Genomic DNA, 72089 nt, shown 5'->3' with positions numbered 1-72089 from the left:
TAATTGATATCCCTCCATGACCACCTCACACCCCCCTGCTGACAGACATCTCTCCCCAGTCTGTCCCCACACACCCTCTCACCTGCTGACCTGTGGATGGGGGAATCGCTCCTGCAGTGTTTATTGCGTTCCGCCAGTGAGAAGCCTTCCCTATCCACAGAATACAATGGTCAGTGTTGCTAACTATAGCTGGCAGCACTGATTATTTTGGGGGGGGAAAACCTGACAGGCTGGTTGTACTCAAGTCGATTAAGAGTGACTTGTGTTCAACCAGCTAGCCCATACGTGGCTGGTCTCTGCTTAATCTGCCTAATTATAATCCATGTATGGCCCGCTTAACCACTACGCAGTCCCTAAACATCCTTCCGCAACCCAAATTCCTTCATCCTCCTCACCTGTACATAGTGCCCGCTGTCATACCCTCCACACTCCTCTCCTGTACATACTGCTTGCTGTTTTACCCTCCACACTCCTCTCCTGTACACACTGTCACCTGACACGCTACTCTCCTATACATAGTGCCCCTTATCATACCCCCACAATCCTCTCCTGTACATAGTGCCCACTGTCATACTCTCCACACTCCTCTCCTGTACGTATTGCTCACTGTCATACCCTACACACTCCCCTCCTGTACGTACTTCCCACGTGTATACCATCCATACTCCTCCCCTATGCCTCTTGCGCACAAAAACAGTTCTTTAAAATGATATTGAATATCCTCCTTTACCAGCTCTAGAATGGGCACACTTTTGTTAGTTCAACTAAAGGAAATCTTCTCAGTCCTCCATATTTGTTCTGCCCATTATTAGTACTCATTTAATTTTGTAATTACTACTGTGATGTATGAAGGAACATAGGGGATATCAGCTACTCTAAATATACCACTGGTGTAAAAAAAAAAAAAAAAAAAAAAAAAAGTGTCCCTGAAAATATTTTTGAAATGTTGGCAACTATGCACCTGGTCACTGCCCAAGGGCCACTGGGTCCGTAGGGGGCTCCATGAGAGTATCCTGTGATATTAAAGCAGTAGTAACATTACTACTTTTTAGAGGCCCTGAGGTAGGTTATGCCATAACATACTAGTATGCACAGGATATTGGCAAATTACGGTACACTTGTCTGTCAGACTGAGCCCTCCAACAATGATGTGCTATGATCAATCCGGCGGGTCCCAGGCACTTCCATCTTCATCCGGTCTTCCTTCCAGGTTCTGTGCCTATGATCACTTGCCTCGGCCACTCATGCGCATCCTCTCTCTCACACCCCCCCCCCCCCCCCTTTACCCATCATCGCTCTCTCATCCCCTCATCCTCCCCCTCTCTCTTTTTAATTTGTTATAACAAAATATTGTTTGCATATTTTGTTTTTTTTATAAAAAAAAAGCCCTACCAAAATCCTCAGCACCAGGCCCATGATGTTCTTAATCTGGCCCTGCGTGTTTGGATGCCCTTCCATGGAAATGGCCATTCACTGGCTGGTACATTTCTCAATGAACTATGTAAGGTGGACTATGCTCCTGTGTTTCCTATCCCATGGGCCAGGGCTGCCTATCTTCCATTAGGAAAAGGGCGAGGTCATAATGTTGCCTGGTTGCTACTTGGTTTAGTTTGTTCTACTTTGATTGTTGTAAATGTTTCTGTAAACTGTTTTCCTGTATATCTTATTAAGTCTCACTTGCACTGTGTTGCCAAAGTGTGTGCAGTACATTTTAACTGTAGGAGACCTTGATGCTTTCAATTGGCACAAGGGTGTGCCATGTTTAAAGTGTGGAGACAAGTTGCACCAGCCCTGTTAGTGTGCCCCACCCTTTTGGTTTCAGCAGATAGCCCTTGGGCCCACAGTGTGAGAAAGGGGTGCACATGCAGTTGGAACAAACATGTCTATACATCATAAACACAATAGCATCCCTCCTATGATATCCAACAATTGGGACTGGTTTTGTGAAGATAACGTGTATTTTTAATAAATTCTGCCATATTTTTGGACTTTGTCTATGATACTGGAATGCAATCTGTAAGGCCTACCCTCTACCTAGATTGACAGTGCTGCTGTCCAAGGATGTCTAAAATACTCTTCCAACCAGAGTAGAGACACAATAAGACAAGGAGTGTGTTACTGGCCGAATCATGGGTTGGAGGGGGAAAAAAAAAAGCCTAGAACGTGAAGGCAAATGCAACCACCACATTTAGAGTGATTGTAAACCCTTACAAACCCCTTTGACATACTCTATACGGTTTAGGAGATATTTACCTGAAGGCAGCCACCGCTGTCTATGGCACATGCGCTGAGCTGGAGCAGTGAGACCCACCAAGAAGATGGGCGCTCTGAACTACAGGGGACACCGATGACTTCCCTGGCTCCTGTGTCAGGTAAGTGACACATAATGGACTACTATGTGATGCATAGTAGTCCATTATGCTTTACCTTTGCAGGGAATGAAAGAGGAAGTAAACCCTGATGGGTTTACTTCCTCTTTAAGGATTGGTGTGTGTGTAATAAAAAAAAAAAAAAAAAAAAAAATATATATATATATATAATATTAGCGCTGGCTCCTGACGAGCAGGTGCCATTGTTTTTGTTAAGTTGCCTGAAGCCACAGTTGGGCTTCGGGATAATTTCTGGGTTCTCCTTGACAGCAAGTGTCACTGTCACCGCCGGCAAGAGTAGAAACGCAGTCTAGCTGTCTTATCTCTCGGAACCAGCCCAGTGGGAATGTTTTCCTGCTGTGCATTCTGGGGGGTGGTATTTAAGGTAACGACGCCATGTTGGTGGGGGTTTATCTTCTGTCTGGTTCTGGTGGTCCTCCTGACTCAGCCCCATGGCCCTCCTGGCCTGGGGTGAGGAAATATGCATCCTGTGTCTTGGGGCTGGCTGGCCCGAGGCGATGTAACTGAAGGGATAGGCCTGAGCGAATTTCGGGGGGCCCACTGATCCAGGGATGGTCCGATGCCATCTTCTTAGAAGGGAGAGGCCCAGCAACTGATGAACCCCAGGGGAGGACTCTTTCAGGAGAAGACCGTGCACAAGGCTGGTTTCTCTGAAGGAGCCTGGAGACTTAGTTGAAGGATGCAACCTGGATCAACACTCATACGGTATTGGCTGAGAGAAACTGGTACCGTATGTCAGTTCTTTCAATTTATCCACATCCCTCAGTAACACTCAAGTGTATCTCACATGTCTGTGGCAGAGACTTTACCGAGCATCCCACCAGCTGTTAGGCCTATTGAGAGAGGTCTATCCGGGGGTTGTTGAATCCTGTTGTGGAACAGTTTTTTTATTCTTAATTCTTTCACCTTGCAATTTAAGTGCCTGAACTCGCCCCTAACCCTCTACCCTCCATTAAGAGACTTTGAATCCTCTTTTGGGTTATTTATTTAGAAAAACAGTGTACGTTTCAACATTCTTTGGGCCATTTACCACTGGAACCCCAAGACGGAGAAGCAAGTGAGGGAACGGTAAGCCCAAATCAAACCAGCAGCTCCTTCGGGGGTCAGTGCTACAATATATTTAATTTTATTTTTTTTCTTTGGTTTAATACTGCTTAACTGCAGTGTGCTTTGCAATGACGTCTTCAGCATTCCACTCCAACAGCTCAGTAAACCGAAGGGTACAGGATGATGTTACCAGAGTTTTAATCTTTCAAGCTCTGCACCTCCAAGTCCTTTTTAACTGTCCTTGGTACTGTGCTGCTCTCTTACCACCACTGTTTCCTAGCAAACAAAGAAGAGCACAGGTTTTTGAGCGCCATCTGATGGTCGTATTTGGACAATGTCATTGCCAAAATATGGTGGCCATATTGGATTAATGATGCCATAAGTATTCCTTCCCTTGGTTACATGCAGCAGTGGGGCAGGGAATGTTCAGGCTGCAATTGATAGGGCACTGATTTGGCAGCTTGACATCTTCCTTACAGGTTCAGTGCCCTACCAGCACCAGCCAGGACTTTCACTGCACCATAGCTAACATGGCAAAGGGATAGTTATACTCATGACATCATTGTCTACGTATGGCCATGTGGCCATGTTAGGTCAATGTAAATGAGAGCAGTTCCCCAGCACTCAACCCCCCCTCCCCCCACCCCCATTCATCCTTCATATTCTGTGCCCCTGATGACCTCCATGTAAACCCATACACGAAATGCCCTCTACTCCCATTCCCCTGGAACTGGCACTTATCATGAGAAGTGATGGCATCTACATAACTGGCAGGGTTAGAGGATCCAGGTAATCCTCACTGTACACAGCAGGGGCAGCACTGAGAGCGGTTACCATTCCACACACTGTACACTGATGGATCCAAAGAGCAGGAAATCCTCTGCTCAATCTTTCTCTGATGCCAACTGCTGCTCCCTAAATGATTATTGGCCTCTATAAGAAAAAAAGGGGGAACTGCGCTTAACCTCAAACTCCCAGAATGAACAGGATGTGTGTATATGTGAAAACAAAATCTAAATATTGTACTTATAGAGTCACCTCCACATATGACACGTATATGTGCATCCATGTACAACACTACTCCCCTCAAGTGAAATACAGTAACATAGTATTAATGTAAAAAAAGAAAAAAACGCCAATAAAACAAAAAACATAAGATATTTTTTTTTTTAATTAAAAAAATAATCCAAAAATGAAATATGTGCCTAATATTATAAATACATAATAATAAAGCAATAATTTGTTCACCAAGAATTTAAAGAGTATTGACACTGGATAACGTCCATTTGATCATTTATCCTATTATTAAAGTGAAATGTCCAAATAATTCATCCAACACCAGTGAGAAATCTTCATAAAGATAACTTGATTTAAGACACACTATTCTTTTCTCTCCAGAAACAATGTGCGCTTTCCCGTCACCAAATATATAGATTGGCTCCTTACCGACTTGAGGCGACCCCCCCCCCCCCCCCCATTACAGAGGGTCACAACAGGCAAAATAAGTTTAGATGGACATCCAGATTGCTGCACCCTTCAATCGGTCCCAGATCCTCCACAAGACAGAGTTATGGCGATCACTATCATCACTCCATGTTATACTCCCCACTCAGCGTAGTATCATATAGAGGAAACCTAGGCTCCATATAGTGTAAAACTGATGACTTTAATTTAAAATCAAAAACGTGCACTTACATGTAAAAAGTAACAGGCTCGATAAGAAGCGTGCGTCGGCCGGACACACGCCAAAAAAACCAACCCGTCCTTCCTGCTATATATCAAGCGAACACGACTGGGGTGACGTTCGTACCTCAGAAGGCCGGCGTCGTGAGCCTGGAGGCCGCTGGTTAGTGCAGGGAGGGCTCTGTAGCTGGCGGGGGTCGCTGCAGGTCAGCAGCATTTCCCCGTTTTTGGATCCAGGTCCCGGCCGGCGAGCGTGTCGTTTCCGGCAAAGCTGCGCATTCTGAGGGGGCGTGGCACCATGGTTCCAAGCGCCTGGAATGCAGGGACTAGGGGGCGGGTCAGGTGACCGGTGCTTTTGCTTCCGGCCAGCGCTGATGACGCGGTCGGGAAATTCAAAAAGAATGGCGGAAATCCAAAAAATGGAGCTGTCCTACTCTGCTTAATGGACGAGGGCAAGACGGCTATGGCGGAGGCAGGCGCCCCCAGCACCGGTCCAGCCCACGTAGGTGAGGTGCAGTGGCACTTTCTTGCTACCCTATGGGTTGTTCTTTGGGTCTTTGTGTATTCCTCCCTATCGGGGGCCTGTCTCTGCAGGGTCAGAGGTGACGTCACTTAGACGCTGCAGCATGGTTCAGGGGTCTCGCTTGTGGCCTGTTGTTGGTGGGTCTCTGCACTGGCTTGGTGGTGGTCTGTTAGCAGTTAATCACTTAGTGAGTTAAACTGTATGTCATTTCAGGAAAAATCACTAGGAAAGCCTAAACCAAGCCAGAGGAAATGCCCTTCTTGCAAGAACCCCCTTAGAGACTTGTGGCAGAAGGCGATGTGCAGAGTTTGTATCAAGGAGTTGGTGGAGGAGGAAATGTCCCAGCAGTATAAGGATTTATTTTCCTCGGTCAAAGAGCTGACAAACTCGCTGAGTTTGGTCAGGTCAATCCTGATACAAAACCAATCGGGGCAGGCTGAACCTCAGAACCTACCGTCTAGTCCCAAGGCATCTTCTTCTTGACCAGTAGAGACCGAGGACTCGGGCGATGTAGGGGGGAGTACTCTTGTCTCCCTCAGGGATTCTGAAGAGGAGGCAGAGGATAGCAGGGCCTCTCGGTACAAGCTATCACTAGAGGAGGTAGATGACATTTTAAGGGCAATCTACACTACTCTGGAAATTCAGGAGGAAAAGGTACAGCTGTCGGTCCACGACAAGATGTACCAGGGGATGGACGAAACAAAACAAAACTTAGAGTTTTTCCAGTCCACAGGGTCCTTTCAGATTCAGTTAAAAAAGAATGGAAGGACCCAGAAAGAGCCCCCCCCCCCCCCCCTCTTTTTTTTTTTTTTTTTTCTTTCTTCCTTCCTTCATCCAAATCCCTCAGGAGGACAAGGAGGTATGGAACAAGAGGCCTCGAGTTGATGCAGCTTTTTCACAGGTCTCTAGGCAAACGGACTTGGCCTTCGAGGATATAGGAATCTTAAAGGATGGACAAAAAAAGCTGACTCCATCCTCAAAAAAATAAAATAAAAATTAAAAAAAGCCTCTGATGCAGCATCAGTTAGTCTTAAACTGGCCATGGCCGCCACGGTGGTGGCCAGGAACCTGCAATGCTGGGTAGTGATGGCCGAACGGTTCGCCCGGCGGTCGTTTCGCGGCGAATTTCCGACATTCGCGGTCCGCACGTTCGAACGCCTTTTTCCGTCGTTCGCCGCGGCGGACTTACGTGTTTAATGTATACAAGAACTTTAACCTTTGGTGACACGTTTATCATGTGATACAGGACAGCCAATTGAGACATGACAGCACATGGACACTTGTACATTCCCCCTAACCTATAAATACACCCGATCCGGTGGCCATTTTACATTCTTTCTTCTGTTAAGATAGGGACAGGTTCCTGTGTGGAGTAGGGAGAGATAAACCACTAGCTATTTGGTACACAAAAGTTCTTTTCAGGACTGGTATAGGTGTTAGGTGTTGATAGGTTTGCTGTGCTGCTGATTCTTGCAGCAGCCTGAGTGTCTTTTGTTAGTTTAGAGAAAGGGAAAGGACGGTGTATGCTACAGGGACAGCCAGATTAGTCTTTCATCATCATCATCATCATCATCATCATTAGCTGTTACTATCAAGGTCCACAAAAGAGCTGTTCCAGTAACCACTAATCGTTCTCTTTTTTTGCCAATTTGTATAGGGACAGGAAGGAAGCAGTGTTGTCAGGCAGTGAGGGTAATTTTAAAGACTTGCTGTTATTATTAGTTCCACAAAGGTTCTTTTCAGGACTGGTATCAGTGGTACAGTAATAGGCTTGTACATGTATAATATTCTTTCTTCCAAATATAGAAAGGATATTATACTTGACTGCTGCCCTTCTGCTGCAGTCTGCTAAACATTCACAACTCACTTGTTCCACAAAAGTTCTTATAAGGACTGGTAACTTGGTATAGGGTGCTACGGTACATAGGCTTGAGTGCGGTACAGTCTGCTGTTCTGTAAGGACCGCTATCGGTCCACAATAGATAGGGTTGACGTGCACCACTGCTGACCGCTGCCCTATACTGCAGCAGTCCTTCAGCGGTATAGGGACTGACGTACAGTCTGCTAATCACTAACACACAACCTGCTTGTTCCACAAAAGTTCTTATAAGGACTGGTAACTTGGTATAGGGTGCTACGGTACATAGGCTTGAGTGCGGTACAGTCTGCTGTTCTGTAAGGACCGCTATCGGTCCACAATAGATAGGGTTGACGTGCACCACTGCTGACCGCTGCCCTATACTGCAGCAGTCCTTCAGCGGTATAGGGACTGACGTACAGTCTGCTAAACACTAATACACAACCTGCTTGGTCCACAAAAGTTCTTATAAGGACTGGTAACTTGGTATAGGGTGCTACGGTACATAGGCTTGAGTGCGGTACAGTCTGCTGTTCTGTAAGGACCGCTATCGGTCCACAATAGATAGGGTTGACGTGCACCACTGCTGACCGCTGCCCTATACTGCAGCAGTCCTTCAGCGGTATAGGGACTGACGTACAGTCTGCTAAACACTAATACACAACCTGCTTGGTCCACAAAAGTTCTTATAAGGACTGGTAACTTGGTATAGGGTGCTACGGTACATAGGCTTGAGTGCGGTACAGTCTGCTGTTCTGTAAGGACCGCTATCGGTCCACAATAGATAGGGTTGACGTGCACCACTGCTGACCGCTCACCTATACTGCAGCAGTCCTTCAGCGGTATAGGGACTGACGTACAGTCTGCTAATCACTAACACACAACCTGCTTGTTCCACAAAAGTTCTTATAAGGACTGGTAACTTGGTATAGGGTGCTACGGTACATAGGCTTGAGTGCGGTACAGTCTGCTGTTCTGTAAGGACCGCTATCGGTCCACAATAGATAGGGTTGACGTGCACCACTGCTGACCGCTGCCCTATACTGCAGCAGTCCTTCAGCGGTATAGGGACTGACGTACAGTCTGCTAAACACTAATACACAACCTGCTTGGTCCACAAAAGTTCTTATAAGGACTGGTAACTTGGTATAGGGTGCTACGGTACATAGGCTTGAGTGCGGTACAGTCTGCTGTTCTGTAAGGACCGCTATCGGTCCACAATAGATAGGGTTGACGTGCACCACTGCTGACCGCTCACCTATACTGCAGCAGTCCTTCAGCGGTATAGGGACTGACGTACAGTCTGCTAATCACTAACACACAACCTGCTTGTTCCACAAAAGTTCTTATAAGGACTGGTAACTTGGTATAGGGTGCTACGGTACATAGGCTTGAGTGCGGTACAGTCTGCTGTTCTGTAAGGACCGCTATCGGTCCACAATAGATAGGGTTGACGTGCACCACTGCTGACCGCTGCCCTATACTGCAGCAGTCCTTCAGCGGTATAGGGACTGACGTACAGTCTGCTAAACACTAATACACAACCTGCTTGGTCCACAAAAGTTCTTATAAGGACTGGTAACTTGGTATAGGGTGCTACGGTACATAGGCTTGAGTGCGGTACAGTCTGCTGTTCTGTAAGGACCGCTATCGGTCCACAATAGATAGGGTTGACGTGCACCACTGCTGACCGCTGCCCTATACTGCAGCAGTCCTTCAGCGGTATAGGGACTGACGTACAGTCTGCTAAACACTAATACACAACCTGCTTGGTCCACAAAAGTTCTTATAAGGACTGGTAACTTGGTATAGGGTGCTACGGTACATAGGCTTGAGTGCGGTACAGTCTGCTGTTCTGTAAGGACCGCTATCGGTCCACAATAGATAGGGTTGACGTGCACCACTGCTGACCGCTCACCTATACTGCAGCAGTCCTTCAGCGGTATAGGGACTGACGTACAGTCTGCTAATCACTAACACACAACCTGCTTGTTCCACAAAAGTTCTTATAAGGACTGGTAACTTGGTATAGGGTGCTACGGTACATAGGCTTGAGTGCGGTACAGTCTGCTGTTCTGTAAGGACCGCTATCGGTCCACAATAGATAGGGTTGACGTGCACCACTGCTGACCGCTGCCCTATACTGCAGCAGTCCTTCAGCGGTATAGGGACTGACGTACAGTCTGCTAAACACTAATACACAACCTGCTTGGTCCACAAAAGTTCTTATAAGGACTGGTAACTTGGTATAGGGTGCTACGGTACATAGGCTTGAGTGCGGTACAGTCTGCTGTTCTGTAAGGACCGCTATCGGTCCACAATAGATAGGGTTGACGTGCACCACTGCTGACCGCTCACCTATACTGCAGCAGTCCTTCAGCGGTATAGGGACTAAGAGTTTTGTCACAGGGTCATTTAAAAAATGACATGCAGAGGAAGAGGCAGGCCCTTCCGCAGGGGTGGTAGGGGTAGGGCAGGAGCAACAGGCTTGAGCCAAAGTGGGAAGTTGCAGAAGGTGCGTTCAATTACTTTAAAGGATGCACCAGACTTGGTTGAGTGGCTCGCTCAGCCTTACTCTTCTGCACCCTCCTCATCCTCTCGATCTGCACCCTCTTCTTCACTCTCTGCTATGTGCACCCCCAAAGACACTACCACCAACAACACGACCACCACCACCACCACCACATACCTTCCGCTTGAGTCACTGGAATTATTTTCCGATCCATATCAAGAGGACATTTCTGATGCGCAGCCACTCTTGGTATTGGATCAGGAAGAGGAGGTAGCAACAAGCGCTACTCAGCAGTCTGACGCCAGTACCCAGATCAGCCCAAGGAGGAGGTTGGTCCCCGGTGTTGCTGCCTACTCTACTTATAGCGGTGGGGAAGGTGACGTTGATGATGACGTGTCTAGTGATGTCACGTGGGTGCCCACAAGAGAGGAAGAGGAGGGGAGTTCAGAGGGAGATATGGACCAGCAGATAGGGAGGAGAAGCAGCAATGACTTACATTGCACAGCAGGGACAAAGCAGACTGCAAATGTATCAGGAGCGAGTCATCGACCATGTACGGTCACATCTGGCGCTCCCAGGACACCGGCACATGGCTCCGCAGTGTGGGCTTTTTTTAACGTGTCCGCTGCTGACAATAGCGTTGCCATCTGCAATCTTTGCAGTCAACGCGTTAGTCGCGGTAAGCCCAATACTCACCTAGGGACGACCGCCTTAAGAAGGCACATGAGCAGCCATCACCGAGCCCAGTGGGAGCAACGGAACACACAAAGCCACACTGCAGGCTCTCACCGTCCAGCCTCGTCTTCTACTTCTCCTTCTCCTCTCTCCTCACAATTGTCCTCCACTCCACCTTCCATCACGCCAAGCTCACATTTTTCTGCAAAAAGGCAGGCTTCCGTGGGCCTAATGTTTGAGCGTAAAAAAATGATGACGCCGGATAACCCTCTTGCCCAACGGTTGGCGGCTGGCTTGTCAGAACTCATAGCCCGCCAACTACTGCCATATAAACTGGTGGACTCGGAGGCCTTTCGCAAATTTGTGGCCATTGGAACACCACAATGGAAGGTCCCAGGAAGGAAGTATTTCTCAGAGAAGGGCATCCCAGAGCTATATGGCCATGTTCAGCGGCAAGTGAATGTATCTCTGGCACACAGTGTCGGTGCCAAGATACATCTGACCACAGACACGTGGTCTAGCAAACACGGGCAGGGAAGGTATATCAGTTTTACTGCCCACTGGGTGAACCTTCTGACGGCCGTCAAGCATGTAACCCGTGGCACCCGTGTAGATTTGGTTTTACCGCCACGGATTGCATGCAGGCCTGACTCTTCTTCTCCTCCTCCTACTCCATCCTCCTCCCTCTCCTCCTCAGCTGCCTCCTCCTTTTCCGCTGCTAGCGTCTCTTCCACTGCACCGCCCAAGCTCCCCAGAACCTATTCCACATGCCAGGTGAGACGTTGCCATGCCGTGCTGCGTCTGTTGTGCCTGGAAGCAAAGAGCCACACTGGCCCGGCACTCCTTTCAGCTTTGCGTTCACAGGCAGATGAGTGGCTAACACCGCTCAATTTGACAGTTGGTAAAGTGGTGTGTGACAACGGTGCCAATCTGCTTAGCGCATTGAAACAGGGCAAAATCACGCACGTGCCGTGCATGGCACACGTCTTAAACTTGGTCGTGCAGCGATTCCTTGTCAAATACCCTGGGGTCCAGGACATCTTGCGGCAGGCAAGGAAAATCTCGGCCCATTTCAGAAGATCTTACACGGCCATGGCTCGCCTTGCTGACATTCAGCGGCGACACCATCTGCCGGTCAGACGTCTTATTTGCGATTGCCCGACGCGATGGAACTCAACCTTCTATATGCTTGATAGGCTGCTCCAGCAGAAACGTGCAGTTAACGTCTACCTGTATGAACTCTGCGAAAGAAACGGTTCTGGGGAGCTGGGTTTTTTTTCACCGCGCCAGTGGCTGCTCATGCGCGACACATGCAGACTTCTGCGGCCATTTGAGGAGATCACCAAACTGGTCAGTCGCAGCCATGGCGCCATCAGTGACATGGTACCTTATGCCTTCTTTCTGGAGCGTGCATTGCGTCGTGTCATTGATCAGGCTGTGGAGGAGCAGGAGCGGGAAGATGAGGAAGTCGCAATGCTGGATGAATTCCCAGGGGGGGCTACTCTATCTGAGACAAGTCAACAACAGGAGTCTGATGAGGAGTCAGAGGAGGATGGTGCCGGGGCGGATGAGCAGGAGCAAGAAGAGCATGCTTTAAACCTTTCTGGGATCCCTGTTGTGCGAGGATGGGGAGAGGAGAATGAAGAGGACGACATTATCCTGGATGATGAGCAGGAGCCAGGCCACCACACCGCTTCCACTTTAGTGCAAATGGGGGCCTTCATGCTCCAGTGTTTTAATAGGGACCCCCGTATAAAAAGCATGAGGGTCAAGGACCAGTACTGGGTGGCAACGTACTTAGACCCCCGGTACAAACACAAAATGGCGGAAATGTTACCGCCGTCGCAGAGGGCTGTCAGAATGCAGCACTTCCAGGCCTTGCTTCGAGAAATGCTGCATTCTGCTTTTGCGTGCGCTGGCAGAGGAGCAATTCCCACTCCCAGAGAAGGATTTGCGGGTACCAATCCAACAGCGCCTGCAAGAAGAGGCCGGTTTGAAGATGTGTTGGTGACTTCGGATATGAGGTCATTCTTTCAGCCGACCCATCGACAGGTGTCATCCGGATCCAGCATCAGGGAACGCCTAGACCGTCAGGTGTCCGACTACATTGGGTTAACGGCCGATGTGGACGCTCTGAGGAGTGATGAACCCCTAGACTACTGGGTGGGCAGGCTTGACCTCTGGCCAGAGCTTGCCCAATTTGCAATCGAACTGTTGGCTTGCCCCTCATCCAGTGTCCTGTCCGAAAGGACGTTCAGCGCAGCAGGGGGGATTGTGACCGATAAGCGTACTCGCCTAGCTCACCACAGTGTTAACTACCTCACATTTCTAAAAATGAATGAGGCATGGATCTCGGAGGAATTCAACACATGTGATCAGTAGACCATGTATATGTCTATAAACAATTTTTGGAATCAAGCACACAGACCTTCTTAATTCATTTGGCTCACTTCCCTGACCCAAAAAAGCACACCGTACTATATGCCCCTACCCTCCTCTTTGAAGAGGTTGAGCGGTGTCATATTTCTACTGGGGCTGCTTATTATGAGGGGTTCCCACCATCCCTGTGCTGTGCTGACTTCCTCCTGGGTGTTCTTATTATGAGGGGCTCCCACCATCCCTGTGCTGTGCTGACTTCCTCCTGGGGGTTCTTATTATGAGGGGATCACACCATCCCTGTGCTGTGCTGACTTCCTCCTGGGGCTGCTTACGGTGCTGCTGTCAGCGCTGTATGTCACGGAGCTGCTGTCAGCGCTGTATGTCACGGAGCTGCTGTCAGCGCTGTATGTCACGGAGCTGCTGTCAGCGCTGTATGTCACGGAGCTGCTGTCAGCGCTGTATGTCACGGAGCTGCTGTCAGCGCTGTATGTCACGGAGCTGCTGTCAGCGCTGTATGTCACGGAGCTGCTGTCAGCGCTGTATGTCACGGAGCTGCTGTCAGCGCTGTATGTCACGGAGCTGCTGTCAGCGCTGTATGTCACGGAGCTGCTGTCAGCGCTGTATGTCACGGTGCTGCTGTCAGCGCTGTATGTCACGGAGCTGCTGTCAGCGCTGTATGTCACGGAGCTGCTGTCAGTGCTGTATGTCACGGAGCTGCTGTCAGCGCTGTATGTCACGGAGCTGCTGTCAGCGCTGTATGTCACGGTGCTGCTGTCAGCGCTGTATGTCACGGTGCTGCTGTCAGCGCTGTATGTCACGGAGCTGCTGTCAGCGCTGTATGTCACGGAGCTGCTGTCAGCGCTGTATGTCACGGAGCTGCTGTCAGCGCTGTATGTCACGGAGCTGCTGTCAGCGCTGTATGTCACGGTGCTGATGTCAGTGCTCTGTATTACGGTGCTGCTGTCAGTGCTCTGTATCTCCTGCACCCTCTTGTTTGCCTACCCTGGTCCCTGACCTTCCCTCTCCTCCATTGCCTTCATTAGCTCCATAGTCCTGAATTGTCAGAACAATTTCCCAAATAAAAAAAAAATGCTTGTAGTTATCGATCCCAAATTCACCTCATACATGTATTATGCTATTGTCCAGGTGGTGGGACTACGTGCTACCCCCTAATAATTACCCCGTGGCCGCAAATTCGACCTAAAGGTTTGCGAAATTCGCCTCCCATTGAAGTCAATGGAGCCCGCGGCGAACGGTCGTTTTCGCGAACGTTTGTGTCCGTTCGCGTTTCGCGTTCGCGAAACGTCCCGTCGGAAGTTCGTCCATCACTAATGCTGGGTGGAGAAATGTAAAAAATGTAAAAAGTCATGTAGAAGCGGGTATGTCTCGCAAAGATCTTTTGGAATATTTTTTCCCCTAATTTTGAATGCAGTCAAGTTTATGGCGGACGCATCAGCAGCGTCTGTTAAGTTAGCTGCAAGGTCTTCGGCTCTAGTAAATTCAGCCAGGAGGGCAATCTAGCTGAAAACATGGTCAGTGGACACAGCCTCTAAGGTCAAACTATGTAGCTTGCCCTTTTCAGGAGATCTTCTCTTTGGGCCTGACCTGGAGTCAGTTCTTGACAGGACAGCTGACAAGAAAAAGGTTTTCTCGTCTAAGAAAAAGCAAACCGTCAAATTTTCATGCTCTTCAACAGTTCCATAAGAGTAAAGACCAGGACCGTAGGAGCCAGAGGGGTAGAGATGGAGGCGGAGTTCTCTTTAGATCTCCCCCAGATCAGGCCTCTAAAAGTAAGTGACAATCTCTCCCCAGTGCGGGGGAGATTGTCAGCTTTTCACGAGCAGTGGGACTCAATATCTCCAAGTTTGTTCGTGAAAAGCGTTATCGCTCAGGGGTACAGGCTGGAGTTCTTAGAACCACCCCCGAGCAGGTTCTATGTAAGGGCCCTACCAAGGGACCAGGAAAAGGCCTCTGCGATCATGTGCCTATTATGGGAACTGATACAGCAAGAGGTCATGATCCAAGTTCCAGAAAGTCAGGAGGGCAGGGGTTTCTCCTCCCATATTTTTCTGGTGAGGAAACCTTCAGGGAAGTACCGTTTTGATCTTGAACCTAAAAATTCTGAACAGGTCAATACGGTACAAACATTTCAGGATGGATACAATTTCTTTTTTTTTTATCAGTTATTGACCCCGGGCTGTTTCATGGCATCCCTGGATCTAAGGGATGCCCATCTTCATGTACCCATTCACCAGGCGTCTCAGCAGTTTTTGCGCCTGGCAGTGGATCTAGGGAGTTCGGTATGGCACCTCCAATTCAGGGCTCTGCCGTTCGGACTCTCGTCCTCCCCCAGAGTCTTTACAAAAATTATTGCAGAGGCTTTGGAGCCCCTGAAGCTAAAGGGGATTTCAGTCGTCCCTTATCTGGGTGACCTTTTTATTTTTTTGCTGACTCAAGGGAGCAGGTCTTGGTGAATCTTTGGGCATCAGTCTCACCTCCAAGAGTCTGTGGTGGCTTCTGAACCTGGAGAAGTCAAATCTGGTTTCCTCACAGGAGTTGAAGTTTCTGGGGTATTCCATAGACTCGGTTCTCCAGAAAGTGTTCTTGCCGCTAGAAAAGCAGGAAAAGATAGTCGGCAGTAAAGCAAGTACAGGGCAACCAGCCAGTTTCGGTCAGGTCAGCCATGGCAGTTCTGGGCCTGCTTACAGCAGCAATCCTGGCCATCCAGTGGGCCAGGTTACACTCCAGACCCCTTCAGATGATCATTCTGTTCAACTGGTCCTATCAAGATCCCCTAGAGAAACAGATAAGGATCTCTACAAAGACAAAAAGGGCTCTCTGGTGGTGGAGAGACCAAGCAAACCTGTCAAAGGGCCTTTCTTGGGGTTTTTCCATGGACAAGCATCTGACCACAGACGCAAGCACCTGGGGCTGGGGGGCTCACTTGGACGGTCAAATGTCTCAGGGGGGTCTGGTCCAAGGGGGAAGCTTAAAGGTCTTCCAACTGGAGAGAGCTGAAGGCGATCTTTCTGGGTTTGTTGGCCTTTCAGCAGGTATTGAGGGGTCATCACGTTCAGGTGTTGTCAGACAACACAACCACAGTAACCTATATAATGAATCCGGGGGGAACCAGGAGCAGAGGTCTGGAGTTGGCCAGTCTCTTGTTGACCCAGGCAGAGCAGAATACGGCTTCACTGTCGGCAGTGCATCTGAAAGGTTCTCAGAACTTGTTGGCAGGTGGAAGTTGATAGAAGCAGAGTGGAGTCTGAATTGGGAGGTTTTTCTGATGATTTCCGAGGCTTGGGGTTATCCCCAAATAGACTTTTTTTGCCAGTCAGCAAAATTAAAAAGTAAGCCGATTCTTTTTCTCTTCACCGAGGGGAAGGAGCGGTAGGTATAGATGCGTTTGCCCACCCTTGGCATTACCAGCTTTGCTATGCTTCCCCCCCCCCCCTCTGATTCCACTGGTTCTGAGAAAATTCAGAGAGGAAAAGACGGATCTAATTCTAGTCACTCTGTTTTGGCCAAAAAGACCTTGGTTCGCGGTGCTTCTAAATCTAGCCACGAAACCCCCATGGAAGCTACCGGTCAGAAAAGACTTGTTATCTTAAGGGGCAGTAAACCATCCGGAAGCGGAGTTTCTGCAGCTAACCGCCTGGTTTCTGAGGAGGACCTATTGAAAGCAAAGGGACTCTCAGACAAGGTGGTAAAAACCCTGCTATCTAGCAGGAAAGGAGTCACACACAGGCGATTTACATGAAGGTCTGTAAAAAAATGTCATTCCTGATGTGCGTCCAGAGACCTCAAAGTCAAGAGCACTGTGTCTGTTCTGGAGTTTCTCCATGAAGGAATGGAGAAGGGTCTAGCAGCCAGCACCCTGAAGACTCAGGTGGAAGGCCTTATCAGTTTTCTTTGAAAAAACATCTAAAGAAACTTTAATTTCTAGATTTTTTTTTTTTTTTTTTTTTTTTTTTTTTTTGTGCTCTCGCTCGAAGTAGGCCAGTAGCCCTTAAAGACTTTCCCAGTTGAGATTTGTCTAATGTTTTGCAGGGTCTCTTGGGAGCTCCGTTTTGAACCCTTACAAGAAGCTTCGCTACAGAGGGTGGTTCTCAAAACGATTTTTGTAGTGGCCATCACCTCCGGCCAGGAGGATCAGCGAGCTACAAGCCTTGGCGGTTACGGAACCTTTCTTAAAGGTATTTGCGGACAGAGTGGTTCTTCAGACAGACCCAGCGTTTCTACCCAAAATATCTTCAGCCTTTCATTGGACACAGGAAATAGTGTTGCCTACCTTTTCTGCAACCCCAGCTATTGCAGGGGAAGAGGCTTTCCACACATTAGACATGAGAAGATGTTTGTTGCAATTTCTAAAGATTACCAAGGAGTTTAGAAGATCAAGTGCCCTTTTCGTGGCCTTCTCTGGACCACGCAAGGGAGAGAGAGCTTCAAAAAGTACGCTGGGTAGGTGGCTTAAGCTGGCTATAGCAGAAGCCTCTAAAGCAAAAGGAGAAATGCCTCCCTCAGGTATTGCTGCTCACTCTACCAGATCTACGGCAGTTTCCTGGGCTGAAAGGGCCGGTGCGACGCCTGAACAGATCTGCAAGGCTGCCACTTGGTCTAGTTATTTTCGACGTTTCTCTGGCACTACCGACTAGGTCTACTGTCTGCGGCAGATCAGGCCTTCGGCAGGAAGGTACTGCAGGCAGTAGTCCCACCCTAGGGTAAGTTTCTCGGTTATCCTCTCCAGGGTTGTCCTGAAAGGCGATTCGAGAAAGACTTAGTTAGACTTACCGGTGACGGTATTTCTAAGAGCCTTTCAGGACAACCGTTGCTTCCCTCCCTAGGTTAATCTTAGTAGTAGTATTAAGTTTCTGTCATGGTTGTGTGATTTTTTTTCTGTGCTTTGTTTTCCAGTGTCGGAAGGCCACAATAACTGAATCCATGGTGGAAGAGGGGGAGTTTTTTTTAAAGTGGGCATGTGTTTCATGAGAAGAAGGTGGAGCTAAGTCTTTTTATTTTATTTATTTTTTTTTTTTTTTTTCCTTCAAGCCCATTGATGGGGGAAGAACAACTTTTTATGGGACATTCATTGTCAAAAACACAATACCAATAAAATCCAAGCTCTTTATTACAAAGACCAATAACAAAATATATGTAATGAACATCATTGTAGGCCACATCAGCAGCTTTCATATAGACTGTAATAAAGGTGTTCTGGAGCAACACGTTTCGCTCATTGCACTTCCTCGGGATCCAGGTCCGTATACAAAACCATATGGCTCTAACAAAATATAGTGCTGAACCAGGCAAGATAGGAGAGAGGCGACAAACGTTCCACCACAATTTGTTTTTGTTGGTGTTGTGCGTGTGTATTTTTTTATTTTTATTTTTTTCACTTGACCCTCCCTTCTATATTTTAAGCTCAAACGAGCAGGGCCCTCTGGTTGCTCATGTATTGAATTATATTGTAACTGTACTCTCTGCCCTCATGTAAAGTGCTGCGTGAACTGTTGGCGCTATATAAATCCTGTATAATATTAATAATAGGTCTTAAATATTTGGAATAAATAGCTTGGATTTTATTGGTATTGTTTTTCACTCCTATTTTGGCACAGTTAGGGTCCATTCACACTTGTGTGACTTGTCATGCAATTTTGGGCAGCAAATTTGCATGACAAGTCATTTTCCAATGATAACCATTCCTATATGTGTGACTTAAAAAGTTGTAGCGACTTATAAGTAGTTCATGAACTCCTTTGGTTTGACTTTCATGCAACTTGAGGGCCATAGATTTCAATGTTAAACCTCAAATGTTGCATGAAAGTTGTACCTGAATGTTATACAATACAACAATTATGCAACTGTTGTCCATTATCACTGGTCAAAGCCAAAGTTGTATCGAAGTTGCACCCATCCAAGGAGCATGAAGGATAAAGATTTAAGACTGTGTCTGGGGTTTGCTATTGCATCTAGATCGGGGGTCTCAAACTGACGGCCCTCCAGCTATTTTGAAACTAAGTCCCATCTTGCCTCTGCCTGTGGGAGTCATGCTTGTAACTGTCAGCCTTGCAATTCCTCATGGGACTTGTAGTTTTGCAACAGCTGGGGGGGCGGGGGGCCAGTTTGAGACCCCTGGTGTAGATGGACCGATAGCGCCTGAAAAGCAGAGATAAATCATTTTACTGGTAATGTGGGTTTTGCACGCATAGCGAATGCAATCCCTGAGCATTTCTACCAAATTGTACATGGTGGGGTCCTTCTTTACTGGACATACTGAACATGCAAATAATGCTACTTCATCAATGCCAGAGAAGCTAAGATGCCCCAATCAGTGCTCTGTGTGTTAGGTCTCAGACTCTGTATTATCAGAAACCTGTCCTCCTGCTTATGTTACTACTCCTGAGTAGAGTAATGATGGTCAGGACTCTGATCAGCTGTTCTTTGTGTATAGTAATGGGGGCACTTACCACTGTGATATTAGGTTTATGACGTGTGCATGGTCCTCCCCTCCTTCCTTTTAATATGTTAATGCTTGGATTGTAGGAGTGCTGCCATGATCAGCTGTACTCTGTGTACAGTAATCAAACAGCCTTGTCATTGCAGTGTTTACTATGGGTCAGCGATGCACCCTGCTGATCAGGGATACTCAAAGCAGGGTGGGGATCTACCTGCAGCTCTGTGTGTTTATAAACATACAATGGCCAGTTGGGGGCATCTGGGGCTCTTCACAATTATTAGGATTAGTAACCTGCAGAGTCCTATTTTCTCCCTACACCATGTAGCAAATGCAAGTGAGAACCCTACACCAAATACAACAGAAACGTGTGCCAACCATCAATTAATACAACACAAGTATATACAGTGAGAACCCTGCACTAAATAACACAACACAAACCTGTAAAGAGTACAGTGTGAACCCTGCACCAAATACAACACAAACGTATTACAAGTACAGTGAGAACCCTTCACCAAATTAATACAACACACACACTAGTAAAATTAGAACCAGCACTATACAGCACAAACATGTAATAACAACTATACTGAGAACCCTGCACCTAATAATAAAACATCCCAAAATGTAACCGGTCAATAATACAACACAAACCTGTATATTCAGAACCCTGAACCAGATAATGCAAAACAAACACAACATAAGTGTCCTTTACTAAAAATTTCACTGACACCCTGTGGAGTTTAATGTATGTAATAGAAGAGTGTTTGTTTGTTTTTGTTTTTTTATATATTTTGTAATGAATATATTTGTTATTACATTCGCTTTTTTGTTCGATCATGGAACCTGTGGATGTTATATAGAACATTCATATCGTCTCATATATTTCAGATCTAGAAATATATCAGGTTCACTGGCTTATCGAAATTCGTTAAATTTTTGGCAATTTCTAATGCGCTTTTTATCTAATGATAAAAAGTGTGTGTGTACTGTTAAAAAGGTCAAGAACATCATTTTAAAAGCCACAGCCTACCAGCTGCCTAATAACTATTTGCCTATTTTAAACGACTGTAAAGAGTTTGTTGTATTCTCTATAATTTAGAATTGTACAATTTTGGGAACATATATAATTGAGTGTACTTTCAGATCGGATCCGCCTTGAATGTTCTCTACCATATTTCAAAGTGTTCTAATACTATGTTTTCTTTATTTGATTGGCAACATGTGCACAAATATAGGGATAAAATAGGAGCACAAGGAACTTCTAAAGTTTATGGCAGGGGAACGAAAAAAAAAAAAAAATCGGAATTTAATATTCAATGGCTCTATAGATTTCTGCAGCTGTGTATCAAATGTTGGGTGTAAATATTATCGGATCTTGTCCCTAATTTTAACTAATCAGTACGGCGATCAATAGATTTTAATTGCGGATCTTTCCGCAGCAATAGGCTTATTGTCAGATAAGGCGCCGTATACATGTGATCACTATTCAGCACCCCCAACAGCAAGGACGTTAGTGTGTGTGTGTGTGTGTGTGTGTGTGTGTGTGTGTGTATATGTATGTATGTGTATGTGTGTGTGTGTGTGTATATATATATATATATATATATATATATATATATATATATATATATATATATATATATATATATATATATATAATAAATTAAACATGCATACATACATTTCTCTATCCCCATTTTTTTTTTTTTTTTTTTTTTTTTGTATGATGATTGATATGTCTTGGAGGCAGATAATTTATTGTAGGACTGGCAGTGGACTCTCCAGGGGCCACACTTAGAATGAAGCCTGATTGGCCAGTAGCTAGGTGGGTGGGAGGGGACAGATGCTGCTAGGATTGAGGATGGACTTCTGGTCCACTGTAGCCCCCTCTCATCTCCTCCCATCTTCTACTTTGACTTCCCTTTTAACCCATCTGCCTTGTTTTGCCTTCAAACACAAGCCAGAACCCACACAGCCAGCATTCTACTCACCACTATCCTCACCCCCCCTTATCCCAGACCTGGAGATGGCACAATTTCAGTGATAAGATGTGATTTAAACTCACTCAATACTAGGACTGAATTGGGATTTGAGGACTCCATTCCCTGTAAAGCTTCTTTGCAAATCTGGAGGATTTATAACACAGTAAGTACCACATACCTATAGATCTAAACTTTAGAAGAAGTTGTTCCAGCTCATCCTAAGTGTCCAGTGACCAGCAGAGCCCCCCAGCTCAGGGGTGTCAATGCTTTCTTTTTAATGTGGAGAGATGTGTTCATTATTTGTGACCTTTCCTCTGACCTCATGTTCTGCCATGTGTGTGTCACGACCCCGTTTTGTTTCTTGTATTAGCTGCCATTGATCAGGGCCATTAGATGAAATTCATGAAGGTTTCCTCCTCTGCTGTGCTTCACATTCTCTATTGATCATTAGAAAAAGGTTATTTTAAGCGGAAACACACAGACTGGTTAAGCCGGCTGTTTACAAATATTTGTCTGTATGGATTGGCTGTTTTTCCCTTCTCCTGATATTGTAAAAAAACAAAAAACAAATCAGATGTGAATTAGATCAAAAAATGTCTAAAATCTGTTTTTATAATGTAAAAACCAAAAAAACAAACTGCATCCTAATTCATAATGTGGTTTATATACTGTTGTTTTTATATTTTCTATATCATCAAGTAAATAGATGATTCGAGTTCCTAATTGGTAAGACATTAGTATTTTCTTTTTAGTGTTCATCTATGGTGTGTTTGAAATCTATTACACGGTAAAACTAACTTATGGCAATTCATCAGTAAACGTTCTGGCTTTCACAGTTCTGATTGTTTATAGATGAATGTGTAAGAAAAAAAAACTAACAAAAAAGGAAATGCACTAATGTAATTCGTTTTACAGTAGGTAACAGAAAAAAAATTGTATCTGATCTAAACTGCCAAAAATATAACTAGAATATAAACAGTATACACACATGAAATAGTATTTACTGTTTTGTGTCAATTTTGTATTGGTTTAAAAAATTGGAAGTCATTATGCATGTTAAATTCCATAAATAAATGTCAATTGTCCTCCCACTTCGATAATAGTCTGGGGTGTGTGTGTGTGGTTTTCTTATATTTTAATATTGTATATATATATAATATCTCCACGGACTTTACTTATATGTAGCTCAAAAATGGGAAATATATATATATATATATATATATATATATATATATATATATATATATATATATATATATTTCCCATTTTTGAGCTACATATAAGTAAAGTCCGTGGAGATAGATATATAGATAATGTAGTGATGAAGGGAAAATTTACCTGTCCTCCTAAGACAGGACATACATACTAGTGTGTGTGTGTGTGTGTGTATTTGTTTTTTTTTTCTTTTGTTGTTTTTGCAGGAACATATTTTAAATGGTTCTAAAGAGTCCCTTTTTGGAGTGTGTGTGTGTGTGTATGTATGTATATATATATATATATATATATATATATATATATATATATATATATATATATATATATATGTATGTATATGTATGTATGTATATATATAATTTCTCACCAGAGACCAAACTATCTCTGCTATTCGGGTTATCCATTGAGAGACCAGGTGAATTTCTGAGCAGAGAAAAAAAAAAACACGAAAATTACATCATTAACCCTAATTAGAAGAATGTCAGAGGAAAAGTTCTGACATATTACTGCTGTCAGAACCCCACACACTGCAATGTCAGTAATCTGGCGACCTCACAGCAAAGAGTTGTTGTTATTATTTATATAAATATATTTGTCTGTTGCACAATTTCTGCTTGTAATCGAATAATGTAAACTTTTCATATTTATTTTTTTCTTATGGTTTAACAACAAACTACAAAAAAAGCAACCGCCCCATAAAAGTAGTTGGTTCACCTTTTTATCTTGTGTGTTTTTTTTTTTTTTTTAAAGTGGGGCTACCTGCCTGTCCGTTTGGATTTTCAGTGTTATGTTATCAGAAAACGGCATAAAAATGTTCGGCTGTTTTAAAACCATCATTGGCAGTAAAGCAATGTGATTTTTGTATTTTTATTGACTCATTTTGTTTTGATTCAAACCTACAAATGTTGACAGTAATTTAGGCAGGAGGTTAAATGTTATTTTGTTACTTTTCAGGGAGGACCAGATCGGATTTTGGCAGAATGGCATTGTCTATACCCAACACCATGACCAACCATGTGGACAGAGGCTTTCCCATTGATAGGCTTCCTATAAGCCCCCCAACCATAGGCTCTTATTTCCCCTCTTTGTTTCCCCATGGTCACTACCTGGGTATCCTGGCAAACCCTCATGACATGTTTAATCCTCTAAAGTCCCTGGGCAGACTGGTCAACAAATCTTCACCATTAGGAGCCTTCAACTTCAGAGACCTTCCCCCTGTCTTCACCCAAAGCTCTCCTCAGAGCCAGAACATGTTCAGCTCTCTGCCCACTTCATACCCCATCTTCAGTAAAGTTCAGCCTGGACTGTGCAGTAAGGAGGACTCCCAGACTAATGGACAGGCAGAGGGACCCCGAAATCCCTCCACCCCCCTTGAGAGCCCCAGAGTCAACAACAAGAAATGTAAGGGGGTCTCTCTGAGTATGGCCAGTTTACAGAGTCCACCAAGCAGGACCTATCAGTTCACAGAAGATGATCTTCACACTGTGCTGTATGGGCACACCTGTGGCACCGAGACCAAACGTTCCCAACATAGCGCCACACATGCCATCTCTGGGCTGAGGATACCAGCCAGCTCTGCAGGTCAGTACCGCTCACTGAACGCAGGTGAACGCTCTCCCAATTCTACAGATTCCATTCTCCAATGTGAACTATATCTTCTGCATTAAAAACCTGACCATACACCTTACAATCTCCACCTAACTACCAGGGATGCAGGTTTGGATACATAATGAATTGTATTAGGTAGGATTTTACATGTCATAGTTTGAGGCAATTGTGCAATACAATTGGAAGGTGTATGACCAAGTATCTAACCCATTCTTCCTTTTAAAAAAAAAACATGACCGTTCTAATTATACTACGTCTGTTTTTTTTGGGGGTGGGGGGGGGGGGGGGGGAATATATTTTTATAAATGTAATTTTGTGTGTGTATATGATATATTTTTAGTGTATCCGACTGGAAACGGCCAACAATGACTATAATATAAATATTTTGGATTTACTTTAAGGGGCATTTAAAAGTTTATTTCTGTAAGAGTGTATATATATATATATATATATATATATATATATATATATATATATATATATATATATATATATATATAAAATTTTTTTTTTTTTTTTTTTTTTTTTTTTTTTTTTCTGCATCGTTCTTTTTTGTTTTAATAAAGTCCTTTTATTGTTGCATTGTGCAGGCTTGGACTCCCAGATATTGGACAGAGAAGCGCTACAACTTCCAGAAGGTAGATAAAAGTTCATATTATAATAACTGATCACCATCTGTCTATTTGGAGATCCCAGTGGTGACATTTCTTTATGAAATCTGTATTTTCTTTCTCAGGTGTGGTCATCATAAGGACCAAGTATGGAGATCTTCCCAAATCAGGGGTCTTCAGCACAAACCTCATCCCTAAAGGGCTGAAATTCGGTCCGTTTCAGGGGAAAGTGGTCAATACAAGTGAAATAAAAACCTATGATGATAACTCACTGATGTGGGAGGTGAGAATAACACCAATGTAATTAAAAACAAAACACAAAGTAAAGAAAAGTCATTAATATGATCTGTAATAACGTGATTCGTTGTGAGTTAAGAAAGCACTGTTCTAAACGCAAACAAATCTAACTAGAATATAAATACAGACAGTGAAATATTGTGTTGCCTGGATTGGTAGTTCTTATGAAGCTACATACTGGCCAGATGATAAAGGATGGAGGGGAAAAAAAATACCAAAGATTTCCAGACTTCAATATTTAAAAAATAAATGAAAATAAAACTAAAATGATCCTGAAATGAAATTTAAAAAAAAATATAAAAAAAAATGTAAATAGAAATTTTTAGCTACTAGTAAAACGAGAGAGAGAAAAAAGTTTTTGTGGTTGTTATATTTGCTGTTATTTATTATTTGATTATATTGTTATCGGTAATAAAAGGAATAAAAATGAGCACATTTAAGTAAATTGATACAATTGGGTACATTTCCCAAATTATGATTGGCATAGAATAGAGCTGTATGTCCGATTCTTGTTCAATATTTTTATTGAAAATGTTTCATCAATATAACAAAACAATGGAGTGCGTCCGATTCTTTTCATAGAATTGGTGGATATGTTAGTAAGTCATTGCAAAAGATGGGTGATGACGCTACAAAACTATTTCTAGTAAGGTAACCTCTAGTTAGTGGTATTAGTAGTAACCTAAATTATAACCATTAATAAATATACCTATTGCCAAGGATAAGAATAAACTAAAATGCAGAAACTGCAAATTAACGGTTAGCTCTTTAGTTGATAATTCATTGCCCTGAAATGGTAAGAGTTGTAGTCCATCGCTTCTGGCTTAGTTGCATATATAGAAAAGTCCATTTGTAATAAAATAATCGAATCTAAAAATAACCAAAATATGTTATAATATTGACTTCTGAGGTTATTTAGCTTTGGTTCAAATATTTCCAGTCTTCAGTAAGACGTAATAATTCGTTTTGGTTTTTCACTTGTCAGATTTTTGAAGACGGAAGACTCAGTCACTTCATAGACGGGAAGGGGGCATGTGGGCATTGGATGGCACTGGTGAACTGTGCCCGCTTCCCTGAGGAGCAGAACCTGATCGCAATGCAAAGTGAGGGGGAGATTTACTATGAGACTTGTAAGGAGATCCTGCCCAACCAAGAGCTGCTGGTCTGGTATGGCGATTGCTACCTCCAATTCCTGGGCATTCCTGTCAGTCTGAAGGGCACGGATGATGGCAGAGCCAGTTTCCAACACACAGAAGGTAAGCTCCCTCCCCAGGGGAAACCTCTATTCCAGGGAAATGGCGCATGCAGAGGCTGCAGTGTTCTGCTATTGATGAGGAGTACAGAAGTCTTTATTTAAACCTCTGTAGCTTTGGGAAATATAACGGTTAGCTGCTCAGTAAAGTCCATCCAAACAAGCCCGTGTAATTGTTATTGACAAGAGCAGAATCAGATCAGGATTATCTGCTAAGTAATTATCTTGCAATGATTTAAGCTAATAGTTATCGGAATATACAAGCCACTGTTATCCTTCAATTTATGGATTTACCTATGGGGTGTGCTTTGTCCTTTCAGAGCTCTTACCAGAATAAATACCTAATATAAATTAGCCTAACATAGGGGGGAGGAAAATGAAGCCAATCACTGCCTAAGGCTGACCATACACTAAACAATTTGATTGTACAATCCCCTTTTTAGCTCTAACATTTCTGTAGGGCAAGAGCCTGCCTGATTTGGTACTAAAATTGATTGCTCAAGTGTGCCTTATATGAGATAGTTTTGTTAGCTCCAAAGGGAACCATAGTGATTGTACAATTTAGATTGTATAGTGCATGTCCAGCCTTAAGCAAGGATAATGATTGCAATAATTTTGCTCTGCATATCTTAGATTTGCAATGTAGATTACCATATATTTGCTAATTACAAATGGTCCAGTGTAGATATAAATGCATAAATGATTCGCTGGCATGTGTTTTCCAAGTATCTGATCCTTTCCCAGTCCTGTGTTTTATGCCCAGTGTAGTAAAATGCAGAATGTTCTTACTATTGTCTCCACAGTGTGATATTGCACTGCACTTGCTATTATATTGTGGTGTTTACTGAGATCTTTAGACCACATTCACACTTTTGCATTGCGGAAATGCAGGCAGAAACTTGTTTCTGCGCATGTTCATTTCTCTGCAACCACGGCTACCAGATATGCGTTTTGTCGCACAACAAAACACTCAAAAAAATAAATAAATAATAAAAAAAAAAGCCCCACACCGCATATTACAAAAAATGCGCATGACTTTGCAAAAAAGGTGCAAGATCTACTTTGGTGCACATAGACAAGCTTATTTATGGGAATGGCCTGCCCTATGCTGTTGCATGGCAAACATGCACAAAGTGTGACCCCCCCCCCCCCCAAAAAAAAGTGCATGCCTCAATGGGGCCTTAGTGAAATGGGGGGGCTCTTGCATATGCCTAGGTCAGTGATGGCGACCCTTGGCACTCCAGATGTTTTGGAACTACATTTCCCATGATGCTCGTGCACTCTTCAGTGTAGTTGAGCATCATGGGAAATGTAGTTCCAAAACATCTGGGGTGCCAAGGTTCGCCATCACTGGCCTAGGCTATAAAAATGATTGCTAGTAATGAATTCCCCAGCAGTACCCCATTGGACACAGAGGAGGGTGTTGGGGTTACATTAAAGTGTTGCTCTGAATCATAAAATCTATTCTGATTTTGCCTTGCAGAGTCTGCAGAGGGATACAAGTGTGAGCGGTGCGGCAAAGTGTTTGCCTATAGATATTACCGTGACAAGCACCTGAAATACACCCGCTGTGTGGACCAGGGGGATAGAAAGTTTCCTTGCCATCTGTGTCAAAGGTCATTTGAGAAGAGGGACAGACTGAGGATTCACATTTTACATGTTCATGAGAAGCACAGACCGCACAAGGTAAGTTCAGCCTCCTATCACACTTTTGGCTGTATGTACTAATTATTGCCTATTTACTATACACCTGGATATGGAGCTGGGTTTTTTAGTTAATAAAGTCACAAGTACAGACAGTTCTTATAAAGAGGGTGCAAGGGGTGGTAAAAGGTTTGTTTTTATGACTGGGCTCAGTAGGCTTGAACTATAAAACGGTGATGGCCTTTCCTTTGAATAGTCATTGGCTAAATATTTTTCCCTTCCATAAATAATAAAGAGGGCATCTCATTAAAGCTCATTAACAAACTGTTAAACTATGCAAACCAGGTTAGGATCACTAATAAGAGAACTCTTTGTAAAAGAGGCGATCCTAGCAGAAGGGTGTTGCTTTGGGTGCCAAAGCTAGAGTGCCTATGGGCTCCTGTGATAGAAACCTGGCTCTGGATGTTAATGTCAGTGGATTATGGGTGTGTTTGTGTCAGAATCCTCCATTGCTGTCCAATGGACCATGGCTCTCAAAAGAATATCCACCATGGATTACACATTGGTGTTTACTTTTTATGGGTAAGTGGCTTTGGTGTCACAGAAGGTGGTATGCTCAGCGGTGATAATGTAGCAAGTGTTTTAAAAGCAATAATGAGGGCAAAATTGACAGCTTCCGTCATGGCAAAAGAGCTGGCTGGTACAATGGGGTCCCCCCCCCCCCACATGCATACATTGGAACCTCTACCATCAGGTTAGACCCTTTACAATCCAGCATCTAGTTGGGCGAATAGGTTGTTTGCTTCTTTCAGCATTTAAGCGGAGCAGAGTATATTCATGAAGCTGCGCTAACCTAAATAAAAATTCAATTTAATGAACCACAAAGGGAATTGGTAGTCCTTAAGATCAGTTCATTAAGGTAAAAAGTGAATGAGTATGTCCCTCTAATTCCTCATGATAGTGTAGTAGATACTTTGTACACCAGGACAAAAACTTGTACCTCCACCCCGTAAATTATGCGCTTATCAGACGGCAAGCTTAAAGTGGATGCAAACCTGATTCATAAAATTTGAGCTGGGCACATACATCTGTAGTGTTTTCTTATCTCTCTTCAAAGCACTGAGTCCTGTGTGTTTCTTCTGTTCCATAGCTCTGTTATCAGCCTGTTATCTTCCAATGAGTTCTCCGACACATGAGATGAAAGCAGCTTGAAATTTGTGTCGTGGGAGGTTGCTATAAATAGATTAGCATAGAGCTACTGGATACAGAGACTAACTCTGCACGTCTTTGCCAATGTGGAGAGGGGGTATGTGCCTTTCCTCCAATCAGCTGTCTTGGCTGTTTACTAAAGTCATGAAAATTCCCGCACGACAGAAAGAAAATTCGGAAGTGATCTCATGTGTTGTAAGGCATTTGCATTGCATTTTCGAACGATGGCTGTACTGATTAAACGAAAATCATACAATCTGGCATCGTATGAAAAGAAATTTCCATGCATGATAGAATAATATCGGATGAACTGTCCTGATTGGCCCTCGAAAGCTCTGTAAGCCCACGTACACACGGTCGGAGATTTTGGCAACCAAATCCGTCGGATTTTGCCCGTCGGATTTAGTCCGACGGATTGTGTCCGAAACTGTTGCATACACACGGTCGGGCCAAGTTGGCGAAAAATCCGATCTTTCAGAACGTGATGACGTAATTTTGTTACGATGGGACTACATTCAGGCTAGTAGCCAATAGCTTTGATGTAGGAATTTGATCTCAGCATGCGTGGCACTTGGTCCGATCAAAATGCTCTACACATGATCGGATTAGGTCAGTCCGGCCCAGTTGGTCGGGAAATATTGCCAACATGTTGGAAAATTTGGTCGGACGGAGATTCGGATGGAATCAGTCCGATGCATACCACACACAGTCGGATTATCTGACGACATGGTCCGATAAGACTCATTCCGACAGATTCTCTGACCGTGTGTAAAAGGGCTAAGAATGATCCGATTATTGTACGATCGCGTCAAAAGCTGTATTTTTCAGATATACATGTAAAACCTATGTAGTGAGATTTGTTTGATTCCTATGTATCATCTGAGGCTGTTCGCTTCACTTGGTATAGGAGAGTGCTTGCATCCACTTTAAGGAAGCTTGTGGCTAAGAATAAAAATAATTGGTTAAAAGCCAGCCGGCTTGCATAGACCACCCGTCTTTCCAGGATCGTAGCAATGTGGCGACGTCCTTCCGACACGTTTCGTCACAAGCTGCTGTCAGCCTGGGGCATGATCCCAGAAGGGCTAGTGGCCCATGTTCCCCAGAAAAGACAGAAATGGAGTGTGGGGGGGGGGGGGTGGGGGTGGATGGATGGATCCCATTGTCCCAGCCAGCTCTCTTGCTTCATTTGTCTGTGCCATGGCAGATCCAGTCAATTATGCCTTTTTATTATTGCTTTTAAAACACTTGCTACATTATCACCACTGAGCATAATTTATTTTTTATGGAGGTTAGCACAGCTCTATTTTGTCTTTGTATTTTCTGTGTGTATCTCACGGCAAAGCTGCTTTTGTATTACATATATCTAGCGCAGTATTTTTTCTTATTGTAAGATATTCATGAACGGAAGATTTCAGAATATGGTCCTTCACCACCTGGAGATGATCATCATCTTTTCTCTGTGGACCTTTTGCACTCTTAAATATATTTTTGGTAATTCGTTTGCATAAGACTCTCTATTCAGCCTTTTTTAAAGATGAGTTAATAATTGGCCTTTGGTGTGTGGGCTATTGTGATGACTCTGGTTGGTCTTTTACAGTGAAAGAGTTAAGCTAAGTCACGGGTGGCTGCCATTATCTCAGCAGGGTTTGGCTGCAGGCCCCATATTTAGACCTGAAAGGCTTGTAAACTGAAATAGATCCAGGTCTGGCTCAATGAGACACACTTTCATTTCACGGGCCAGCTTACATTATTTAACAGTTCAGTTGACTGAGAAGATTTTCTTGAGTGTTCTACACATATTTGGGGCTAATGCATTGTGTGTAATATTAGAGATGCGTCTAGGATCAATACAAGTTCTCTTCATTGTCATACACTAAACCATCAAGAATACTACTAGTACCTGGGAACCCATTTCATCACCACGAACCCCATCACCGGCAACTTTTCATTTAATGTAGTTGCATAGTTTGGTTGAAAAAAGGCACTAGTCCATCCACTTAAACCAATGGGGGGGGGGGGGTGTTTACAATCCTATAACCACAGTTGATCCAGAGGAAGGGAACAAAAAGCCAGTAAAGCATGATCCGATTTGTTCCAGCAAGGGAAAAATTCCTTCCTGATTCTGGACAACGTTGATTTCATAATGTGAACTTATAATGAGCGTCTCAATTTTCACTATGGCACTTCTGTAAGGGTTTATCATGTATGTAGATGGTGCGTATGTTCTAAAATCTATAACAGGTAGATTTCTATACTTAAACATTAACCCGGCAATTGATACTGCACATATGAGTCAGTGCCCCTTCACACTTTCAGGTAAAAATCTCAATTATTCTCATGCGGTTTGTTCACTTCTAGAACCTTGCATTAAGCGGGCCTATTCCAATAGATTGTAAAAAAAAATGCACAAATTGTTTGTATCATGCAGTGTAGATAAAAAAAAAAAAAAAAAAATGTAGTTTACACATTATTCTACTCCTTCTGTAAATCCGCTCCCCTTAGTTTTGGACCTTCTTCTCTTCCGCATGCATTGTCTAATAATACGTAATGTCAAAACACATTCACGTTGGAGACAAACACAGCTATTGAAAAACAATCATCCTCAATCAATGTTACTCTAGCCACAAGCGTCGACTCTCCATATGGTAACAAAGCCCTGGTCATATAGTGCTTTTAAGATCCTAAACTGGTAATCGTGATGACATCTGGGTCAAGTTCAATATTTGATAATTTTCTTGTATGTTTTGATCTGTTTTCAGTGCACAGTGTGTGGGAAAAGTTTCTCTCAGTCCTCCAGCCTGAACAAGCACATGAGAGTCCATTCCGGGGAGAGACCTTATAAATGTGTCTACTGCAACAAGGTACAGTTACTGGCAGCCTCCTTCATTGCCATTGTTCTCCATTCCTTCTATCTGTCAGAGGAAAATGACAAACTATTTACAGTATATTAAGGATTTGCAGTATTGTGTAGTATAGATATTCAGCGATGGAAACCATGATATAGGACGGGGTTTAGGCTAGATCTTTCTAATCCTATCATGTATATACTGGGGTTGATTTATGAACACTGGAGAGTGCAAAATCTGGTGCTGCTGTGCATGGTAGTCCATTAGCTTCTAACTTCAGCTTGTTCAATAAAGCGTTAACAAACAAATTGGAAGCTGATTGGTTTCCATGCAGAGCTGCATCAGATTTTAGTATATCAACCCCATTGAGGATAACTATATATATATATATATATATATATATATATATTTTTTTTTCAAAAACACTATGCTAAGGAAAGGTTTACAAATCTGTATTATGGTGAATCGCAATAAATGGTGTTGGGAGCCATAGGTCTGTGAGCCCCCAATTGTAAAGCTGACCACATGTTCTACAATCTGAATTTTACAAAGTCTGTTTGATTTATCAACAACTAAACTGTGTATTTCTTATCTGATTCTATCAAAATGTAATGGTTTCTTTAAGAAGACCCTTGCTACTTAGTAATTGAGCAGTCCATCAATCCAGAAGAGATTGACAGATTGTTCAATCAAATTGGAGGGTAATTTTATCAACATTTTGAAGTTTTTAGAGAAAAGGTGTGTTCACACTTGTTCCGTGCATGTAATTTAAGTAAAAATTCCAATATGAGATGCAGTTTAAAGAGGAACTAAAATTTCAATCAACAATAAACCTTTTTAATCCTCGTGCTGCTAGCACGGATGAACACCCGCCAAATATCCTGCAAATTCAGACGTTCCCTGAATGGGGACGAGCAGCCAAAGTTCTGCCCAAACTCATGCTCAGACTGAACTGTTCACCCAACACTACTCTACAAGCTTTGTCTTTTAAGGCCTCATTGGCTAAAATGTACATTTCTTTTATTACGTTCTTTGCTTTCTGGTTTCCACAATGATGATCATACATCTCAGGAGTATTCATCGGGGTTTTTATTTTATTTTTATTTTTACCTTTTTTTATTTTTTCTCATCGCTTCTCAGTTTAAGCATGCCTGAGCTAAGGGCAGATTGATTTCAGGAAATAAGCTACATGAATGATCTGCCCTTACTCAAGATGGCCGCGGCCAATAAACTGTGGTGGTTTTCAAAGTGATTTTTCAACAAAATAAAGCATGGAGACTTGGCTAGATGAGTGAGTTTACTTTGAATATTAAAAATTAATTGGCGTTTCTGGTGCTCAGATACAGTTTAGTTCCTCTTTAAATATTACAATGCTATATTTTTGTGTGTGTGTGTGTGTGTGTGCGTTTTTATGTTAAGGACCACTGACCCAAATGGGGAAAGCTCAAAAATACATTTATATAATTTTGAAATTCTGAATGTCTTCAATTTGTACAATAAAGAATAAGTGTATGCATGGTACCAGTAAGTGCAGGGCTGGTGCTACCACCAGGGTGCCTGGCCGCTGGTGTTCCTACCTTCTGGCTCTGCAGCATGTAACAAACGCTTCTGTAGGCAGCCACTCCTTAAGTCCGTAGTGTCAGAGGTGCAGTAGCGGTGGACTGTGTAAAGAGCACATGGCCTGGATTTGAGAGGGGGGGGGGGGGCCTGTAGGCTGCAATTGATGGGCACGGATGAGGCTGCATTGATGGGTCTAGAAAAGTGTTGCATGCAAAATGGTAGTAGCCATTAAAGTGGGGTATACATGGGCAGGGCAAAGGGGGTGGAGTCAGGGGAGGGGGGGGGGGGCGGCAAAATTGGGTTTTGTCTAGGGTGTCAAATCTTTGCACCAGCCCTGATTAAGTGAATATGTATATAAAACGCACAAATGGACATGGATTTAATACCATTGGGTACAAAATGCGGGGTTGATTTTTGATTTATGTATATGCAGTGACACACTGGGGTTGATTTACTAAAACTGGAGCATGCAAAATTTGGTACATCTGTACATGGAAACCAATCTGCTTCCAATTTTTTTTTTTTAAGCTTAATTTAACAAGCTGAAGTTAGCTGATTGGCTACCATGCACAGCCGCACCAGAATTTGCACTCTCCAGTTTTAGTAAATCAACCCCAGTGTGTAGCTTACATGTACATAAGTGGAAGGTCTCTAAAGTCTAAGAAGATCTGTAGTAAAAAATACAAAATTTCCTACAATCTTGTGTTCAGGAAAGCTATTCCCAGCATGTTTTCGTCTTCCAGGAAAGCCTAAATTTGCCAAATTACATGGGAATATTTGCAATGGCAAACAGTTAGACTCCACACTCAGTGTGGTTGCTTGACTAAAGGAGTAGGTTCTATTAACTTAGCTTTGTAAATAAGGTGCCACAATGTTTGCTTTGAATATCCAAATCATGTGCAAGAGAAATTTAAACAGGATTTTTGCTTGAATGTGATTGATTGAAGTGAACACAGCCTTACCTCTTTCACTTAAGCTAAGTGAACACTCTACAAAATGAACATGGTCTCTTCCTCTTGCTTTAGAACTACAACATGAGAACATTGTCCAGCATGCAATGGTGTTTATTTACCATTCTAAAATCTTTGGGAAAAGATGTTTCTTTTCAATGGTACACCAGATGATCCCGTATCTATGGCAAGCTTCGGTTATACAAGTCTTTTTCTGGAAAATGCTAATGATGGCTAGAAGCTATGTCGTTAAAATGCATATGCTCCAAGGTGAATCCAGAGTTTGTCCAGCCCCAGGCTATTGTGATTAAATGTTCTTGAAACTACCCATTATACACATAGCAAACCATACTGTTTACCACTATTCCTCCTCCATGGGTTTGACCAAACGGTGTGTCTGCTAATCTGCTATCCCCTCCCGTACACAATGCAGCATGCTTCCATACTCTTGTATGCTAATTACCCAGCACATCCATGATACTGATCTGATGGCCTACTAGATGAATTTATTTTTTTATTAATTGCATATCAGAGAAATATTGCTAGAGTAAGAGAACCTTTGCCTGAATCTAAACAGCAGTTATATTACCCTCCAATTAAAACACAATTTAAAGTGTATCTTAAAGCAGTATTAAACCAAAAAGCAAACCTTTTTAGATACATTTTTGGCTAGTGTATCAGGTTTTTATTGCTAAATCGGTCTAATCCACCCAAAATCATGCCTCACTCGCTTCTTAGGCTTGTTCACGTGTAAATCCAGCACAATTCACAGGTTAATTTTAAAGTGCGTAATTGTAAAGTGCAAGCCAAAAGTGCAAAAAGAGACCTGTATCCACTGGCATTTTGGGGCCTCAGTGGACTCCTTTTTCAAAGTAACAGACTCCTTTCACAAGGTGAGGACTCAGTGGACAGTGGATATATCTCTTTATGCACTTTCTGACTTTTTTTATACACTTTGTTGGCAATTTACAATTATTATCCATTTTAAAATGACCATCCCCGCCCCCTGTTTTTTTTTTTTTTTTTTTTTTTTTTTTTGTTTTACCCGTGTGGTCTTTCATGTTAACGAGGTTTTTATTGTTGCCTGTGTTACTACTGGAGAGGTTTATTTGTCCGGATGGCCACCGTCACAGGGACAGAAAGTGATAGAAAATCCAAAATATTGATTTGCCATCTGTACAGGATAGGCACAATTGTTCCTGGACACTGATCTAAGCAGGGATTTCTTTATTTTGGAGAGATTTCCTCTTCTGTTGTGTCTCCAAGACAGGAAGTGAAGGTAAATGATGCATGGGCAGCAAAAAAAATGTAAAAAAATTGATAATTAATTACTTTATCCAAAACTAAAAAACATTTTGGCTTTTAAATATGATTTATTAATTTCAGCAGGAGATCATCTTTTAAATAAAAGTCAGCAATTTCTGTATCGGCTTTTCCTTTCTATTTGGCTGCTTGAATTAATGCTCATGTGTTCTTCTTCCATTTTTAGGCATTTACAGCATCCAGTATCCTTCGCACTCATATCCGGCAACATTCGGGTGAAAAGCCTTTTAAGTGTAAACACTGCGGCAAAGCCTTTGCCTCTCATGCAGCCCATGACAGCCATGTGCGCCGCACTCACCTTAAAGATAAGGCGTACAGCTGTACATTGTGTGGACAGAACTTCATGGAAATGGAGGAGTTCCGATATCACATGCAGATCCACTCTGCTCTCTAACCAGCCCCTCCACCCATTGCTGCTACCTACCTACCTGTCTTGTCTTCTTAGCACTGTGCCAATTTTAGTTTATTCTAATTATTTATTTTTATTTCATTGCCAATAATTTATTTAACTTATTGAAACCATTATTTTATTAATGTTTTTTAATTTATGCATTGACAATGTACATATGTTATAAATATATTCAGAATTTACAAAGTTTCCAACTATATGCTTTAAGTGGAAAGAGGGCAGAAAATATGACATTCCTTTAGTAAGCTCGTTTATTTGAATATTGAAATGAAAAACTTTGTAAGATGCTGTAAATATACAGGTACTGCTTTTTTCTTTTCAAGTTTATTCCATTTGTAGGAATGATAAATATTTTAGAGACCTAAAAATATGACGACTGTAAAGGTACTTATAGCAGTGAGATATTTGCCTCCTAAGTCCTTACTATGACGGCCTATAAATATTGATAGGTGATTGACTTGCTAGTTTGGATTTTTGTGTTTCATCAACTGTCTCCTTCTGCATTCCTTGGTCCTCCGAAGTGTTCACTTCCTCTCCATGGATGCTCAGGCAATGTGAACCTGCATGTTCATGGAGCAGTCACTGTGAATATTTGGTGGTCAGATCTTCTCTCCATGCTTGATTTCCAGAGGGTCTACATCACACAGCCAGACCAGTAGTATATTCAAAGGGAAGAAGTCTGCAGTGCTATCCTCCCATGTTTCTCTTTCTCTCATGACAAGTTTTCTATAAAGAATATAATTACTAAAGGACAGTTCCTTTGACTATCTATGAATTCTAAAAGATGAATTTTGTGTTTTTAATGTAAATATATATTTTTGATCTATGGATGCCATTAGTTGCAAATCCTAATTAAGTGAACTGTCAAAAAAATAAAAAAATCATATTACATTTGCACTTGTCTGAAAAACATTACCTATTGTGAAAATCAGCTAACTTTTAAAATGGGGGGGGGGGGGAGAGGTATTTGGATCTGAAAAAATACAAAGTTTGACTACTTCTGATCACACCAGTATCTGAACATCGCGTTTGGGTCTTTGGGGCAGAATAATGAGATCCATTGTTCATTGAACATGAAAATCACAAGCTTGGGCTATGGACCTTCTCTGGGATTTTTTTTTTTTTTTCTTTTTTTTTTTTTCTGAGAATAGGTGCAGGAACTCTCCCCTTCCGAGTCACCCCTTGTCTCTGCCCATTTTAGAGGGAACCAAGCCAAGTATTATTTTTTTGGTACTAAATAGTTTGTATAGAAGTTGCTAATGAAAATTGGTAAATTAGGTCCCCTGCAGCTAGCCACAAAAGATCATCCAAGAACAATAGACCCCCTCCTAGCAATAATAGATCCCGCCCCACAAGAAAATACCCTAAGCAACAATGTAATGTATCTAATGTAGATCCATGCCAACAACATTAAATCCCTCCCAGCAACAATAGATCCATTCAACAATATACACCCCCCCCCCCCCCAAACCAAGAAAATGCCCTGAGCAGCCAGCATCAATAGACCCTTCCCTCAACTTCCCTATTAACAACTGACAACCTCAGCAACATAAAATCCCCCCCGAGCAACAGATTCCCATAGCAGCCAACCTCAATAGACCCTCCAGCACCCATTGGCATTGCAGACATTTTGCGCTGGAACTGTTTCTCCCCCCCCCCCCCCCACCCCCCACAGTCCCACTCAAAAAAGCCCTGGGCCTTCTTGACAATTCTTCTTGACAAAAGTTATTTGCTAGGTACTTGCATAGCGCCTTCAAATTACACAGCACTTTACTAATATATATTATTACATATGTACTATATTGTACATTCACATCAGTCCCTGCACGCAAGGAGTTTACAATCCAAGGTCCCTAACTTGTATTCATAAATACACATATTTGGGCCAATTTAGACAGGAGCCAATTAACCTACCAGCATGTCTTTGGAGTGTGGGAGGAAACCCACACAGGCAGAACATGTACACTCCAGGCAGGTAGTCACATAGTTGGGATTCGAAAAAGATGATTATAGTGCTGCCAAGTGGAGGTGCTAACCACTTGGCCACTGTGCTGCCCAGTTTATTTAGTAAAATAATAGTTCACTAGTTGTGCAAAGCTTTAGGAGTACCTCAAACCAAAGGCACATTTAACATTTGCTTGCTCAATGCTATCAGGCAGTCTACAGTGAGTATGGTTAGTCTTGTCAGATCTGGTGAGAATAACGATAGTTATATAATTTACAGAAGCCACACAAATATTAAGATGTTGACCAGTAATCTGGATTTTTTGGCACAGGAACAACCAAGGCTAAAAATGACTCTGCTAAAACGTTAGCTTAGGACATTTTTGGTAAACATGACTGTAGAGTGACTTTCTATTGACATCAGTTATGTCACAAAATTATAAACTTGTAGAAGTTGGATAGCTCTTGGTTTATTAAAGCAAACCATACATGACCCATTAAAAGCATTTCTGGGCAACAATGGTTATTATAACTTGTGGAAAAAGGGTATTAAAGCTTTCAAACTGTTTGCATGTTAAAACTCACTGGAAAATAAGGTTAGTGACATCTTACAGCGATGGTCAAACTTCTCAAGATCAGGGATTTGCTATAATCAAAGTTGTCCATTTATTCTGTTTCTGCTTGGACGAAACGTGTGGGACCAACTAGTGTGCTTAAAGCTGCTTGTACACAGATAGAACAGGGACACCAAATACTGTTCCTCCTTTGCTGCAGGCAGACCAGTTAGGGACCGATTGTGATGCCCAAACCTGACAAATATAGATGTTTTTAGTGTGGTTACTGAATATCTATATGATTCACTGAACAACTAAAGCAGCTGCTTGAGGGCCACCTAGATTTCCTGATGCAACCCTTATCGGAATCTCCCAAAGCTGAGAGGGTACCTACTGACTTTAAGCAATGGTGGTGCCTCATACATGGCATTATTTGCTGGGCATTTGGGTTTCCCTTCTTGGCTGATTACTCTGCCCCGTTAGCACTTCTCAGTGAAATGTGAATTCATTGTATATGCCTTCTAGCCCTTGTTTCCATGTTCTCAGAGATATTATAATTATGTCCTGTCGTTTTGTAAAAGCTTCAGCACTTTGATGTTCATTGATCTTCTGTCTTGAGATGTAATATTGGATATCGCTGTCTTTTTATTTTAATGTAATAAAAAGCCTGGATATTGTTTGTAAATGCAAAGATGCAGAGCGTATGACTTGTCATTAAATATAATGCTTTGAAGTTTAACCACACGTCTGGACTGCGTTTTTTTTTTTTTTTTTTTTTCTCCATTGCAATGAAAATTGAAAGCTGTACTTGTCCATTTAAATTTCAGTTCCACTAACATGTTTTGTGTGGAGATGTATGGTTTAGAATTATAGTGGTATCAAACCCCAAAAACAAACATTTTATTATATTGCAGCTAGGGATCGTCCCGATTGTAAGTTTTATTCACAGATATGGGGCACATGTGAGCGCTACGGAGTGCCCCATAATGCACTGTGAGATCGCAATGCATTGATGGCTGCTGATTGGCCAAAGCATGCAGGTCAGGTGCATACTTTGGCTAATCACAGCGTGCTCTGCTGTGAGAGCCATGATTGGCCAAATGCAGGGTGCTTTTAGCCAACCGTGGCCAAAGTCCACGCCCCGTACTATATATAAGCCTGTTTACACAGCGGCCATATATAGTGTTATAATAACATGGAGATTGAGAGAAAGCTAGCTGGAGGTAGGTAGGTTAGTGGCGTGCAGGCAGTTTAGTGTGTGTGTGTGTGTGTGTGTGTGTGTGTGTGTGTGTGTGTCAGTTTAAAAGAATAAATAAAAAATTTGGTGTGGCGTTCCCATAATCTATGCCAGCCTGAAGGGCCTGGTATGAACTGGGGGGGGGGGGGAAACCGACCCTCGCCAATTTTTATAGATTGTGTGTGGGGTGTGTTTTTTTATTATTCCCCCCCCCCCCCCCCCCCCCCCCCCCCCCATCTCTCTAAATTGCCAGGATCCAGCAATACATTACAGCAAGAGTTTAAATGACATATATATTTTTTTTCCTTTTTAGAAATGTCATTTTGCTGCGGCTGTGTTCTACACATCACACAGATGTGCCACTTTACAGGCAGACCAACGGGACGCTGAAACTTTTTGCCTTTTCGCATGTTCTGGTGTGAACTCGTCCCTAATTGCAGCTTACCATTTCTTAGATATATTGGCTGCATTCATTTTACTTTTTCTGGTGTTTGTTTTTATTTTATTTTTTTTAATTCTCTGGTGATTCAGCCAGTTAGTCTGTTTTTCAAATGACCAAGCTCTCCAGCAGAGTGAGTTAGAGTGTTGGAGTTAGAATCAGATAGAGAGGAGACCAACCATTTTAACACTAGCAAGAGTGCTTTACAATGATCAGCATTTATTTAAAACCTTTATCTCAAAAGGAAAGGCAAGGTTGGTGTTACCACTTATAAGGTATTATCTGGAGTTTGGCTTTAATTTTTGTGTATTTAAATCTGCTAGTACATCTGAAACTCCTCAACCTAAAATGACAATGCTGTTGCCCAAAAGTGGCCCCTGTGCTCATTCATCCAGACTGGGGACCTTCCATTACAGGAGGTGTGTTACTGACCAGAACACCAGGTAAAAACAAAAGGAAAACGCCTAAGAAAAGAACTGATAAAGGAATAAAGCACCTAGACCCAGATGGTTTATACCCAAGGGTTCTCAAAGAGCTGAACTCTGTTATATCAAAGCTATTGTTTCTCGTTTCTAGACACGCTTTGATGACTGCCAAGGTACTGCCAGACTGGTGTAAGACCAATGTGGTGCCTATATTTAAATGGGTAACAAAGTCTTTAGAAATAAACTAACCTGTCTATAGTTATTTGGTAAAGTCGGGAAGATAGTTTAATAAACAACCATATAGAAGAGTTTTTGCTAGAAAATATTTTAAGCAATAGTCTGCATAGATTCACAAAAGACTGAAGTTGTCAAACAAATCTGATTTCTTTTTATGAGGAGGTAAGCAAAAAACTTGGACTAAGGAGTGGCTGTGGATTTGGTATACTTGAATTTTGCCAAAGTGTTTGACACGGGTCCCCACATATGGCTGATGTGTAAATTAAAGTCTACAGGTTTGGAAAATTCAGTTTGAAAATGGATAAAAAAAACTGGCTAAAAACCATATTCCTAGAGTAGTGGTTAATGATTCTTACTCTGAATGGTAATGATATACCCCAAGCTTCAGTGTTTGGACTCAGAATATCATCAAAAAGATATATTTATGATGTCACACTCTAATCGGCTAATTAATGCAAAGCACCTCTGCCCAGTGGTGTTGCTAAGGGGATTACGGGTGACCAGCCCGCATTGGGTGACACTGGGCCGCCGCTAAACACTATACTGTATTGCTTGTAATGGAGCAAGCAGGGCACTCAGCCATGTGGGGGAGACTGCCTGTAACACTTCTCAACTAAGCTCGGGGCCAGAGCTACCACTAGGCAGCAGCCTAGGGCACCTGGTTGCTGGTTATACTACCGAACACCAGGCAGCCATCTATGACATGTGGGAAGCCGTGCCCCTGCTTTGACACTGTGTAACACATGCCCACTGTACAGTCCAGCACTCCCGGGCCTCGCCGCTCTAATGCGTTTCCACTGCAGAACCCATCTCTACATTGTAAAGTAACTGGGGCCACTCTGCAAGCGCCCCACAGCTGCATGCTTCTGCGGTGTCCATGGGGTTCAAGCAGATGGTGAGAAAGCAACACAACGCTGTCTCCCTTAACCCCTTGTTTGCTGTACTGCACAAGGTTGCAGGGCAGGTGCTATAACACATCTTAACTATGGGGTTTTCCCACTCCCCAAAATGCAAATGTAAATGAACCCTTACTGTTCTGAGCCCCCTATAAGGCTTCTTTGACACTGTTGTGCTGCAGTTTACCTGCCCCTCGGGGGCAGCGCAGTGCATCTGCAACTTTTTAGGGTTAACTGCACTTTGCCAGAGACTTCTATTATATCCTGCAGGTGTGGTGCACTTTCTGAAAGTGCATCAAAATTCCTGCATTCAGAAAGTGCACCAAACCTGCAGGTTATAATAGAAGACTATGGCTAAGAGCAGCAATCCCGTAAGAAAGCTCCAGGTACATTGCACTGCACCCGTGGCGTGGGTAAACCGCAGCACATCAATGTGAAAGCATCCCTATATTATACCCAGTGTATTACTTCACACTGACCTGAGGATCTCTTCTTTCCTGCTGCTGGCACCACTCTGAAGACCGCTAGCCGGGATATGAGGTAGCGTGCAGTTGGTATCACTCCGCATGGGACAGGAGCCAGCACTACAGAGGAGGCATCACCTTGTGCGGCTCTTGCTTTCTACTACAGTTCCAACTTTACAAGTAATTCCTCTCCAGTCGCCTGCCAGTGATCTACTGGTTGCTGACTCCCCCATAGATGAAAAGGAAAATTAGGCATACACTGATTAGGCCTGTTATTCTTGGTTAAAATGGCCTTGCTGCTGGCCAATTTTACACTGCTTTATCCTCTGCAGTGTTTTAATTCTATGTTTAAAGGCCCTAGCCTGTGATTTTTTTTTTTTTTTTTTTTTTGTCTCTAGTGAATTTGGGCCTAACCTTACATCAGCTGCAGCCTCATGGGTTCATAGGTTATCAATGCCCCTAACAGTCAGGTGTATGTGAACAGAATAGAATGTTAAAATCTATGTATGGCCCTGGGTCCCTCATGTTCCTCGGCAAGTCATAGCTGAGAAGACCCGAGCCAGTGAAAAAAAATGAAGATACAATGATGCCAATGAGCTTTTCCCATTGCTTTAACTGTTTGTGGACCAGCCGCTGCAGTTTTACTGCAGCAGGCTGGCTCCACTGCGCAAAATCACGTTATTGTACATGATCTCCTGAGGCTTGGCTAGCGGGCGTGCATGCCCATCCACGAGCTCCGTGAGTCCGACAGCGGGTCCCGCGGACTAGATGTCCGTGGGGGTATACCCACGATCGCCTCACGGAGAGGAATAACGGGGGAAATGCCTCTCTCCATTCTGCCTAGTGACAGTGTCACTGATCGGCTCTCCCTGTGATCGGGAGCGCTGATCAGTGATGTGTCACACACAGCCCAGCCCCCTCCACAGTTAGAATCACTCCCTAAGGCACACTTAACCATTACAGCGCCACCTAGTGTTAACCCCCTTCACTGCCAGTCATAATTTACACAGTAATCAGAGCATTTTTAATCACACTGATCGATGTATAAATGTGAATGGTCCCAAAATAGTGCCATAAGTGTCCGATGTGTCCGCCATAATGTCGTAGTCACAATAAAAATCGCTGATTGCCGCCATTACTAGTGAAAAAATTAAAATAATAAAAATGCCATAAAACTATCCCCTATTTTGTAGACGCTATAACTTTTGTGCAAACCAATCAATAAATGCTTATTGTGATTTTTTTAACCAAAAAACTGTAGAAGAATACGTATCAGCCTAAACTGAGGGAAAAAAAAATGTTTTTTTATATATTTTTTAGGGAGATTTATTATAGCAAAAAGTTAAAAATAATGCGTTTTTTTCAAAATTGTTGCTCTTTTTATGTTCATAGTGCAAAACATAAAAACCGCAGAGGTGATCAAATACCACCAAAAGAAAGCTCTATTTGTGGGGAAAAAAGGACGTCAATATTGTTTGGGAGCCACGTCGAACGACCACGCAATTGTCAGTTAAAGCGATGCAGTGCCGAATCGCAAAAGGTGCTCTGGTCTTTGGGCAGCCAAATTCTCCGGGTCTGAAGTGGTTAAAAGGAATATCATGGTGTAGTGGAATGGGTGGGCATAGACATTTCCATTTTCAGGTTGTTCGTTATTGTGTTATAAATTAGGTGTGAGAGTGAACTGTGTTAATTGGTTATAATTATTCATACTTAAAACTATTATCTATTATACTTTATTCATTTTATTTGAAATCACAGGTAGCACAATATCCATCCAACGGTTGCCCTATAGTATGTCTAGACCAAAGAACAAAAATGTAATACATAGCTTACCGGTCCTTAAATTTTCTCCAAGTACAGACAAATTCCTGTTGATCCTGCCAGAAATCCAGTGTGGTCTAGTAACTTCCTCTGTACTTAACTGATACCTTAACCCAGCAATTCTCAACTTTTTTTAGTCAAAAGCACACTTTAAAAATGAAGGACAATCTTGAGGCACCCCATTCTAAAATTTAAAAACTATTCTTACATAATGCAGAAACATCCACGCATGTAGGACACCCAACATTAGTGGCAAACTGGTACTAACTAGTATTCCAATGTTTCTCTTCTCCCTCAGTTTTTCCCAATTACTCAGCTAATGTGACCCCAATGCTAATGGAGAGGGGCAGGAGAGAGGCAAACAAGGATGCTATGCAGGCGACTGACATCTTCCTTATCAACTGATTATGCCAATGGTCGTTAGGACTCCGGCAGCTAGAAGGTTGTAATGGTGCACAATGAAAACCTGTAGCTTTGTGTAACTAAAAGGTAGGCTTCATCCACCTGCTGGCTTGTATATGCATTTTGGACAAATTTTTGAAATTTTTCCAAGGCACCCCTGAAGAATCCTCAAGCCCCCCTGGTTTCAAAAACGCTGCTTTAAACAATCCCTAGAACTATTACAGACTGTCAAAGACACTCATTAGAAATCTGACAACTTATCCGTCCAACAAATGGTGAAAAGATTTATGTACCTGTACTAGGATATACAGGACTCACTACCAATACTTAAGGGAACAAAGGAGGAAGGGGGTATCACATCCTATGAATAGAAACCTTAAAAAGAGATGGACCTTGGACTTAGTACCCCATATACACCAATACATAAAAAATATAAGCACCTCCTTTTCTGGAAAATGCTTTCTTGATAATAATAAAAAAAGCACATTTTCAATCGTTTGTTTTTGGCATCATTATCAGATTTTGACTTGTCTATGCGTCTATGCTTTATGCCTAGTATACATGGCCTGAAATTCAGGAAACATAAAAACTGGCCAACATTTGGCCTGTGTGTATGTCAACCGGTCCGACAGAGGCTGGCAGTTTGGCTGACTTCTGTCAGACGAGCATGCTGGAAAACCAGCAGCTGACTGGCCAATGGCTGAGAGTGCTGACCGGAGTCTTCTGGCGGGGGACGGGCCATGCCCCTGTCAGAACACAACAGCTCAACGGGAGTCGGAGCCGCTGTAATAACAGTCCGACGTTAATTCAGCGGCTCCGACTGGGTTGAACAAAAAAAAACTATTAGTATGTACCAGGCTTTACTGTTAGGATCAGCAGTGGAAACAATGGAAAACAAAGCCTGAAACAAAAAAACAGCCACCACATCTGAGATCTGGTAAGGTACAATATGTAAAATGTTTGTTGTTAGCATACACTTTAAATGAGTCTTAGCAGCATTTTTCTGTCACTGGTATCCAAGTGCCATTTTATCACTCATGACTATAGAGTGCTGTATGCATATCACTGCCTTTTCCACAGTTACCTATTGTTAGATATTGTTTCTTCGCTGTTCTCTGATCTTACAGCCTTCTGGGCTATTGAATAGAGGAAACAGACCTGTTTGCCTTGTCAGTCAATAGGATTTGACCTGTTTTGGACAGCAGTGAGGGTTCTTAGAACTTTAATCTGGCACACTCCCAGAAGGTTTCCTGTAAATTTGTATGGTCACTTACATTAAGGCAGAGGCTTGCTTTTCTCAATAGAGGTGGAATATTCATGTACATTACTGTAAAATATTGATTGCTCTACTCCTGAGGGGATTTTGCCCAGCTGTTGGTTCAGCTTTAACTAACAAGCTTTGCTCAGCTGCCGTCCGGGCAACAGTTTGGGGATAGAATTGTTTATGTGATGTATTGTCCATCTGTAAAATCAACTTTTTCAACAGATATCCTTCTAAAGGTTCATGATTGTGAAACAGTCTTTTGGACAGATTTAGTTGATCATCCTCTTGACATGTGGAGTGTGGTTGTGGTGAGAGAGGACTAATATAGAATAAGACTTTAAAGGGAAGTCCCAGTCCTCCTCATGAACTTTCAATGATGTACAGCTGACACTGAATTGTTTCCTAGGAGTCTTCCAGGTAGATTGTGGTGGTATTGGGTATCCATAAGCTTTGCTCCAGTAAGGTAAGTGGATCTGTGAAGTTAGTGGAGCAGAGAGTGTCACATGTCCAGGACACTCTGTAGAGTGCTCACTGCTGTAATGCTGTACGGTCAAGCACCGGCTGAGCCTCCGTCTGGTATCATGGGGAGGCATTTTAGATTAATTCCTTCTCTGAATCAGAGCATCTACAGGTCTCTTGTTAGCATGGGGACCCACTGGGGATCGAAGGTCTGTTCTTCCTCTCCCCGGGTCAAATTCAACCTTCACTTCCTGTGGAGCACTCATGCTGATGGCAGGTCTGAACAGTAATTGGGTAGCCCCTAATATAACTGTTCCCCCAGCCCTCCGTAGTACTTCTCAGCCCTCCTTCTACCAACAAAACCTCTCTTCCCCTCTACAGATGCCCCATTCCATTATTGTGTCCGCTTACATATCCCCTCAGCCCTCATATCCCCCTGAAGAATGCTGCAGAACCCCTATCCCTTTATAGTGCCCTCAAGTCTGCCGCCGAGGTCCTCAACCTGCTACAGAGCCTCCATTGCCCCAGCCAACTTCAGAGGCCTCAGCACCACATTGGCTACCAGCCTCCCTCAGAGGCATTTCTTCCTCCTACTGAGCACTGGCACTTGGGTGTCCTTTCTTACACTGAACACCGACATTGAGTTGTTCTTCTTTTTTCTCACCTTCAACACAGGGACTTTTTTACTACTATTGACTACGAATGCTGGTGTATTTTTTTCCTCTCGCTGCCATATGGCATTATCCCTCCTATTTGCTACTGACCAAGGGACTTTTTTCTTCCTAATATGAACTGCTGACATCAGGGAATATTTTTATCCTACTAACCACCAATGCTGTGACATTTTTTCTTCTTTCTTCCTACTAACGCTGAGCCATTTTTTCTCTTTCTGACCACCAAGGCTGAGGCATTTTTGCCTTCCACTGGTGCCAGGTATTCTTTTCTCTCCTACTGACACTGGAGCATTTTATTCTACCCACTGATGTTGGGGTACTTTTTTCCTCCCACTGACCACTAATAAGGCATTTTTTCCACCCACTGATCACTGCAGCATTTTTCTTACTTCTGATCACTGGCGAGGTATTATTTCTTTCTATTGAACACTGATGCTTGGGCATTTATTTATTTTACTGACTATCAATGTGGGGGCATTTCTTCTTTCTTCCTACTGATGTTTTTCTTTTCTGCTTTTTCTGTCTCCTCTTGGTTTGAAAGAATATACTGTGCTCAGTGAGTTCCATGAATATATGTAGTTGGCAGGCCCGTGAAATATTTTGCTAGGAAACTTGTGATTTCTAGTTACAACTCTGTAACACAGATCTTCTATAGTGATACATCTATCTTATTAGAGCACCATAATAAGCAGCATTGCAGAAACTGATTGAGTGATAATCAGCCTGCACAGTGCACAGCATTAATCATTTTAAATTGATAAGATGAAACAACAGCAAATACACTCAATGCAAACATGTCACACTTTGTTAGGATATTGTAATATTGTGAATGTCATTACTTTCTAAGCTGATCATGGTTAGTTACCCATGTACACTCTAGTCCAGTAATGAACCTTGCCATCCCATATGTTTTGGAACTACATATCCCATGATGCTCAACTACACTCCAGAGTGCATGAGCATCAAAGGAAACCTTGTTTCAAAACATCTGGGGTGCCAAGGTTCACCATCACTGCTCTAGTCGTACAGGTGTTAGGGCTATGGCGGTGGGATAGAGAGTTGTTTGCAGGCAGTCCCACTGCCAGCGAAATGATTAATGATTGGCCAATGTTATGAACTCAGCCGGATTGTGTTCCTTTCCAAGAATCCCAAAGACCATTAGGAGACTTTTATCCAACATCAGTCTTAAGACCCGTACACAGGGTCAGAAAATACCGCTTTCGATGTGATCGCACAATAATCTGATCGTAAGTACACAGCTTTCGAGAGTAGATCACGACAGTTCATCCGATATTATCAGATTGGACAAGCATGTAAATCTTTCTCATATGATACCAGATCGTACGATTTTTGTTTAATCAGTACAGTTGTCATTCGAAAATACAATACAAATACACTACAACACATTACATCACTGCCAAATTTAAATTCTGTTGTACAAAATTTTTTGTAACTTTAGTAAACGCTTAATTTTCGATATGAGATTAGCATGCAAAAAAAATATGGCCGATCAGTCGTCCAATAATGTCATCGTGTGTACCAGGCATTAGGTTTAAGGATCATTTACCAGTCACATTTAAAGGAAAAGAGTTGCACTGATACCGATAATCGTATCGGTATCAGTGCCGATATGGAGCATTTGCACGTGTACTTGTACTTGTGCAAATGCTCCGATACCTAATCCGATACCTGGGCAACCTCTGAGATGATTGGTGCGGTGGTGGGGGAGTTACAAGCACCGATCTCCCTGTGTGGCTTTCAGTAAAGCAGCTGACAGCTGCTTCTCCTCCTCTCCTTCCTGCGGCTTTCAGCTGCTTTGCTGAAAGCCACACAGAGAGATTGGTAATTGTAACTGCCCCCACTGCCGCACTGATCACCCCCAACCCGTATCCTCCTTCATCTCCCCGGATCCTCCGTGTCCTCCTCTGATCCTCCTCCGGTCCCCTTCCCTGTCCTCCTTTGGTCCCCTACCATGTCCTCCTCTGGTCCCCCTCCGTGTTCTCCTTTGGTCCCCCTTCGCATCCTCCTTTGGTCCCCCTCCGTGTCCTCCTCCGCAGTGGCATCACTAGGGGGTGACTTTTGGGGCTATAGCCCTGAATCTGGGGCTCATAGCCCAGAGTCTCTGCAGGGGTCCCCAAGGCAAGGGGAGGCTCTCTGGGGATCCTGATGCAAGACTTTATTTACTACGCTGCTATGGGCTCTAGCCCCAGATCTTTTGTAGATCTAGCAATGCCCCTGTTCCTCCGGGTCCCCCTCCATGCTCCCTTGGTCCTCCTCCGGTCCCCCCCTTTCCCACATCTGTCAGGATGGAGAGTGGAGGAAGGACCCGGTAAATTACATATTTGATCACTGAGTCTGTCCATTTATAACTGAGCATCGATGTTTCAGTTTATGAATGAACAGGAGCCTCTGTCTCCTGTCCATTCATCTTCAGTGCAGCTGAGGCTGTAGATAAAGGAACTGGGGAATCTGTGTCCTTATTTCCTTTCCCTGTCACAAAGGGGAAATGTCAGGGGTCTGTTTAGACCCCTGATATCTTACCAAAGCCCCCCCAACAGGGCTGCTAAAAATTAAAAAAAGAAAGAATTGTAATAAATATTTAAATGTTAAATTGTAAAAAAAGCACTGACACCCCCCCCCCCCCCCAAAAAAAAGAAAGTATTGTAAAAAATATATATATCAGCGGTTTATATCGGAGGACAGGTCTAATCAACCATCTAATGAGCCCTAAAGCTCATTCACACCAGTGTGACATATAGTAACACACAGGGCTTTTTTTCAGCAGGAACGTGGGGAACGCAGTTCCGTCACCCCCAGCAATGAATGTATGTAATGGCAAGGATTGCTGGGGTATGCTGGAGGGTCTATTGATGTTCGCTGCTGGGAGATCTATTTTTGTGTGGAGGTCTATTGTTGCTAGTGGGGGGGGGTCTTATGTTTCTGGGGGGGGGGTCAATTGTTTCTGGGAGGGATCTACTCTTGAGGGAGAGTTCTACTGTTGCTGACTCCTAGAGGGTCTATTGATGCAGTCTGCTGGGACATCTATTGTTGCTGGGGGGGTATTTTTTTGTGGGGGGTCATCTATTGTTGTGTGGGGATCTATTTTTGCTGGGGTGAGGTCTATCATTGCTGGGGGGGTCTACTGTTGCTGGGATGGGTCTACTGTTGCTCACTGCAGGGGATCTATTTTACTGTCTTTCTTGTTACCATTAACAAATTCCATGAAAATGACTTAGCAGCAAAAAGTATACTGGGTTTTGTATTCTCTAAAAGGGGCCATACTAGGAGGTTGGTAGGAGGTGGAACCAAGGAACGGTGCTTAGAGGCGGATTGGGAGCAGAAACAAAGGGTGAAGGTCAGAGTTCCTGCACCTATTCTCTGAGAAGAAAAGCCCTGGTAACACGTTATGTGCATTGGGGCACTGCTGTGCCCTTCACTGTGGATGGCACTCCAAAGTGGACATGCGTGGCAATGCACCCCAGTGAAGCACAACACACGATGTCTTTTGATTTGTGCAGCACTGAAAAGAAATTTTCAGCCAGACTCTCAAACACTGAGATGCGTTTTGTCATATTAATTTTGAATGCGCTCTTTCACTTGACACTCTGCAAGGTACAATGCATGGCAATGGGTGTGCTGCAGTGAATGAATGGGCCCTTTGAGTCATTTCAGTGGTGTATTTAGGTTTTGTGCTGCCCTAGGCCTGACTAAACTCGTGTGCCCCCTAATTTAAATATGACCCACCCCTTCTGTCATGGCCACACCTCTTCATGCTATTGTCACTAGCAGTAATCACTGTGTTCTCCTGGCAGGGATGCCTCCCCGCGCTCCCCAGCCTGGTGAACATATTAGCTCCACAGTCAGTATTGATAGGAGAATTTACCAATTATTTTTGGGTTGCAGGAAAGAAAATTGCATACTCTACGACCTGCTTAAGGGTGCTTTCACACCAGGTGCAGTGAGACTGTATTTTGTGGCTATTCCCACGGATCCCCACAGCCCCACAGCAACCCTCAACACAAGACAAGGAAAAATGACGGCCTGCACTGCAGTGGTGTGCAGGCGTTGTGCACGGAAAAAGTACTGCATGCCGTACTTTTTTCCAGCGCAGCACGGGTCACCGTATGGCAGCCGATAGAACTCTATACATGTGACAATTAAATAAAGTTTGTTTGCAAAAAAAAAAAAAAGGAACAGTGCAGTGCACTGGTATAAGTGCATCAACACTGCGCTGACCCTGCTGGACCTCACCACACACGTTGCAACACAGCGACTGGTGTGAGTGGACCCTAAGCTTTTGCTTGTTTCAAGTAGGTTTTCCATACCTATGCAAGTCTCCTTGAATGCAAAATCTGCATGAAGCACAGGTAAATGTAGATCAGAAGGAGGTCAAATGCACCTGTCGATGAATTCTGAGGGATCACTGAAACATCTCTAACTGATGTCAGAACAAATGCCAGTGCAAAATGATAACAAAGACACTTCCAGTGGTGGAAGAGCTCATATATTCACCATCTAAAATACCCCTAAATTATATCACATTGGGCCAGCAGATAGGTTGGGCTAAACACATATTTGTGGATTATTGGACATATAATGGTGATCTGACCACATAGGTATCGCTCATGGCTGTCTGTGCCACTTAACCCAGGAGGAACACTGGGAATGGGGACCTTGCCCAACTAATGTTCCATTTGATGGTGATCATATGACATTCACAAACCAGTTTCATAGTCAAAAAATTTGTACTAAGTCAGACAAAAAATGACCCCAAATTATGTCAACACACAGACTGAAAGATCTTGAATCCATGTTTAATTACAATACATTTTGCCAAATAAAACAGGATTAACTGGCATAAAGATGTTCCTGTAGAGAAAACCTAAGACAAGTATAAGGCTGACCACAGGTCAACCTGTATTTGTAGGAGGAGTCTGGCCGCATAAAGCCTGCCCTCCTTTGCCTCCTCCCCTGGTGGTCGTATGCTCACGCTCATTCCCTTTTCTGTTACTTTTACTTTCCATTTATTTCATACTTGGGTATGCCCCCTTTTAGGCATACTGACTATGTGACCCCAGCACACCTCAGGTCAATGTTCTCTGTTTCTCTTTTCCTTTCCTATACTATTCATAGATAAGACTCGGAGTATAAATCAGCATGTTGCAAAAACCATGAGCAAAACAAGTATATGTTCCAGCTTTACATTTCACCCAGAAGACTACAAAAGCCCGGTATTTTCATTACACCAACACCAGAGCTCTCAGGATTAAACCCTATCAATTCCAGGACAACAGGTAGGATCCATTGGTGCTCAAAGGAGGACTCACAAGGAAATAATCCCGTAATCACTTTATATATGTCTTCAAAATTATCAAGCAGGAAGGAAACCACCTAAATGTCATCTTCAGAGTTGTCAGTAAGAATGCAAAGGAAAAACCCTCTGCTGCCATACCTGGCGGCTTGCCTCCTCTCTTCTACACGCTATTGACACAGAGAGCCCTGGGAGGAAGTTACATTATAATAACTTCCTCCGAAAGATGCTGCTGAGGAGGGTAGGTGAAGCACTAGGCCGTTAAGTCCTGCCAGTGCCACATTTACTAGTATTGTTGTCTGCCAGTTGTATTAAGTGCGGTCTCTGGACTGTTCAAATACCAGGCCAGTCACTGGCCTCCAGCCGGTATTATCATACCGGCAGTATTGCAGCCTCTTTATGGGGACGCCAGACCAATTTGCCTCCTGGACCCTGCCCTCCGGCCCATTCCGCCCCATAAGACTGGCGCTACACTAAAAGTGTAGCGCAAGCTGGCGGGACTCTTTTTTTTGCGCAGGAGCTGGGAAAGGCTGCTTTTTTCATACGGGGGGTATTTTTTTTCCTCCCCCTGCAAAGAGACGCCCTAGGCCTGGACCGTGTTGGCCTAGGCCAGTGATGGCAAACCTTGGCACCCCAAATGTCTTGGAGCTACATTTTCCATGATGCTCATGCACTTTCCAGAGTATTTGAGCATCATGGGAAATGTAGTTTCAAAAAATTTGGGGTGCCAAGGTTCGCCATCACTGGCCTAGACCAAGATACAGTTTTGAGTCAATTAACACAGCAATTTTAATGGGTCTTATCAGGCAGATTTTATGCAACTGATAGACAGTGTAAGGGTCTGTATTCATGGGCTTTTGTTAACTTCAAGCTGGTTTTTCGTTCCCTTACTATCCAGGAAGTTCAGCTTTTAAAGCAGTACTTAAATTACACTATTTCTCACTGTGAACAAGCAGGCTCCTTATTGCAGAAGAAACATCCAATATTTCTTCTGAAATAATATACATCTACCTGCCTGCTCTCAGCGTTCTCCAGTGTGTAAATGGAGTTGCGCATGCACAGCTCAGCTTACATTACCGGCCAGTGTGCCAGTCATCCCGCACCAGCCAATGAAGGTGGACCAGCACACAGAAGAAGATGCCAATGCCAGCACTGGGATGGGGGCTATTGGAGGAAAGGTGAGTAAAGCTCCCTTAGTTCTGCTTTACAGTAACTGCTTATAGAAATGTAAAATCTGCTTCAGGGCCAGCTCCCACCTGAATCGCACAGGAATGCAAACCGTGCAATTCAGTGCAGTGTGATTTTCAAACTATTTATTTAAATGGGCTGAAATCACACAGTATCGCACCAAAAGTAGAGCATACGCTACTCTTCAAAAACACACAGCACCGCATCACTTGGTGCTCTGGTACCATCTGATCCGGTACAGCCAAATACACTGTGTTTGTGATCTGCGTTTTGGGTGTTGTTAAGAATACATTGGCACACGCAGCTGATCACACACCCAATGCGTTTTGTAAGCGATGAAGGGAACTGGCAAGAAATGTGGGTTTCAAGCACCGCATACTGGTGTGAGCAAACCATAAAGCAGGTTGAATGCAGGTCAAGAAGGAGTCAACTGTAGGTCAAATGCACCTGCCAATGAATTCTGAATGATAAAAGCATTTCTTTGATATAGATGAACATAAAACCTCAGTGAAATTTTTATGCCTTTCGGTATCTCCATTAGAAACATTTCTGAAAATGTCACTGGTGCTGGAGACCACACAGGGACTCAGGGAAATTACAACACAGGCAGCAATAAAAACCTTACAGGAATTATAATCTTTCTCCCTCTTTTACTAAAACATGCTTTTATTGCTGTCTGTGCAAGCATTGATGATGTTTTACTCCAATGGCCCCAAAGAGAGTGAGAGTAATCCCCCCAACAACAACCTGACAAAGGTCCTACTTCTGCTGAATTCAAAACTGAAAAAATAAGTTTTAATTGGAACTTCATTTGCCGGCCACTTAACTGGGAATGTATGTCATGTTTTTGGGGTTAAATACTGAGGTTATGACTGCAGCTAGATGCCATAACCCCCGAAATTCTATTTCCCCTTGGGTGGCCGGCTTTCTGATAAAAGTGGTGGATTCATGGTGGGATCATTTTTAAAAGCAACAGGAGAAGGCACCACCCACCTCCCACCCACCCCTGACACCGCTTCCCAGGCTCAACAGAGCCGCTGGAAATGCTCAGAAGCGATCCAATGTGTCTGATGCCTGGGCAGGAAGTCGAGTGAGGGAAAGATGACCCCCACTCAGCTGTATGCCATTGGAGGACCAGAGTGACCTCTGGCATCACTTGCATAAACAATTTTTTTTTTTTTCCTAAAGCCGAAATGTCCAAAAACATTTTTTTTTTCTTTTGCTTTTAAAGGTAAAGGTAAATGTACATTTTGAACTGGGATCAAAAATACCTTATTATTAATGCTTATTTCTATTACAAGGGATGTTTGCATTCCTTATAATAGGAATAAAAGTGATTCACACAAAAGCAAACGTATACGGAAGTCGTACCCGCATATGTAAATGGTGTTCAAACCATACATGTGAGGTATTGCTGCAGTCGTTAGAGTGACAGCAATAATTCTAGCACAAGACCTCCCCTGCAACTCTAAATATGTAACCTGTAAAAAATGTTTAACTTTGCCTATGGATATTTTTGATAACTGTAGTTTGTCGCCATTCCATGAGTGTGCGCAATTTTAAAGCATGACATGTTAGACATCTATTTACTCGGCATAACATCATCTTTCACATTATACAAAAAAATTGGGGTAACTATTGCGTTTTTTAAAAAATTAATTAAAGTGTATTTTTTCACAAAAAATTGTGTTTGAAAGAATGTGACATAAAATATTGCAATGATCGCCATTTTATTTTCTAGGGTCTCTGCTAAAAAATATATAATGTTTGGGGGCTCTAAGAAATTTTCGAGCAAAAGAAAAAAAAACTTGTGATCAAAAATATATTGACTGTCTACTCTGCATTATATTAGATAGATCTGCTTTCAGTCTCTCAGTGAGGGGCCTCCATTGTTTTTGTCTGTATAGGTCTATCTATCTATCTATCTATCTATCTATCTATCTATCTATCTATCTATCTATCTATCTATCTATCTATCTATCTATCGCTTTTTTTTTCTCAGAGAATAGGTGCAGGAACTCCCCCCTTTTGAGTCAATTCTTGTCTCCACCCCCTACCCACCTCCAATCACCATCCCCCCATCCCTTGGTTCTACCGCCTACCCCCTTCTTCCCAGTACTACCCCTTGTAGAGAATACAGAACCAAGTATCATTTTGTGGTGCTTAGTCATTTTGCATGGAATTTGTTAATGATAACAAGAAAAGCAGTAAAATCCCTCGCAGCCAGCAGCAATAGATCCCCTAGCAACAATGGACCCCGAAACAAAATACCACCCCAGCAACAACAGACCCTCAGCAGCAACAACAAATCTCCCAGCAGCCAGTATCAATAGACTCTCCAGCAGCCAGGAACAATCCCCTCCCTCAACAGTAGATCCATTTCAGCAACAATTGGCCCTCCAGGAACATCCCCCTCCTGGCAAAAATAGATCCTCCACCAGCAACAATAAACCCTTCACCAGCAACAATAGCCTTCTCCAGCAATAGACCGCCATGCAAAAAAAGATCTATCTATCTATCTATCTATCTATCTATCTATCTATCTATCTATCTATCTATCTATCTATCTATCTATCTATCTATCTATCTATCTATCTATCTATCTATCTATCTTATAGCACTGATAGCATTGATACATTTCCCCTGTATTTATAGAGAACATAACACCATTCCCTGAAGAAGCATACAATCTAAGGCCCTTATAGTAGTCATACACATTCACCAGTCCCTGTTTGGGAAGAAGTTAATGAATGTACAAGTATGTTTTTGAATTGTGGAAGCAAACTGGAGCACCTGGATGAAACTAATACAAATCAACCAGGGCCCCAGTGTAACAAGGCAACAGCTCTAACCACGTAAGACTTTTTCCATCAATACCCCAGTAAGTGTCCCATCTGTGGGACTTGCTGTACTATATAATATTTAACCACCTCTAGCTGTGTGTTTTACAGTAGAAATCTACATAGACCTTCTGTGGGTTAGACCTCCATCCGTGCTTAGTTGGAGCAGTTTGGGGACTGATCAAGTTGCAAGATCTAGGGAGGAGAACCTGTAAAGACACACCATTAATGACAATGGGATGAAATAATGAGATGGACCTAAGTCCTACACTGACAAGTCCTAAAACAAAGGCTGTCTTGGTGACATCTGCTACTCTTTGATTGATTTCTGTCATCTTATCAAATGTTCTCATTTTTGGCATCACTTCCAATGTTATTTATCCTTTGTAAGGATTTGATTACTGCGTAATATGGCTTCTCTTATCTAATACAGGAGTCTCTAAACTTTTCATGGGGGGGGCACATTGTATATTTTACAAATATGCAGATTGAACAAAAAAAAACTGTTTTATAAATTAACAAATAAAATTTCAATTAATTAATATTTTACTTTTAATGTTTTTTTTTTAATCAGCATGATATGATTTAAAAAAACAGAAAAGCTTCAGTGAAATCACTCAAAGAAAACTTGAGCCCATCAGAGCCATCGTCCCAATCAGAATCTCCATCTAAGTCCACCATTACATCAGAGTCCCTCTTACATCAAGATGGCCATCAGAGTCCCCTCTCACATCAAGGTCCCCTCTAGAGTCCCCCTTTACATTAGAGTCTCCATTAGTTTACCTCCTTACATTAGAGTGTTCTTTACATCAGATTCCCCATCAGAGTTCCCCTTACTGTATATCAGGGTCCTCATCAGAGGCCCTGTTACATTAAAGCCCCAATCGGATTCCCTCTTTATATTTGCGTACCCATCAGAGTCTCCCTTACATCAGATTTCCCATCAGAGTCCCCCTTACTGTATATCAGGGTCCTCATCAGAGGCCCAGTTACATTAAAGAGGAAGTAAACCCTTTCAGACCACTTTGACCTACAGGTAAGCCTAGATTAAGGCTTACCTGTAGGTCCAAGCAATATCTCCTAAACCTATATGGTTTAGGAGATATTTGCCCGAAAATGGGCACCGCTGTCTACGGCGCATGCGCCGTAGACAGCAGCGCGCAGGCACACTAAATGCGGCAAGTCCAAGAATGGATTTGCCTAATTTGTCGACTCCCGTGCGCATGCGCGGGAGTGACGTCATCGCGGCTTCGCCGAATGGCAGCGGCGGAGCTGCGAGACGCGACTCCCGTGCGCATGCGCGGGAGTGACGTCATCGCGGCTTCGCCGCTGTCATTCGTCGGAGCTGCGAGACGCCACCAGCAAGATGGATGCGGCGGACTACAGGGGACAGCGGCGACTTCGCTGGCTCCTGTGTCAGGTAAGTGACACATAATGAGCTACTATGCGATGCATAGTAGTCCATTATGCTTTACCTTTGCAGGGAAAAAAAGAGGAAGTAAACCCATCAGGGTTTACTTCCTCTTTAAAGCCCCAATCAGATTCCCTCCTTATATTTGCATACCCATCAGAGTCACATTTACATCAGATTCCCCATCAGAGTTCCCCTTCAGATGGCCAGATAAAGTCTTGCAGCAGGACAGATTCGGCCCATTAGCTGTAATCTAAAGACCCTGATCTAGGAGATAGAGACACATAGATACGTTTACGGCACAGTTTTGTGATATGATTCTGATCTGACTTTAAGCCCCCGTTCGTGGTGCGATTTGTCATGCAATTTGACTGTTCAAATAGCTGTGACTCATGCCACAGCGACTTTGAAAAAGGTTCCTGCACTACTTTTTGCCGATTTCACTGTGTTTAGCATAGACTTCTGTTGTATGAAGTCGCAAACTGCAATGAAATCGGCAGTGTAAAACTGATGTACGACTTTGAAATTGAGCTGAAAGCCGCGCCAGTGTGAATGGGGGCTAAAACAGACAAGCAAATAGCTAAATATATGGTTGAAATACATATTCAGTATGGGAGCTGTTTTATCTAAAACACCAAACAGGTAAATCAAGAGATCTAACTTAACTCTGCTATTGTTTAGCAACAATGAAATGCCTCCTTCCCATCCCCACATTATGATTAGACAGTCAAAATAAAAGCAGAAGGCAGATTAACGTATTACTCTGTCACTCTGACTTTTCCTGCTATCAACATGTCACTTGCATTACAGGACAATTGATTGGCTATTTGTGCTGCTTCTCCCTCTCCCAGTCTGAAATTTGCTGTAGAAAGATAAATTGAGGTACGTTGTTTTAATTAAAAAAAATACATTTAAGGATGCATTAATAAATACCAAGTTGCATTGATTTGTATCCACTTTATCTGTCTGGAGTTCAGCTTTAAAGCTGGACTTCAATGAAAAATAACAAAATAAAAATGAATAGCCTGTTAAAAGATATAAGAACAAAATCAACTTTTGGTGCAATATTACTTTTTAATCCAGAGATTTCCTCCACAGTACTTTTTTATTCCACAAAATGTCGTTAATCTGATGGCCAGCATTGTTCCACCCATTTCTGAGCCCAGGTTGTACAGAATCCATCCCGACATATGATGCACAGTGAATGGAAAGCCAGCACAGTCATCTCTTCTCTTATCAGCATGCTTGTTGTCAGCACATGAACTGATTGGCTTCTTGTACTGCTTCTTCCTTTTAAATCTTCAGCCCTGCTTTACAGTGGCTGCAGGAGGCTAATGCCAGTTTAAAACGTTTGTTAAACTAAAAAAGAAAAAAAAAAAGAAAAAAAAAAGATCCTGTTCCTTTAAAGCATGTTGTACAGCACAGTGCTTGTGCTGTGTAATTTGGCCCCCTGTATCACCTGGAATACCTGGCTGATCCTGCCTGGCTCTACCCTCCCCCCTGTAAACTGACCACAGTTTATCCTGGCTGCTGAGCCCTGACACCGTGTTCAGCTTACGTGCCTCCAACATCTACAGCTCTCCTGTCCTCCTCTGTCCCTCCTCCCACCTGTCTACTCTGTGTCAATTGCCCACCCTCTCCCCTCCTGTTGCTTAAATAACTTTTAATATCTTATATCATTTTGCATGTTTACTAATGCTGTGTGCTCCTGTCTCTGTGATTTATACAACAAAAATGCAGTATATACCGGATTTCAGAGCGCCACTCAGCGCTCATGTGACCAGCCAGCTCTCTCCTCATCTCCTCCTCTCATCCTGACTGGGATGACAGGGATAGGAGAAAGCCGGACAGTCATGTGGGCACTGTGAAATCTGCTATAAACTGCATTTTGTTTATAAATCACAGAGACAGGAGCGCACAGATTTAGCAAACACACAAAATTATATATATAAGATGATATATAAAGTTAAATGAGTGGGTTAACAACCACTTTACGTTCCGGTATTTACACTTCTTTAATTTAAAACACATTTAATTGATTAACCACCTCCCATCCGGCCTATAGACAAATGACAGCTGAGCGGGAGCGCTGTTATCCTGGATGGACATCATATGATGTCATCCCAGGATCGCGCCTTGCGCGGGCCTCACAAGCCACGCTCTGGCTTGTTCTGTCATCTGATAACAGATCAGTGTACTGAGCCGTTGCTGGTACCATGTGATCGCTGTGACCTATCACAACAGATCACATGGCATTTGTACAAAATGAATGGCTTCCACTCATTGTGTACTAATGTGTTGATTTCTGTGATTGGTCACATTGACCACATGGTACAGACAGGGCCAATCACAGCCCATTTCTACCATGTGATTAGCTGTGGATTATCACATCTAATCACAATAGTACACACTGGATGAATGGATGTCATTCATAAAAAATGGTTGCTTATAACAGTGATTGTCACTGTTATAAGTAATCATAGTGTGTAAAAATAAAATAAAAAAGAAAGAAATCCTGATCACCTCCCCAGAATAGTACAGTGTTACTATGGTAACACTGTACTGCGCTGATCAGAAATTGTGAAAAAAATAATTTGTTTAATTTCTTCATTTTCAAAAAAATTACAACTTCAAAAAAATTGTCATGCCTTTTACTAAATACCTTGGACTGCCTACTTTCCAAAAAGGGGTAATTTGGGGGGTATTTGTACTGATCTGGCATTTTTGAGCCTTAAGAAATGAGACAAGCCGCCAGTACATCAGGATTAATCAATTTTCATATATATATATATATATATATATATAAAATAGATTGTAGACTCTATAACTTAACTACAAACTAATTAATATATACTGATTTGGGTTATTTTTACCAAAGAAATGTAGCAGTTTACATTTTGGCCTAAATTTATGAAGAAATATTATTTATTTGTATAGTTTTATAACAAAAACTATAAAAAACTACTTTTTTTTCAAAATGTTTAGTAATTTTTAGCAAAAAACTAAAACCCAGTGGTGATTAAATACCACCAAACGAAAGCTATATTTGTGTGAAGAATATGATAAAACTTTCATTTGGGTATAATGTTGCATGACCGAGCAATTGTGACAGCTCTGAAAGCTGTAAATTGGCCTGGGCATGAAGGGGGTTAAAGTGTCCAGTAATGAAGTGGGTAAAGAACCTAATTTTTCTGTGTCATTTTTATCTGCCTTTTCTTCTTTATTCTTTAAACATTCTCCCAGTTAGTTTCACAGAGCTCTGGTGCTTTTCATTTTCATTCAAGGTTGTTGTGAGTAGTAGACCACCTATGATCACGGCTTTATATTGGTGTATATGGAGTCCTGATTCTATCATTTCCAATGGCACCGATGCATCAACATGAATGTTCAATCTTCTGGTGGGCTCTGGACAGAGCTTACCTGACAGTATTATAGCCATGAAGTCCTACCTTGCATTGCTTTCCATAGTGCTGACCACTGCATTTACTGACCTTTTACCTGCATTGATTATCTAACAGCTGCCAAGGTGGAAAGGACTCTACTAATACGAGCTCCAACATCTTAGCTGACTAGGATCATAAACACGCCATTAAAAAGCTCTCTGTTCAATAGCATCCATCTCTAAAGTAAGTGGCCCAACATCCTCAACCCTTCTAGCAAACGTGTTTATCTGTGTAGCTGCCATAAAATCCTTAGTGTAGCATCCAATTATTTTTATGCCTCTGTAAAGCTCATCTTTGTAATAATGCTTTGTTTTTTTTTTTTCACCTTTGGTTTTTAAAATGAGCATTGGTTTTCTTCTATTAATATGTCTAAGATGCCTAATGGATCATATTTTTTCTCTTTCGCCTGTTTCATTAAATAAAAAATAAAAAATTATCCATTTGTTATGTTGAAAAAATAGTGGCAAGCTCCGACTTCAAGTTATGCTGCGTACACATGTATCAGACTATCCGGCGGACTTAGTCTGACGGACAAACCGTCAGACTGTCCGCCGGACTTTGTGAACGAGCTACCTGCCCACACACGGTACTTTTGCGGTGGACTAGGTCTATCCGCCGTACCGCCGGACTATCTGCCGTACTTTTGAAATGAACGAAACACAAGGCTCTTTCCCCCCTACTCTTCGTTCTGGCAATGGAGCCATTGGCAATAGCTATTAGGGCTAACCCAGATATCCAGGGATTTAGGAGAGGACAGATAGAGGAGAAGATCGCATTATTTGCTGATGATATTTTGCTCTTTTTGGGAGAAGTACAATCTTCGCTAAAAGAGGTTATGAAAACGATCAGGGAATTTGGTCAAGTGTCTGGATTGACTATCAATTGGGATAAATCTGCACTACTTCCGATAGATATGGGGGTCATTGATGCAATACCAGATACCTTTAGTTTGAAGGTGATGGAGAAAGTTAAGTATCTGGGGGTTTGGATGGCAAGGGATGTAAATGGGTATCTGGAAGATAACTTAGCCCCTCTCTTGCTGAAGCTCAAAGATAAGGCGGATATTTGGAGCCGCCTTCCCCTATCACTGGCGGGACGTTGTAACCTGGTCAAGATGGTCTGGCTTCCCCAAATTCTATATTTTCTCCACAACTCGCCGATATGGATTGGTTCGAGGTGGTTCAAGAAAATTTAATCTCTGATTAGAGATTTTATATGGAGAAAGAGGCCGCCTAGGATCAACTTGCGGACGTTGCAGCTACCGTTGGAGGAGGGGGGGATGGCGGTTCCATATCCTAGGCCAGTGATGGCGAACCTTGGCACCCCAGATGTTTTGGAACTACATTTCCCATGATGCTCTGGCACTCTGCAGTGTACTGGAGCATCATGGGAAATGTAGTTCCAAAACATCTGGGGTGCCAAGGTTCGCCATCACTGTCCTAGGCTTTACTATTTGGCGGCACAGATGCAGCATTTAGCAGGATCAGGAATGCCAAGCGAGGGTATGACTCACCATAGCCTATTAATGCTAGGATGCCCCCATAAAACATTGATTGAGGCCCTCGAGGTTATAAGGGCCCTACAATTAACCAGATTGTTAAACTCTGGAAAACAGCGAAGGCTATTCTAGGGTATCAGGGGGTATCTGTATGGACCCCTTTATGGAATAATAGAAACCTGGCCGAATTAGCCAAAGTTGAAAGATGTAGAGACTGGGTGAATCACGGTATTAACCAACTAATCCAAATATTTCAGGGTGTGGAAATTAAATCATTCAATAGTTTAAAAGCGGAGTTCTCGTTGCCAAACCGTGCGTTCTATAAATATCTCCAGCTCAGACATGCAGTCCAGTCACAATTTGGACCTCAAAAGGTTCAGTGGATCCAGATGCCTGTACTATCACAAATTATGTCTCAGGACACGCTTAAGGGACTGATTTCCTATATGTATGCTAGATTAGGGGATAAAATGCTGGATCATGAAGCCCTGCTCAAAAGTAGGAAAAGATGGGAGAATGACGTGGGTCCTTTATCCAATTCCGATTGGGATCGGATAATCGATTACGGAACCAGAGTCTCGATCTCCCCTTCCCAGAAAGCTTCCCACCTTTTCTTTTTTTATCGGGTATATCATACCCCCAAGAAAATGTTTAAATTAGGCTGGAGAAACAACGACCACTGTCCTAGATGTGGCTTGACGGGTGATTTCATCCACATGTTCTGGAGGTGCCCGAAATTATTTAGGTATTGGACGCAGGTTATAGATCAGATTAATCAAATTTTTTACTTAACATTGAAAGCAACGGCCAGGACTTGTCTCCTAACTATACCCGAGGGCTCTATAATTCCTAATGTTACTAAAATACCAATGATTAGATGTCTCTTCCAAGCAAGGAAGTTAATTGCCCAACAATGGCATTCACATTCGGGCCCGTCAGTTGAAACTTGGATGGCGAATATAAAAATGACAGTTGGCAATGAAAGGGTCTTTTTTACCCAACAGAGCAATTATAAGAAGTTTATGAGCTTATGGGGGGCTAGTCTGGGGAAGTTGGGCATTCTACCTTAGGTAGATGGGCTCCAGATTTTGCACGGAAAGCTGACCTTTCCCATGAGTGTCTGGTGTCTCTGTAGATGGGACTTTCTTTTATCAGCTATGCATCTCTATTTCTTTTTATTCCTATATGACTCCCTCTCTCCCTGTAAGAAGGGTGGGCCCTTCCTCGTATTTTTTTTTTTTTAGGACTTTCCTGTTGGCCTCTCCACGACTCTGTTTGTTAACTAGAGAATGAAACTTTTATGAATGAATGAATGAATGAAATACTTATATAGCGCACAATGCAAACTGAATCGCCTCTAGGCGCTGTGGCGAGCTTTGATCATCTGCTAAAAGAGGAAGGTCTTGAGTTTTTTCCTAAAAGCCAGGTGATTTTCTTCCAGGCGGATGTTGATTGGTAGAGCATTCCATAGCCGAGGCCCTTGGACAGCGAATCTCCGATCACCCTTGGATTTATACCGGGCTTTGGGCATGAGGAGGAGGTTTTTGTTGGCTGATCGAAGACTGCGGTTTGGTGTGTAATGATTTATTTTCTCCATTAGGTATTGCGGAGCTTCTCTATGCACGCATTTGTGGGTGAGGCAAAGGGTCTTGAACGTGATCCGATTTTTTACGGTTAGCCAATGTAAGCTCCTCAGTGAAGGAGAAATGGATTCCCAGGGTTTTTTTCCTGTTATCAGGCTTGCCGCCGTGTTTTGGATCAGTTGTAATCGCGCAAGTTGATATTGTGGTAATCCTATGTAAAGCGAGTTTGCGTAGTCCAGTCGTGAATTAATGATTGTTCCAACTACCACTGCTTTGTCATTCTTTGGGATAAAAGGGATGAGTCTGCGAAGCATGCGCAGCAGATGGTGAGATCCACTGACTACAGATCCTATTTGCGCATCCATTGACATTTGTGCGTCTAAAATAACCCAGAGACTCTTCGCTTTGGTCTTTGGGGAGATAGTCTGCCCAAAGACGGTTGGTGGAGACCAGGAGGTTTTGGTTGCGGGCTTATGATTTTGGTGTAAGATAAGAAGCTCTGTCTTTGATTGGTTCAGCTGGAGGGAGTTGGTGGTCATCCAGTCCTCTATTGATTTGAGGCAGTTTTCAAGTTGTTGTTGGTGATCTTTTTTTCCATTGATCCAGAAATAAAGTTGCGTGTCGTCAGCGTAAGAGTGGAAGCAGAGATCTGAGCATCTGATGATTTGAAGGAGTGGGCGAATGTAAATGTTGAAGAGAACGGGTGAGAGGAGGGAGGAGGTTATACCTAAAAAGAGTGTATGTTGTGATCTTGTTGGGGTTGAGGGGGGGTGGGAGGGAGGTACTCGGGGGGCTACTGGGGGAGGGAAAGTAAATTTAAGTATAGGATTGCACGGTAATAGATATAGTTATTGTACATATTTTGTGACTACCAGGGATGGGCTGGCTCGTTACCATAGTGTCTACTTGTTTGTTTTTGTTTATATTTTTAAATATTTCGCAATGACTATGCGATCATAAGGAATCTTAGAGAAAATATATAGAATTAAATAAGCCACGATGATGTGGAATTATGAACGAGACATGTATGAGCGGCAAGCTGAATTTAGTCTCTGATATAAAAATACTGATGTGGCAAAAAAAAAAAAAAAAAAAAAAACACACCGGTCAGCGCTCTCTGCCATTGGCTGAGAGCACTGATTAGGAGTCAGTCGGCTGCTGGTTTGTCTGGCTGAATGTCTGTAATTTTTTTTAACCTAGCGCCGTCTCCCGACATTTGACCCATGTGTACAAGGCTTCAGATTGCACCTGATGGGTTGGTGCACATAGAAACATACTTTAAAGAAACACTAGGAAACAATGTACATACACATACCTGAGGAGCTACTGGAGGGCCTCCCCGATCTTTGTAGAAATTGACTTTACTACAGTTATAGCCACGATCTTTTGGGTCCTGTTACAAGCAGCTTCCTCTCTGCTCACTGACCACATGGGGGTTGCTCACTTGACACTGTCAGCATTCACAGAACACTTTGTATTTTTTTAATGTATGCAAGGCATTCTCTGATTGGATGAGGAGGAATTGAGCAATTTTCTTTCCCACAACCCGTGGTTGCAGAAAATAAAATTTGCATCATTTATGGCCGGCCTTAGACTACCCCATCTTGTTTTGTTTTTATTTTTTGCACTATAAACAAAAAAAAGCAACAATTTTGAAAAAAACACAATATTGTGTACTTTTTCATATAATAAGTACCCCATTTTTAAAAAAAAAAAGCTAATTTTTTCTCAGTTTAGGCCGATATGTATTCTTCTACATATTTTTGGTAATAAAAATCACAATAAGCGTATATTGTTTGGTTTGTGCAAAAGTTATAGCGTCTATAAAATAGGGGATAGATTTATAGCATTTTTATTTTTTAATTTTTTTTACTAGTAATGGCATTGATCTGCGATTTTTATCGTGACTGCGACATTATGGCAGATACATCTGACACTTTTGACACATTTTTGGGACCATTGACATTTATACAGCGAACAGTGATATAAAAATGCACTGATTACTGTAAAAATGTCACTGGCAGTGAAGGGGTTAAAACTAGGGGGCGATCAAGGGGTTAACTGTGCTCCCTCTCTGTGTTCTAACTGAAGGGAGGATGGGACTTGCTAGGGGAAGAGACAGATTGGTGTTCATACTTTGTATGAACACACAATCTGTCTCTTCTCCCCTCAGAGAACCAGGATCCCTGTGGTTACACACACAGATCCCGGTTCTCGTCATGTCATGAGCAATCGTGGGAGCCTGCATTAGAATACAGATATAGAATGCATTAAGATAAAAAAACCTTCTGCCATTACAACCACTTGCAAAAAACCAAATTCTAGAATTTTAGGTTGCATCACTAGTGGGGTCACCAGCAGCAGAAAGGAGGTCCTTACTTAGATCTTTAGTTAGGGCTCTTTCACATGGACGGGCTCCGCCAGCGGATCTGCTTGCTTAGTGGGGGATCTGATCCCTGCGGAGGAGGCAGCTGACAGGTCCATGTCTGCTCCACTTATGCAGAATGAGCATGGACACAGCCTGCTTTCTTCTATGGGCTGTCGGATGTAAACAGACCGCCTGTTCATTTACGTCTGACTGTTATCTGAGCCAGCAGATGGATTGGAACGAATCTCCCATCTGTCTGTTTTAGCGGATAGGATTGGATGTCGGTGGGTGTAAACGGACACATGTCCGTTTACATCCACTGCTCCATAGACGGCAATGGATGGTCTGATTGGGTCTGTCTAAAAAACTGACAGGTGGACCTGATCGGTCTGCCTGTGTAAAAGGAGCCAAAGACTTCATTTAAATACTGTGTCCAACTCTGGAGACCTCACGTACAAAAACATATTGATGAGATAGAACAAGTCCAAAGAGGGACAACAAAAATTGTGAAAGGTTTGGGGGATAAAACATATCAGGAGAGACTTCAGTAACTTAAAGGGGTTGTAAAGTGTTATGCTTTTTCACCTTAATGCATCCTATGCATTAAGGTGAAAGAACTCCTTGCACCCTCCGGCCCCGCTGAGTCCGCGTTTTACTTATCTGAGCCCTGAATCTCCCCACGTTGCTTTCGCCCAGCTCTTGTGGGCTCTTCATTTGATGATTGATAGCAGAGCAGCCATTGGCTCCCGCTGCTGTCAATCAAATCAACGGCGCACTGGGGGGTGGGGCGGAGTGATACACTCGGTGGCTATGACCGCCGGCTGTATCACGCGGGAGCGCGCCCACAAGCTAACCTCCTTCGGAGAGCACTTCCCAGAGGGGGGGTTAGCTCTTGCGGGGAGGAGCCGAGACAGCCGTTGAAGGACCTCAGAAGACGAGGATCGGGGCCACTCTGTGCAAAACGAACTGCACAGTGGAGGTAAGTATGACATGTTTGTTATTTAAAAAAAAAAGAAAATGAAACCTTTACAACCCCTTTAATATGTACAGTGTGGAGGATGAAGAGAAAGAGAAGACATCATTGAAACATTTAAAAATAAGTAATAAGGTTCAGAAGTGCAGTATTTTCATGTGTGGGACAAACGTAGATCTATACTAGAACAAAAAAGTTAACAAAAAAAATATATAAAAAAAATGGGACAGATTCAATGGACCACTGGTTATTTTTTTCTGCTGTTACTCTTCCTTGTTTCTATGTTTATGCATTAGTGGAATTAACCACCTGGTAATTTGTTATATCACTCTGGGATTCTATTCTATTGGTGAGATCTCTGCTTGTGTTCCTGGGTTTACACATCGGCTGTGGCCATTAGAAAGGTGGATGGGAACACCAAAAACGTTTAGATGGACAAGAAATACAGGAACTATGACATGGAGATCTCAGTATGGGAAGATCCAAGACATATAAGAAACTAGTGACTGATCTAAAACAAATATATTTACTTTTGGGTGGATTTCTGACTTGTTGCTATGGGTTACTTCACTTTGCACACCACCATTCTCTTTGCACTGCTTATTACCGTAAGTCTAATTTTGTCTTCTGTAAAAACAGTACTGATGAGTGATTTGCATTATTGTCTCTGGTATAAGCAATTATTCTTTTGTAAAACAGAAAGGAGCCTTTGTTTTAATCAGTGCTGTCTAGTGTTGGTCTCCGCACGTGCCAGTTGAGGGGACCCTGAGCAGATGACTTCCTTGTACTGGCAGATGTTGCTCTCTTCTTCTTCTCCTCCTCTTGATTAAATTCTGCCTTGATGCTTGTCCCAGTGGAGTCAATCTCACCGGCTTCTTATTCACTTCTGCTCCATAAGAAAGCTAAACATTTTCTAAGCTTCTTTGTAATTAGCCTGGTCGACCACCATGAAATGCATCTATAGAGGTCTACACTGTGTGTATATGATTAATGCAATAGTGGATCACCCCCCATACAGTTAGAACGTCTCCTGATATTGCATGGAAAGACCCTTGTTTAATTCATAAAGGTTTTAATGCTATTGGTGGTTGGCCAGCTTTATAGTTTTTTCTGACTGTTCATTTATCCTGAGTGCCGCATTGATTTAAAAGTTTATGAAGAAAGGTATTTGGTGATAATTTTTACGTCACCTGGTTGTGTGATATCACAAACATACAAGACATATTATAAAGCAACATACAATTGTTTTACCATTTTTTTTTATTTTTATAAAATGTATTATTCTAAAGCATGGTAGAATCATAAGATAAACTAAGGCCATAGATGATGTGATTTTCCTGCAACCAGGGGATTCTCCTATCAACACGGTCAGTGTTGATGGGGGAATCCCTCTCATGAAGGGGAGCCATCCCGATGAATCGACTTGGGTACAATCAGACTGCCCATACATGGATCGAAACTCAGACGGTTTCTGCTCAACCAGTCAAGATTCAAACCATCTATGCCTGGGTTAAGACACTGGCACTGCAAAACCTGCGTTTATATCCATTTAGAGGATATTCCATATAAGTGCATCTAATGATTTTCCAATGGTGCCATCTACACTGAGCATTTGTCTGTGTTTATATGCAGCCAGTTTAGCTGTGTTTAACCACTTGCCGACCAGCGCACGACGATGTACGTCGACAGAATGGCACGGGCAGGCAAATGGGCATACATGTACGTCCCTTTAAATTTGCCGCCCTGCCATCGGGAGCGCGCCGCTGGCGGCGCGCTCCCGCGCTGGTCGGGACCCCCGTGAGTCCGGTCGCGGGACCCGGGGCCTCGATCGTCGCGGGCATCCCCGCAATCGTCTCACGGAGCGGCCGAATGGAGAAGTGCCGTTGTAAACAACATTTCTCCATTCTGCCTAGCAACTAGTGACGCTGATCTCTGCTCCATGTGATTAGAGCAGAGATCAGTGTTCACTAAATGAAAGCCCAACCCCCCCACAGTTAGTAACACGCCCCTAGGAACACTTAACCCCTACACTGCCACCCACTGGTTAACCCCTTCACTGCCAGTGTCATTTACACAGGAATCACTGCATTTATATAGCAGTGATTACTGTATAAATGACAATGGTTCCAAAAATGTGTCAAAAATGTCCGATGGGTCCCCCACAATGTCGCAGTCACAATAAAAATCGCTGATCGCCGCCATTACTAGTAAAAAAAAAAAATAATAAAAAATAATTAACAAAAATGCTATAAAACTATCCCTATTTTGTAAACGCTATAACTTTTGCGCAAACCAATCAATAATCGCTTATTGCGATTTTTTTTACCAAAAATATGTAGAAAAATACGTATCGGCCTAAACTGAGGGAAAAAAATGTTTTCTTATATATTTTTGGGGGATATTTATTATAACAAAAAGTAAAAAATAATGCGTTTTTTTTCAAAATTGTCGCTCTATTTTTGTTTATAGCGCAAAAAATAAAAACCGCAGGGGTGATCAAATACCACCAAAAGAAAGCTCTATTTGTGGGAAAAAAAGGACGTCAATTTTGTTTGGGAGCCAAATCGCACGACCGCGCAATTGTCAGTTAAAGCGACGCAGTGCCGAATCGCAAAAAGTGGTCTGGTCTTTGACCAGCAAATTGGTCCGGTCTGAAAGTGGTTAAAGAAAATTGAATTCTGTACTCTTATGCATACAATACTCTGTGGGACACCACAGGTTTTACTCTACAACCTGTGTAAGAGACCTCAACTCACTTTCAATTCCCACCAACTGGCCATGGGCTCCTTCCTTGCTCCCTCTGCAGGAACTGAGTGGGACGGGCACATACCTATTAAAGTAAGTCATTCTAGGGGCCCATACCTGAAGCAGCTGTTTTTCTAATATTTGGCTCCATGCACACTGGATTTAAAAAACGTTGATTCTACAACGTTGAACGTTGATTCTTGACGTTTTTTTCTCCTGCCTCCAGAAGCACTTCTATTGTGTTCTATGTGTCTTTTCTGTCAGGGATATTCAGAGGCAGGAAAAAAAAACCTTCTCTATCACGTTTTCTGGAGAAGTTTAGAGGCTGTAAAAATGTCAGTCTCTCCTAAACTCCTCTTATCTCTTCTGAACGTCAAGTTTCAACGTTTTTTTAGTAAAAAAAAAAAAGGTGTGTTGTCACTGAACATAATTTCCTGGCTTTTGCAGAGGGGCATGTAGTGCAAAAAACACCTATAAATGAAAGGCTCTTAAACGCTCATAGACTGGCCTAAACTTTGTACAATATGCTTTCAATTTGTGTCTTTTATGCCACGTTTTTAAGCTAAAAACTTTGATGTTTTTTCTGCTCCTAGTGTGCATGGAGCCTTTGACTTAAGCCATAACGAAATGGTTCCAACTCACACATTGCCAAACCGTCTCAATTTTCAAGAACCCCAGAACTTCACACAGTCTTTCCCGAATACCATATTTCTTCATCTTTGATTCTAACTTCAGGTCCATTCTTAGAGAAGCGTCTCTAGGCCTACCCCGGAGTGGCTTCCCCTCAATTTTTCTTTACCCTATATGGTCATTGACTGAGACCAACTCTTCTCACACGTCTCTGAATCTCCACCCCAAGAAGACATTATATACACAACCCTCCCCTAGGCAGGACTAAACTATAGAGAGGCTAAACGCCTACATGTAATGAATGACTAATGTGGAGTAAACATTGCAGCAGAGAGCTGTATCTGCTCTCTATTTATGAGTGTGCCCCTTTATAAGGTTACTATAAGCTGCACAGTAGGACAGAGTATTTTAGGGGATAACTATGTTGATGTGAAAACCTTACAATTTATGCATGGCTCACAAATGGCAACAAGCACCAGGCCGCAGATTTGGTTTGGCCATAAACAATTATTGGCTGACATGAAAGATTAAGCAGTTTAGCAAACAAGCCTGCTTTCTAGGTCTTGCTAGAGGGAATGAAAACATACGCCTCACATACAATGACAAATGCAATCCTTATACAAATGTTTTCTTTTTTACCATACATAGGGAGCACTTAGAAGATTAGGTTCAGACAAACACCCCTTTCTTGCTACTCAGCAGTTTCATCTTCAAATTTGTCTATTACAAACAGCTTTTGATATAAGCACAGCACTTTCTAATTAGTAATGAAAATGTTAGTTTGCTTTCCAAGATCTTTATGTTCAGATTTGTACTATTTAAAGCACAGAAATGTAATATATTGCAGCTGACA

General features: G+C 42.8%; 1 protein-coding gene across 1 annotated transcript; it reads left to right on the top strand.

Annotated features, from left to right (window-relative positions):
- The first annotated feature begins 23678 nt into the window (after positions 1-23678).
- On the top strand, positions 23679-39667 carry PRDM14 (PR/SET domain 14). Its single transcript, XM_077492848.1, has 7 exons — positions 23679-24302; positions 24920-24967; positions 25066-25223; positions 26223-26493; positions 27973-28175; positions 32102-32203; positions 36188-39667. Exons 1-7 carry the CDS (start codon positions 23702-23704, stop codon positions 36413-36415), a joined length of 1611 nt encoding a protein of 536 aa, XP_077348974.1. The 5' UTR covers positions 23679-23701; the 3' UTR covers positions 36416-39667.
- The last annotated feature ends 32422 nt before the right edge of the window (positions 39668-72089 follow it).

The sequence above is a fragment of the Lithobates pipiens genome, unplaced genomic scaffold, assembly GCF_037356315.1.
Source record: "Lithobates pipiens isolate NorthernLeopardFrog02 unplaced genomic scaffold, aLitPip1_a1.2 Scaffold_19, whole genome shotgun sequence".
NCBI lineage: Eukaryota > Metazoa > Chordata > Amphibia > Anura > Ranidae > Lithobates > Lithobates pipiens.
This window is presented reverse-complemented; position numbering and strand designations above follow the sequence as displayed.

Coding starts and splice junctions, on each gene's coding strand:
- PRDM14 (XM_077492848.1), top strand. CDS start 23,702: ATGGCATTGTCTATACCCAACACCATGACCAACCATGTGGACAGAGGC. Junction 24,303..24,919: donor GATACCAGCCAGCTCTGCAG/GTCAGTACCGCT, acceptor TGCATTGTGCAG/GCTTGGACTCCCAGATATTG. Junction 26,494..27,972: donor CAGTTTCCAACACACAGAAG/GTAAGCTCCCTC, acceptor TTTGCCTTGCAG/AGTCTGCAGAGGGATACAAG.